The sequence below is a fragment of the Lactuca serriola genome, chromosome 8, assembly GCF_051521515.1.
Source record: "Lactuca serriola cultivar US96UC23 chromosome 8, Lser_US96UC23_V15, whole genome shotgun sequence".
Lineage (NCBI taxonomy): Eukaryota > Viridiplantae > Streptophyta > Magnoliopsida > Asterales > Asteraceae > Lactuca > Lactuca serriola.
The window spans coordinates 119270297-119342385 of NC_136415.1; the positions used below are offsets into that span (position 1 = coordinate 119270297).

General features: G+C 36.8%; 4 protein-coding genes and 1 non-coding gene across 6 annotated transcripts; 3 read left to right on the forward strand and 2 right to left on the reverse strand.

Moving 5' to 3' along the window:
* Window positions 1–28884: 28884 nt before the first annotated feature.
* LOC145065956 (UBP1-associated protein 2C-like) lies at window positions 28885–30859 on the forward strand. Of its 2 annotated transcripts, none has more exons than XM_079013079.1 (6): window positions 28885–29075; window positions 29487–29589; window positions 29672–29815; window positions 29889–30103; window positions 30208–30283; window positions 30382–30859. In XM_079013079.1, the coding sequence occupies exons 1-6, from the start codon at window positions 28942–28944 to the stop codon at window positions 30694–30696; spliced, it is 987 nt and encodes a 328-aa protein (XP_078869205.1). In that variant the 5' UTR covers window positions 28885–28941; the 3' UTR covers window positions 30697–30859. The 2 variants fall into 2 exon arrangements, with proteins under 2 accessions (XP_078869205.1, XP_078869204.1); XM_079013078.1 differs by having other exon boundaries at window positions 28887–29075; window positions 29434–29554.
* Window positions 30860–31338: 479 nt separating this feature from the next.
* TRNAG-UCC (transfer RNA glycine (anticodon UCC)) lies at window positions 31339–31410 on the forward strand. Its single transcript has one exon. It is a non-coding gene; the product is annotated as a tRNA-Gly (tRNA).
* An 889-nt stretch (window positions 31411–32299) lies between these two features.
* Window positions 32300–36263, forward strand: LOC145065955 (beta-galactosidase-like). Its single transcript, XM_079013077.1, has 16 exons — window positions 32300–32430; window positions 32526–32734; window positions 32843–32909; window positions 33011–33103; window positions 33204–33347; window positions 33442–33509; window positions 33625–33730; window positions 33810–33897; window positions 33995–34113; window positions 34187–34348; window positions 34428–34621; window positions 34709–34922; window positions 35003–35221; window positions 35308–35522; window positions 35599–35875; window positions 35950–36263. Exons 2-16 carry the CDS (start codon window positions 32526–32528, stop codon window positions 36061–36063), a joined length of 2289 nt encoding a protein of 762 aa, XP_078869203.1. The 5' UTR covers window positions 32300–32430; the 3' UTR covers window positions 36064–36263.
* A 1949-nt stretch (window positions 36264–38212) lies between these two features.
* On the reverse strand, window positions 38213–39693 carry LOC145070975 (D111/G-patch domain-containing protein). The gene is made up of 4 exons (XM_079017925.1): window positions 39492–39693; window positions 38865–39410; window positions 38638–38703; window positions 38213–38552 (listed from the first exon to the last, which is right to left on the reverse strand). Exons 1-4 carry the CDS (start codon window positions 39579–39581, stop codon window positions 38493–38495), a joined length of 762 nt encoding a protein of 253 aa, XP_078874051.1. The 5' UTR covers window positions 39582–39693; the 3' UTR covers window positions 38213–38492.
* Window positions 39694–42267: 2574 nt separating this feature from the next.
* Window positions 42268–46774, reverse strand: LOC145065585 (FT-interacting protein 3-like). Its single transcript, XM_079012617.1, has 2 exons — window positions 46338–46774; window positions 42268–44932 (listed from the first exon to the last, which is right to left on the reverse strand). The coding sequence occupies exons 1-2, from the start codon at window positions 46368–46370 to the stop codon at window positions 42611–42613; spliced, it is 2355 nt and encodes a 784-aa protein (XP_078868743.1). The 5' UTR covers window positions 46371–46774; the 3' UTR covers window positions 42268–42610.
* Between the last annotated feature and the right edge of the window lie 25315 nt (window positions 46775–72089).

Below are 72089 nucleotides of genomic sequence, written 5' to 3' on the forward strand. Positions count from 1 at the left end.
TCTCTTCTTAGCCATAACAATGCACTAAGACGTCCTTAGAGTATGAATTTGTTATATGGTTTCATAATCATTAAGATGATCATGAAATACGATACTAAAGTACTCTCCCATCCTTTCAGATTTGAGAAACTTTTATCTTTCTGCCTAATTTGATTCTTCTCATTTGTTTTGTCATACATTGTAACCTTTCCAATGTTAAAGAATTATACTTAACCTCATAAGTATAATCATATTTACTAATCTTTAGTAAATCATGACAAATCAATCTTTGTGGTGAACCTTGACCAACGCACACCCAGTGTACCTAATTCCTTAGTCCTTCAATTGACTCACATATACATGTGATCAAAGAATTAGTCTTAATTTTCAAAGATGAAAATTCTCATTCATCATACAATACAACTCGTATGATTCCAAGTTTCTGTCCAATTGAAACTTGGGTGATGAAAAAACTTTCTTCATTCGGTAAATTCAGACACTACCACAAAAGAAGGAATCAAATCCACTTTCCAATATTGCTATTACTGGAAACATATAAGCAACAATTTTCCACAAGTGCCATTGTAAGGATATACTTAAAATAAATAAAATTAAAACCCTTTTTTCTTTTATTTTAAAACTTTGCGGAAAAACTTATCCTTACAATCCACATGAAAACCTTGTTGTTATCTATTCGTAAGCAATATATTATAACTCTTAAGCAACAGCTCAAAATTCTGATTACCGAACCATGCGATCGAAACCCACATTCGCAATCAGAATCAACATATACTTACTTTAAGCTTCCTATCTTTTCTTTGATTCTTAAAAACATCAACATGTGACCCATTCACATTATGTAATAAGAATCTCTAAATAGAAACTTAATAGAGTTAGTCAGTGGACTTTAACTGAAGTAGAGTCAAACCTCTTGACTTGATCAACCTTATGACCTTTCAGGTGAATAGGGCAGCTTCACAACCAATGCCCCTTCCTTTGGCAACAAAACACATGGACCCTTTGGTAATGGCACATGAGACTATCTCAGACTTAGCCTTTCTCTTTACCATTTGGTCAACCGAGTTGACTATGGCCGATCCCTTTCCATTGGGAAGAGAAATGCTTTTCTAGATATCCAATGCTACCATTGTCAATGTCCATTTAAGACTTGGGAAGTTGTTCTTTTAATCAAATTTGCTTTACTGGTGTTCCAAATCATTGCTGATTCCACTACACCAAGCAAACAGATAACATCATTAAGGGTCATGTCATAGTCTGTCTCATAGTAGTCCCAAAGAGACTCACTATGTTACTAAGAAAGTGATTGAACATCCAACTTTCACGAGACTTTGACACCTATTAGGCGTGTCAAACCCAACAAATAAAGGGGTACGATATACTCCAAAATAATCCCACTATATTGCACTAAAAGGTAGTACAAGGCAAGCAGGGTCGATCCACAGAGACACAGGACAATTGGTCTATACCTATTTGCACAAGGTACTATAGTCACCAATAGTAAAAAGAGAGGGGGTTTAGAAGGTAATGATTAAACAAATAATTAAAAACATAAGCAATCAATTAAGTGCGTGAATTAAATTCAGAATTTGTGAGGACTCCAATCCCATGTATGACAATTTAGCAATGTGACTCCAAGATGACACAATATTCGTTCAATTCTATCTAAGTTGGTACTTGAAAGTGCTAATAAGCTCTAACACTTCCCATTCACCATATTAATTAACCAAAACAAGCTCTTTGATTAATCCTAACCTTATTAACCTAATCTAAACAAGCTCTTAGGATTAGATTATAAGATTGCATGAAGCTTTATGTGAATGTTCCCAACAACACCCAATACTCCTCACAAGCTCGGGAGTGTAAAAGTGTATGAATAAGATTTACACCAAATTCATTCAATAGAGATTAATTTAGTGCTTGTTACTTGTTCAATTTCACAAAACAATTACGGATTTTGTAAAAGAGATAACTTGAATGATCTAACCCTAATTCAAATGGCCAATAAGAATCATAATTAGAATCAAACATTCGATTGAAGCAAAATCAAATTCATTAAATAGAAATTAAGAACAAATATCATGTCATATGAATGAAGTCACTACCAAGAAGTCAAAACATGAAATTGGAGAAATTAGGGTTCTAGCCACACATGGCTAGAACAAGATCACAAGAATAAAAGATGGAATTAAAGTGCAATTACAACTTACAAATACTAGAAATAATGTTTCCAAATGATTGCTAATCAAACCCTTGCAAAAACCTTTGAAAATCCTCCTCCAATGGTGCTCTGGTATGTTATGTGTCTATAAAAATGACCCTTAACCCGTAATATGAAAGATAGGAAAAACTGCCAAAAGTTGGTTTCTGGGTCGAACACGGCCCGTGTTAAAATAGGCTAAACTGACACGGGTCGTGTTCAGCAACACGCCCCGTGTTGATTTGCACTAAACTGACACGGGTCGTGTTCAGCATGGTCAACAGCTCCCATTTTGGTCAAACACGCCCCGTGCCCACTTTTCAGTGTAAATTCAACACGCCCCGTGTACCTCTCTGACTCCAATTCCAAACTTGATTTTTCCAACTTTTTAGTTCTTCGCCGGATCGTCCCGAAATCTCCACCAATGCTTCCCGACACTTCCCAAAGCGCGTTCCAACCTCCGGTTTACCTGAAAAAGATATAAAAGTGTGCAAATAAGGTTGTTCTAGAGACTAAAATGAATATGATAAAATGCAAGGAAAAGGAAGAACAATTGTGCTAAATATATGCATAAAATGGGACTAAAAGGTGTGCAAAAAGGTGCACAAATAGCACCTAACAACACCCAACTCTCCCGGCTTGTCAATATGTGACTTTATCTCCAAGATGTGAGCACACATAGACTATGCTTGCCAATAGGGATTGAGTGACTTTAAACTTTTCAAGAACTTGTGGGTGAGGGAGAATAATTGGAGGAGGTGAAGGAAATGAAGCATGATGTTGAGGGACACCATCTTCAAGAGATTTGGGAAGATCACAGTTGTCTGAACCAGACATCTATAATGGGAGAAAATCAAGTTTGTTGATTCAAAGTCCTTAATATAACACCCAATTTGAAATATTAAGGCTAGGACCCAACACAATATTTTATAATTTGGAAGAGGGATGCCGTAATCCAAACTATAAAATATTTGAAGGTAGGCGAATGACGATTCACCAATTTTCACCATGAAAAAACGAAATAATTTATTAGGTTTTAATTGGATTTGAAATTCCTAGATCTTTTGAGATTCATTGAACTTTTCAATGGCATGTTTCAATCTCGAGTGTGCCCTCTCAAATTTTGTGACTGGGATGCCGAGGATCACAAAACAAGGTGTGAATAACCATACCAATTCACTTGGTACCCTTAATATTATCACCCAATCAATGTGCCGGTTAACCACACACGCTCCATTGATCTATGACAAACATTAAGTCACCCTTCGTGATCCTTACTAGTCCAAGTTAGTGTGCCGGTTAACCACACACGCTCCACTAACGACTTGGTAAGGTACAAAGTGTGAATTCCATGGGCTAGCACCAAATTCACATTTTTCCTAAAGTAACTAAGATTGGGAATTAAATAAAAAATTTAGTTACTTCATAATAATCATTATACTTTTAATGAGAATTTAAAGTCATTGTCCTACCCGTTCGGCTAACGACCCTCCACCGATCAAGGAAGCGGTGGGTGAGAGTGGACACCCATTAAGTCGCCATTTTATAGGCAACAACCTTATACCCACCTTATAGACCGACTTCGTGAATGAGGCCTACTAACGGTAAAACGACTTGTTCTTATACATATATATAATAATTAACCATTAATCTTATAATAGTATATGGGTAGAATTTTAACTTTTAAAACTTCTAGGGTGTGGAATTAAAGTTTGTGTGAGACTTTACAAATTTCAAAACTTGAGGGCAAGTTTTGAACAATTCATAAACTTTTGGATATTCATAACTTATGAGTTTTAATTAAGTGTTTTAAAGCTTTTAATGAAGAGTCTCTTGGAAATCCATAACTTGAGGACAAGTTATGGAGTCCATAAAACATTTATGGGAAAAACTCTTCAAGAAAATGTAACCTACAACTTCTTAAAAAAACATTTAAAAGAAAACCTCTTTGAATTCCATAACTTGAGGACAAATTAAGAATTCCATTAAAACACATTAAGATCAAAAATTAACTAACAAACAATTTGCAAATAATTCCTATGATCTAACAAAACTCATATGAACATGAACATGCACATCAACAATTTCAAGAATCATATGAACACATATAAAATTGAAATTTTGATTATAACTTTGAAATTGGTCCACCATCATCATTACCACATCAAAAACAGGTTTTATGAGTCCAAAAGAGTTTAAGGTAATTATTGTAGACCAATTCTAGCACCAAAACTCGAAGATATGCTGTCCGGGGGTCCAACTCGTCGAGTGCATGAACCAACTCGTCGAGTTGGATGAGTTTTGCCTTGGACTCGTCGAGTCCCTTCATGGACTCGGCGAGTCAGCTGTGCAGACAGCATAAAATCTTCGATTTTCAGCAATTTGCATCAAGTATTCAAACAAGCTAGCCTAGGCTCTGATACCACTGTTGGGTTTTGAGCAATCTAACACTTCCTAAGTGTGCATGCAACCCTAATAAACCTTGGATCTATGTTTGTCTAAATACATGCAAAATAATAATTTTCCAAGGTTCATAACCTATCTAACATGGCATGGGGTACTTTTAAACATAAAAGAATTAGATGAGATTACATACCTTTTGATGATGAGTTTGAATCCTAAGGAGTTTGAGGGCCAAGCACCAATAGTGTGAATGCCTCAAATGGAATCACAAATCACCACAAACTCTTGGAAAACTTGAGAGAGTGTACACACACTATAAAATCGGCCACACACCAAGTCTCACACAACTAGTGCCACTAGTGGCTATTTCATGCAACATAAGCATGCTTATATAGTGTACATGATTAGGGTGAAACCCTAATAACCCATGACCTTTCCTTTCCCACGGATCCATGGGTTAAAAGCTCCATGGATCATCCATGGACTTCCATACAAGCCTAACCCATTAACAAATGAGTGTTAGCCCACAGCATATAAAACCAATAGCCCACAATCTAATTAGTCTTCCTTTTAATCTCTAAATTAATTCATAATTAATTTAAGACTAAGACTAATTAAATAACATGACTTCATATTAATATATTATAACTTATAATATATTAATAATCATATGTGTATAACTCTCATAAAATTATCTATAAATAGTTTGGATGAAATGCAACCCAAATGGACCATGCCGGGTCGGGTCAAGTATATACCAAATAAGTTATGGACTTAGACACCTTATCCAACAGGATTATGAGAAGAATTTTGAGAATCAGAAGAAGAATTGGAATCGTGTGAATGATCAGAATGAGACTGATCGTTGTGCTCAACTAGAAATGGAACATCTTCATTTGTGGAAATAGGAAGCACAAATTGATTAAAAAAAAGAAGAAGATGTCTGAACTAGAGTATTTGTAAAAGGGAATATTGATTCATGAAATACATCTCTAGAAATGATAAACTCATTTTTGGAAAGATCATAGAGTTTGTAATCCTTCATGTTGGGGGGGGATAACCAACAAAAACACAAGATTTTGCCATGGGGCAGAATTTTGATATGTTTGCAGCCAAAGTAGAAACATAAGCCAAACATCCAAAACTTCTTAACTGAGAATAAGAAGAATGTTTACCAAGTAATCTCTAATAAGGAGTATTGTTGTTCAAAACTTGAGAAGGCAGACGATTAATGAGATAAGCAACAGTTAAAATACATTCACTCCATAGATTCAAAGGTTAATTTGAATGAAAACATAATGCTCTAGCTACATTGAGCAAATGTTGATGTTTTCTTTCCACCACATAATTTTGTTGAGGTTTAGAAACACATTACTTTTGATGAATAATCCTTTTTTGATGAAAAAAAATCTATAAAATTCAATTCTTTAGCATTGTCAGACCTAAAGACTTTAATTTTCTTATCAAATTGAGTAAGAAACATTTGATAGAAAGCTGGAATAATGGTAATAACATCTGACTTGTTTTTCAACATATAAATCCAACTATATCTGCAATGATCATCAACAATTGTAGCAAAATATCTAAATCCTTGAATAGATGAAGTAGAAAATGGACCCCAAATATCACAATGCACAAGGGCAAAACAATCATTTTCCATATTGTTTACAGAAACAAAGGTCAATTGTTTTTGTTTGGCTAAAGGGAAAATGGAACAATGAGAGAGATTTGCAGTAGCAACTTTTATAGATAACAACTCTTTTATTGATGATATACACTTATTAGATGGTTGTTGTAATCTGGTGTGCCAAACATCTAATTAACGAAACAGAACAAATCTTGATATCTTTCTTGTGGCTTTTCTCATCCAACACATAAACCTCTTGACACAAATCAGCTTTGCCAATCATCTTCATTTCCTTCATATCCTGGATCAATGTAACGCCGAAAAATTTCAAACAAATTTTCACATTTTTAAAAACAATTTAATTCACAATATTATAAAACTCATTGTTTCATATATTCAAACATAAGTCAAAAATCCCAAGATCATAACATATAAATAAAACTACGCGTGTGTGTGTACTGGTCATGCCGGCGCCTTCCTGCGATCCTCACTAGTACCTGAAACACATAACACAAAACAGTGTAAGCACGAAGCTTAGTGAGTTCCCCAAAATACCACACATAACACATACTAGCCACTCGAGGCCATAACCCTGTGGGCCCTTGGGCTCTAACTCTGTGGACCTTCTGGTCCTAACTCTATGAACCTTCCGGTTCTAACTTTGATATACTCTGATATACACACGACATAAATCACATAGAAATAATGCAGTGCAACACATCACATAAATAGCATACAATAACTTTGTCACATAACTCTAATTACCACTCAAGGTAAAGTATAGTGAGAAGACTCACCTTAGATGTCTCGGGTAATATCTCGCTCATGTATACACTGATCTAGCCTCTGCCTAAACACATAAACAATCATCTCAATCAATAACGGCTCTCCAGGCTAGACTAGACTCTCACATGTCCTCTAAGAAGGCTAAAAGACCATTTTACCCTTCAACGGTCAAACCTTGACCAGACTCGTCGAGTGCACAAATGTGACTCAGCGAGTCCATGCGTGTCCTCCTCACCCTTGGTCCTCACTTGACTCACTGGGTCAACCCTCCACTCTTTGAAATCATCTCTAGTTGTGAATTGCGGGACAACCTGACCTAACTCGTCGAGTCAGGCTCTTGACTCTGCGAGTTCAGTCATGAACTCAGGTCCTCTAAATCCCCTCTGACTCACCGAGTCATTTCCCCAACTCAGCGAGTCAACAACTGTGTGATTCATGGGGAAAACTAATCCTACTCGTCGAGTCTGTTCTTAGACTCGGCGAGTTCATGCCATGCTCAAACTCAAATGACCTTCTAAGGTCAGATCTGTTCCTCTAATCCACAGATCTGACCTTCCCAAGCATGATAATCACACAAAAGTCAGAACTTGGTGCTCATGCAAAGGCCCAAATACTCTATTTGAAGAAATAACCTCAAATATTGTGACATCCCCAAAATCTCGGCCAGAAAAGACCGATTTCATTTATGCTTTTTAAACATTTTCAGAGTAAATCCTTTTAGTTTTAAAAGAGATGCGAAATTTGTTCCCAAAAACAAAACATGATAAAATAGATATTTATCAAAACGTTTCATAAAGAAATATAATTTCATTTCATAATCAAAAGTCGGGATGTCATGTTCCGATACAGATCATAAAGCATAAACGATAACATTACAAGTCATTCAACAAATATATACATATACAGACTTGTAAACAAAACAACTTGATGATTCGCCCATCTTAAGCTCTTGCGCCACTTCCTGTAATACAAATAAACTGAGTGGGTCAGGCCTTGGAGCCTGGTGAGCATATAGGGTTTTCAAACCCACAATAATTATATTTAATTTCAACAATCCACAATAAACCCGATTACCCATTCCCGTTATCCTCACTTTACGTCCCTAAAATAGCTTCTATTATAAGGAACCTAATTCAGGATTTTCATTGGGATGGACATTACTGCAGAGGGGCTTCCTCAACAATAAGTATCCTAAAGGCAACCATATGGGGGATAGAGTACACCGGTGAACACGTCGTTCAAAACACCTACAGGTAATGAGCCTGCTAGTGTTCCACAGGACAGTCTAGAATAGTCTGTGGTCGTCATCCATACTCTGCTGAATGACTAGAATAACACCAATAACACCGAGGCCTCTCATATGTTTACTTCACATCAATTATCTACCCATGTTCTACCCAACATATTAGTAGATAAAAATATACATTTTTATACATTGTTTAAAAACCTGTATAGCATGCTTTAATCAATACATATTCCACATAACAGATGAGGCATACACACATAACACGTATTTCATAGAGAATATATCAGATCTACGAGATAGAAGAGAGTGAATATACATTCACACAAAATATTGTTGAGGAAAGAAAATTTATATTAAATACATTCACACAAAAGAGAGTGAATATACATTCACACAAAATATTTACACGTAGCACGTATTTTATATTAAATACTTCATAATATTGCGTTGGAAAGAAAATAACTACACACTCACTTGATCAGAAGATGATCAGGCAGCACTACGGCTTGCAGAAGTAGTGTCTCTCCGTAGATCTGGAAGATCTTCACAAAAACCGGGCTCCTCGCGGGCAGGGCTTCGGCTCGGGAATAACGCTCTTCGGGATCCTCGGGGCTTCGGATCTTTCTTCGAGGCTCGGGAATATTACCGGGGCTTCGGGGTACAAACGGCACACAAAACGAGGCAAAGGACTAGAGAGAAGGAAGAAATTGTGAATGAAACCCGACTGCCTTCGGATCCCCTTTTATAGCTGTTGAACCCTCGCACGTACGCGGGGCGTACGCCTCGGTGGTCGTCAGCGCTTACGTCGTCGGTCCATCTACGTCATTGCATACGACTCCGGAGTACTCGAGTGACGCTTCGCTGTACGCGGGGCGTACTTCGGATAGACCGGCTGACTCCTCTTCGGATAATATCGGAGGTTTAATAAAAAAATAAATATTAAATATTTAATAAACTTCAAAAATTCATATCTCCTTCATACGAACTCCGTTTTCGACGTTCTTTATATCTACGTGAAGGTGAGACTACGCTCTACAACTTTCATTTAGACTCTGTCGGCTAATTTTGACTTTTATTTTTATTAATTATTTTTAGGAGGTCGGAACAGAAAATTTCGTTATAAATTCATAACTTCTTTGTCTGACGTCCATTCTCGCCTAACTTTTCGTCGTTTCGCTACTAACAACAAGATCTTCGATTCTCGTTTAGCTTGCTTCGGCTAAAAACCGCTCGATCTCAAATCGAGTATTCGGGCTGCAAAGTGCTAAGTCGAAACTTAGAAAAATCATAACTTCCTCATACGAAGTCAGATTTGGGCGTTCCTTTTATGCACGCTCTCAGTTTAACGAAATCTACGACTTTCGTTTAGATCGCTAAGGCTAAATATCGCTCTATCTTAAATTCATATTTTACGTCACTCGGCGTCGTGCCGGTTCTGTTGCAAAACTTCGACAGGTCATAACTTCTTCGTTATAACTCGGATTTTGGCATTTCTTATATCTCCGGAATCCTTGTTTCAACACTACAACTTTATGCAAAGATGTAGGGCTTATCTCACACTTTAATTTTGACGCTTATTTTATTCTTAATTCATTAAATTATAAAAATTAAGAAAATACACACATAAATCACATAATTCAAATAATTCACAAATAATACATTTTATTATTTCAAATTTAGGGTTACAAAGGTTAACATAGACTATTACATTGCTAAAAATGGCAAGCCCAGAAACACGGGCGTTACAAATATGGCATCCTAAGCTCATGCCTCCCAATATCAATCATAAAGATCAAAGGGTTAAGGTCTCTGGACCTCTTTGGATCCAGATCCAAAGCCTCAATACGAGAAGGGAGCAAATGCTCATCAAATCAAGCCTCTAAAGGGTCTAGAAAACCCTAACTCCAAAGGTTAACACCAAAACTGAAGAAGGATCGAATCTATACCTCAAATATGAAGTCCCTGTTGGATTAGTGTCTAAGTCCATAACTATTTTGGTATGTACTTGACCCGATGGTGCATGGTCCTTTTGGGTTGCCTTTGTTGGATTAGTGTCTAAGTCCATAACTATTTTGGTATGTACTTGACCCGATTATGAGCATGGTCCTTTTGGGTTGCCTTCACCATAGCAATATGTAGGATGATTTAAGGAGAGAAAGGTTTAAATATGATTTATTAATATATTATGAGAATAATATATTAAAGGAGTAATCATATTGTTTAATTAATATTAGTCAAGAATTAATTGATAATTAATTTTGTGGCTAAAAGAGATTAATTAAAATTAGGGGACTGGACTACAATTATTGGATAATTGAGTTATTGGGCTAAGGAATGCTAAAAGAGTAAGGGGTGAACGAAATTATGATGGAAGCCCATCATATTTTCGTCCATGGCCTTATCCAGAAAGTTCCATGGGCTGCTTAGAGTTTAAGCTGTCCATTAGGGTTTTGACTGAAACCCTAGCAGCCCACACAAGTATATAAAGGACCCTTTAAGCTCCAAAAACGTGTACAACTGATTCTCTAGGGTTTCCAGTCGTTTTTGATGCCTCCCCTTTCACACCCCGAAAACCAAAGGCGGAAACATTTTCGGGGTTGACTCCATGTTGAGTATCAAATCCAATGCACATAGTAAAGCAGTAATCACAAAACATTACATTACATAATATTGTTTACATCAGTTTAAAAGGAAAGTTGTACAAGTGTTATACATATGTAATATAGACAAAAGTAAAGACGAGTCTTCAGGACGCTCCGTCTTCTCCAAAAGGTTGCGGTGTACCTGTCTATCGCTGACCTGAGAATACAAGCAGTTTGAAAATCAGCATAAAGCTGGTGAGTTCATAAGCGGTTTAGTTTTGAAAAGACGAGTTCCTTTACGTTTTGGAAAAGTTGTTGATCAAGAAAATCCCATATTTTCTTATGAAAACAGTTTGGTTATCCTTTGATACAATTTCGAAAACAGTTAGTTATGTTGATCCAGGAAAAACCCATATTTTCCTTATAGTTTTAGTTACTCGTTTGTTACTTTATCCGTTTATGTGCTGTTGTGTTACCCAGGAAAATCCCATATTTTCCTATGTGTTGAGTTGTCTATTAGTATCTAGGTTCGTTACTGATTTTAATGTTATCCCAGGAAAATCCCATATTTTCCTATGTGTGGTGTTTTGCTCTTAAGTCTGATTTCGAAATACCAGTAATTATCATGTGAGTAGTATTAGTTATGTGTTCCACTTCCTTAGTTATTCTACAATCGGTTGACTATAATCTACTAACTTAGTTGTAATTTCGAATATTTGGAATCACACAGAAGCGTACTTTATAGTATTTTCGAAGTTCTGCTGAGTTCCAAAGGAGTATATTAGATGTGTATTCGAAGCTCTGTCGGCATTCTGAGGCGGATATATTTGAAACTCAGAAGAGGTCCAAAGGCGTATTTTCGTATTAAATTCGAAACTCTGGTGACACTCAAGGGGTACACTAACTGTATATTCAAAGTCTTAGTGTCAACCAAAGGCGTCATTTCGCATTCGTAGTCGTATTCGCATTCGTAGTCGTATTCGTATTCATAGACGTATTCGTATTCGTAGACGTATTTGTATTCGTAGACGTATTCGTATTCCTAGACGTATTCGTTTTAGATTACATTCGTATTCGTATTCGTTCTAGATTAGATTCGTATTCGTATTCGTTCTAGATTACATTCGTATTCGTATTTGTATTCGTTCTAGATTACATTCGTATTCGTATTCGTTCTAGATTACATCCGTATTCGTATTCGTTCTAGATTACATTCGTATTCATATTCGTTCTAGATTACATTCATATTCGTATTAGTATATTCGTTATAATTAGTATGGTTTCTTTTACAAAAGACAATATAGATCAAAACACTTTTCAAAAGAATCTATAATTAACCTGCAATTCGAAACATCAGTTATCATAATCTTTGGAAATCATGACATTTAGAAACTAAAATCATTTAGTTGTAAATCAGTTTAAGTACAAGATACACTTGTACTTTTGCTTGTATTCCCCCCCCCCCCCTGAAAACAGTTAAAAACAGTGAAAAATGGTAGGGTATGAACTCACCGGACGAGAAACGTGACGATTTCAGATGCTAAATGTTGGTCCAGGGCTTGCAAATGCACGAGGTTCCTAAGTATAATTTAAAGATACACATTTGTATTAATTAGGACTTAAATTAATTATTTGTTAGGGACAATTACTTGTAGTCGCGGAGACACCCCATTACGAGTGTTTGGAGGGACCCGGGTGGCGTTTAAGGACGTGAAATGACACTAGGGACTTGGAACTTGAGTTTATTCCCCATGAATAACCTCATACAAGAGTTTTTAGCCAATAACACCCACTCCCCATGAGTTTACGGCCGTAAAATCATGGTGGGGTCAATTAGGGGCAAAAATGGCTTAAATCACTTAAGGGAATTTTTCTAGGCTTGGAATGGATTTTTAAACATCAAATGACTTATTTATGGGAGTTTACGGCCTAGCATAGGCTCCTGGCCGTAAACTCCTTAATACCCATGAAAATTGTGTTAAATGATGCTAAAACAAATCACATGTGATTGGTAAATTTATCCCAAGGCCTTACATGCAATTCCTTGAAATTTTGGAGGGGTTTTTGGAGTTTACAGCCTATGAGACCCCCCTCATGGCCGTAAACTCTCTTAGAGGGTGATTCCATGTGATTTAAGGTCAAGAACTTGATTATAAGGACTTCTAAAATTCATTCCAAGGCTTTAGGGGTGTTTAGGTGGCATTCTAACACCATGAATCAAGGAGTTTACGGCCTAAGCACATGCCTTGGCCGTAAACTCACATAAATCCTTCTAAAATTATGTTTAAGGTGTCCAAATGCTAAAACTATTATCCTAAAATTTATATCTAAGTCTTATAAGTGATTTGGAAGAGTTTAAGGTCTTAAAAGTCCCAACTTTATGAGTTTACGGCCTAAGCATGAGGCTTGGCCATAAACTCCTTCAAACCCTTCAAATGCATGATTAAAGTGCTATAAGTCCAATTCATGAAGTCATTTAATCATATCTAGGTCCCAAAATTGTCTAGGAGGGGTTTAAGGGCTCAAAACCCTTCAAACTTAGTGTTTACGGCCTAGGCATCTACCTGGGCCATAAACTCTCATACAAGGCCTAATTTCATGATTCAATCCCGAATTTGAAGGTATAATATGCTATACAATAAAGTTAGGAAGGTACCTTAGGGATTTGAGGCCTTAAAATTGAGTTTTGGACCCTTGAACTTGGATTTAGGAGAGAGGTTAGAGAGAGAGTAGAGAGAGGAAGCAAAAGCTTCAAATGAATGTTTAAACACGTTTATATATGTCCTAAAACTTGGACACGGTGGAATTCTACCCGATACCGGCCTTAAACGGGGCTTTAGGTCGCACCCAATTAAGTTTCCGTCACCCGGCGGGGACGTTTCTAACTTTTTGCAATAAACATTTTTGGGCTAGTTTCATGAGTTCCTAAAGGGTTTGGGCACTCATTGGATTATAATAAACGTATAAATTTATTTACTTTAATCCAAAACGGAAACGAAACGAATTGACTAACGGCGAATTTTACGGGTAGAACGGGTTTTTCGATGATGGAAAACTTCGGGTTGTTACATCCCCTCTCTTCCCTATTCATCCAAGTTGCTTAGTGGTGATTGTGACTCCATTAGAGGTGCAGCACTTGAGGCACTAAGCTTTCTAAGGCCAATCCAAGCAAGGAATTGATTGTTATTGCTATATAACAATCAAAGGTAATTCTCTAAACCCTAATTCAGTTTATAATATGTTAGATCTAAGTTGGTTAGTCTTGGATCCAAAGCATGTACAATAGAGAAACCTAGATCCAAGCATTAGGGTTTGTATGAGCACATAGGATTGTTCTCATGCCTAAAACTCATCAGTGGTATCAGAGCCTTGATTAGTTTCAGTTGTATGTGATGCTTAACTGTTTTATTTACTGAAAAATCGATTTTTGGCCTCTGCCCGACCTGACTCGGCGAGTCAGTGGATGAACTCGGCGAGTTTGTCCCTGACTCGGCGAGTCCAGTCCCGGACTCGGCGAGTCTAGGGGTCAGACAGAGGAAATATCGGGTTTTATTGTTGTTTTGCTGAAGGATCAATACCTAAAACGTTTTTTGATGATAAAATCCGATTTTTATTATATTTGGGTGATTATCCTTCATAAAACAAAAGATAATTTCAAATCTTTTAAATAATAGTTTCTTTATATGATAAATATGGATTATTTAAATTTTTTTTTGGTAATTATCTTATGAATAAAATGAGATTAGGTCAAATATAGATAATCACCAAATTAATTGTTTAATTTATGTTATTTGTTATTTGATCCCTTATGTTTTGAAATGTTTCAAAACTTGCCCTCAAGTTTTTGGAATTTAAAAGTTAATTAAAAGTTTAATTTTGAAATGTTAAATTCTAAAACCCTAGTATTTTGAAAAGTACAAATCACACCCTTATGGTTTTATTAATTAATTAAAGTGTATAATTAAAAGTGATTTAATAAACCCATAAAGTTTTGGTTTACATTTAATTAAATTAAAAGTATAATTTTACTAAATTAAATCACCTAGTATTTTAAAAGTGTAAAATACACCCTATACTATATATAACATTAAAAGTCTAATATTATATATGTATGAGTAAACAGTCAGTCTTATCGTTAGTAGGCCTCATTCACGAAGCTGGTCTATAAGGGGTGTTTAAGGAAATTGCCTATAAAATGGCGATTGAATGGGTATCCACTCTTACCCACCGCACTCTTGACTAGTGGAGGGTCGTTAGCTAAACGGGTAGGATAAGACAGAAACCTTCCATTATAAGTATAATGAAGTACAAAGTAACTAAATGCTTTTACAAATTTCCAAATCATAGTTACTTTAGGAAAAATGTGAAATTGTATGCTAACCCATGGAATTACACTTCGTACCCTTGTCAAACGTTAGTGGAGCGTGTGTGGTTAACCGGCACACTAATTTGGGGATGACATTGGTGGCGAAGGGTGGCTCGAAGCTTATCATAGATAAATGGAGCGTGTTTGGCTAACCGGCACATTGATTAGGTGATAGTAGCATTGGGTGCACCACGTGATTCGTATGGTTATTCACACCTTGTTTGTGATCCTCGGCATCCTAGTCACAAATAGTAGGGCATAATCGAGATTAAACATGCCATTGAAAAGTTCAATGAATCTCAAAAGATCTAGGAGTTTCAATTCATTTAAAACTTAAACTTCTTTTTCGTTTTTCATGGTGGAAATTGGTAAATCGTCATTTACCTACCTTCAAATATTCTGCAACTAGATTACGGCATCCCTCTTCTAGGTTGTAGAGTATTGTGTTGGATCCTAGCTTGATGTTTCATTTGGGTGTTGCATCAAGAATTCTAATCAATTTAACTTGAATTTTCTCCCGTTTTGTAGATGTCTACATCTTACAATGGTCTTCCCAAATCCTCTGGAACAAGCTTTCCAAATGAAGATAACGTTTCGAGATACGATCAAGGAAATGAGAGTTATGCTTCACTTCCTCCACCTCCTCCAATTGTTCTCCCTGACCCACAAGTTCAAAGGCTTGAAAAAGTTCAAGCTCACTCAAACCCTTTTGGCAAGTAAACACGAAGATGGGAAACCTGTGTGTGCGCACGCCTTAGAGATGAAGTCACACATTGATAGGTTAAACATGTTGGGTGTCGAGATTTCAAGTGAGTTGGCTGTTGACTGGGTTCTTCAGTCACTTCCTGAATCATATAGTGAGTTCGTTAGAGAGTACTATATGATGGACCACGACGTGACCCTAATTGATCTCACCTATTTGCTTATAGCTGCTGAATCAGCAATGATTTGGCGTGTTAGTCAAGCAAATTTGTCTAGTGAATCAAACTCCCAAACTTCAATGGACACTGGCAACATTGGAAGTCCAGAAAGAACTAAGTCTGTGATTGTCCGATGTGCTGTGCCAAAGGAGTCCATTTGCTTTTATTGCCAAGAGAAGGGGCATTGGAGACGAAGCTGCCCTAACTACCTGAAAGATCTAAGAGATGGGAGAGTCAAGACGTATGGCTCTACTTCAGGTAAAATCCATTATCTAACTCTTTTGAGTTCCTATTCTAGATTCTTAATACATGATCTGATAAGATTACATTTTGATGTTTTGTAGGATCGAAGAAAAGAGAGGAAGCTTGAGAAAAGAAGTGAGTTGAATCTAATCATGAAGAAATGGATTTCGATCGCATTACTTGAAGAATGGATTCTTGAGCTATAACTTGGAGTTAGAATAGATTGTTAAGAAATATGTATTAACATAGTTTTTCAATTGAATTGCATTGTAAGGACAAAAAAATTTCCGCAATAAAATGAATTTTGATTTTATCTTATTTATTTATCATTGCGATGGCATGTATGAAAAATTGATGTTTGAATGTTTCTATTATTAGCCATAATGGAGAGTACCTTTTATTGTGTTTTATGATAAGTCTTAATGATTGAGAACCATATCTCAATAGATCCTCTAAGTGAGTCTTAGTGCAATTGCATGTCTAAGAAGAGGTATCAAGTATTGTAGAAATGGTTAAATCAATAAGTCAACCATACTTCGTTCAAATATCAAGTCTTAGAGTCAAGATTGTGACATTGAGTGAAAAGTCTTAAGTAGGTTTATAACACTCATCAAATGTGGAATTTGGAAAAGTTTTCTTATTCTTGCATATTTGAAATTGGTAAATTGTGTTGTATTGGATAAGACAAAGACCAACTAGGACCAATTATGTGAAGTGTTTTGTCTTGATAAGAACTACACTAACTCTTGAACATTTGCTTTGTCAAGAAATGTTTCTTGACAAGAGAATCTTATATGTCAAGGAGTCAGTGGGAGTATTAATGGTCTTGAAAGGTTTCAAGAACAAATCAAGAATAAACCTTATCGATCATCACTAGCACACGACTTGAGGTTTACAACCTATCGTGCTGACATTATTTTGTTTTTGTGCCATTCCAATTGAGTTAGTTGTGAGTTCTATGAGTTCTCATTTGAATGCATACTAGAGCCTTAGTCGATGGAAAGTACATTGATATGTAAGGACAAGTTACTAAACTACTTGGAAGACATGGTGGGCACTCGTGTTACCATAGGGCAAGAAATCAAGATTAAGAAAGTTCAGTCCATATGAGTTTGGATTTGTCGCAAACCTTGGTTTTAGCAAATTCACATGGATAGGAACTCATACACCATAAAATCTAAGTGTCATAAGATTTCCTCCTTCATGAAAATGACTATGAGGAAATGCTTTCACTAAGAGGTTTTAAGAAGATAGCGATTGTGAAAATTGTATTCTCAAATTCAATTATGGTTACGGCATCCCTTTCCATAGTTCGAATTGTGAGATTTGGCAATTAGTTTGAATATTTGGAACTTAGTAACATAAGTTCTAAATTGTTTAAGCACACATATGAGCTATCTAAGGCAAAGGTGTATAAGTTTAAGAAGCTTAGATAAAGGCTTATCGAAGCATCTGGTATTAGAAATATGAATTTTAGAAATTCAATAGGCATTGTTTGCTGGAAGTTCATTTGTTTTCTGAATACATGTCAAAGCTAGTGGGAGCATAAATTTTATGTTTATATGATAATCATCAGGATAGTGGGAGCATAAATGTTATGCTTGTATGATTATTATGGCGAGTATTGCAAGTTAGCAATATTAATTATAAAAAAACAAAGGTTCCATTTGCAGAGTTGCATGGGTTGAAAAATTGTTTTGATATAATTAAGGGAGAGAATATTATACTCCGTTTCAAAATCTAAAGCTTAGATTAAGAAATTTTAATATTTTTCAGTCAAAGAATACATTGTGTGTTCTTAAAATTCGATTATGATTACGGCATCCCTCTTCATAGTTCGAATTGTGAGAACATGACACATAAAATATTATGGCAAAAGATTGGTAAAGTATCATATCTTTATGTAAGACATTATGCATCGTGTCCCATACGCTTCGGGTATAGGATCGATTGCAAATGCTATAATATTTACCATTCTAAATTTTTTTTCAAATGTCTAACGCATTAAGAGGGAAAAAGGACTAGAATTGGTTTTGACTAAAATAATTAAACAACTATCAAAGGACGATCCAAAGTTCGCTGAGGATTGGTTGCTTGTGAGTAGTTGGGAGTATGGTATTGTATGGACCATATCGACATTATTATGAATAGATAAGATTATATTAAGGATGAGTTGTCATATGGCAAATGTGGAAATGTTTCCATATTGGGAGTTGGAGATTGAGAGTCTATGCCTAGGTAGAAACTTTTATGCAAGAAGGATGTTCAAATGAATGTACTTTGAATGTGAGACTTCACGTCTATGGAATTGTCTTGTAACAATTTCCGATAGAGTACTTTGTAATTTCATTAGCCAAGTCTTGGTTACTTTTGTGCTATGACTTTACGAAAGGATCATTGCGTAAAATGTTAGAATCTAGCATATTCTAGTAGTGACAAGAATCTTGTGTTCTTACACTAATAATTAGGATTAAGGAATTATGAAATGAGCATCATTAAAAAGGTTTTTCAATTGATCTATTTCACAAAGTAAGGACCATAGGAAACATAGTGTGCATGCTTTATGCATGGGATAGCTATTGTTGTAATTCGAGTAATAAGTTGATTTTCTGAAACAGTAAACGATAATAATGAGTAATCAATATGGTGGTTAAATAGAACTGTTTTATTTACTCTCACAAGTTTGAGGCCATATAGGATTAAGTATTATTGTTATGTTTCAATTTGCATGTTTTGACATCCAGAATAACTAGGTTGTTCAAACATCCACTGTCGGTCATACGTTGGGAGTAGGTATGAAGGAAGACTGTCATGAATCTGTCTGTAGATAGTCTGAAGTGTTTAGACATGGCACAAGTTTGCTGCAGAATTCATGAGTGCTTTGATAAGATTAGAGTATTGGATTAAACCCACGCTCACTTGGATCACTTCATGGTTTTATCACGAGTGATTAGTGAGACGATAATATTGTATATTCTTAAAACCGAGGCATGTGAGTTGTTATTTGTTGGTCGGTTACACATTGATGATAAGTAAACGCACCAGTAACTTGGTGTTATAAAACTTACTGTTGTGTGTGATTCGATCAGTAAATGCAAGCGAGCATTTGAGTCAAATTTTATCCATTCCTTTTATCCAAAGTGGGATAAAAGCGAGATATGTGGGCCTCTCGATGATTTAGTGATGACACCTAAGCGCTTGGCCAAGCCGAGACTAAGTTGATGTGTTCGATTGTAGTCTGTTGTCAGTCGTCATAAATCGGAAGTCGGGAAACAGTATAGAGAGAATGATTGAAATTCATGTCTTTTGTCTATACGATATCTTGAGAATGGAGGAATATATAATCCCTTATCTAGAGGACACGCTATCTGATAAGATCAGAGTTGACAGCGGCTTTTGAAAGCTATGATTGCTGATCGGGTTATGAAGTCATACGGAAAATAGTTATTAGACTTATCCAAGTGGGAGACTGTTGGATTAGTGTCTAAGTCCATAACTATTTTGGTATGTACTTGACCCGATTATGAGCATGGTCCTTTTGGGTTGCCTTCACCATAGCAATATGTAGGATGATTTAAGGAGAGAAAGGTTTAAATATGATTTATTAATATATTATGAGAATAATATATTAAAGGAGAAATCATATTGTTTAATTAATATTAGTCAAGAATTAATTGTTAATTAATTTTGTGGCTAAAAGAGATTAATTAAACTTAGGGGACTGAAGTTATAATTATAAGATAATTATAATTGGGTTTCCACATGTTTTGGGTAGCCTCCACTCTCCTTATTCTTCATCCTCTTGCTCTTGGTGTTTGTGAGCCATTAGAGGAGTGACATTTGTGACTCTAAGCTTTCTAAAGTCATTACAAGGAGGATTTGAGATTGTTATTACTACATAACAATCAAGGTATGATCTAAACCCTAATTCATATGTTATATTGATTATCATATGCTAGATCTAGGGTTTAAAGTCTTGGATGAATAACATGTACAATAGAGAAACCTAGATCCAAGCATTAGGGTTTGTATGAGCACATAGGATGTTCTTATGGCTAAAACCCATCAGTGGTATCATAGACTTGATTGGTTTCTATTGTATTGATGCCTTGGTTATTTGTTCAAGCTTCAAAAATAGTTTTTTTTGCTCCCTGCCTGATGAAATCGGCGAGTTCCAATGTGGACTCAGCGAGTTGCTCCTACTCGGCGAGTCCATAGAGGAACTCGGCGAGTTCGAACGTCAGAAGGAGGCTGTTTCGGGATTTTTGCCTATTTTGACTTAGGATAATTGCCATAATTGTTTAAAATTAATAAAATTTGAATTTTATTGATTCCTTATGATTATCCTTGTCAAAATAAAAGATTATGGTCATCTAATTAGATAATTGTTACCTTATTTGATAAATGTTAAGTTATGGAAATTATTTGATCATTATCTTGCAAGAATTTAAACTAGATCTAATTAGATAAGCACCAATTATAGTTAATTGCCTTATTTGAATTATGTGATCTAGAATATTCTTGACAAAGTTTGGAAAAGTTTCAAATTAATCCCTTTAGGTTTTATAGTTTAAATTAGAACTTGAAAGTTTTGGTTTTGAAATTTAAATAAGTTAAACCCTAATGATTTGAATAGTTTCTAAACTTTCCCTCAAGTTTTGAAATTTAAAAGTTGATTAAAAGTTTAATTTAGAAATGTTAAATTCTAAAACCCTAGAATAGTTTTGAAAAGTTCAAACACACCCTTATGGTTTTATTAATTAATTAAAGTGTATAATTAAAAGAGATTTAATAAATCCATAAAGTTTTGGTTTACAATTTAATTAAATTAAAAGTATAATTATTAAATTTGACCACCTAGTATTTTAAAAGTGTAAAATACACCCTATACTATATATAACATTAAAAGTCTAACATTATATATATGTATGAGTAAAAGTCAGTCTTACCGTTAGTAGGCCTCATTCACGAAGCTGGTCTATAAGGGGTGTTTAAGGAAATTGCCTATAAAATGGCGATTGATGGGTATCTACTCTTACCCACCGCACTCTTGACTAGTGGAGGGTCGTTAGCCGAACGGGTAGGATAGGACAAAAACCTTCCATTATAAGTATAATGAAGTACAAAAGTAACTAAATGTTTTTTACAAAATTCCCAATCTTAGTTACTTTAGGCAAAAGTGAATTGATGCAATTCCATGAAATTACACTTTGTGCCCTTGCGAAGACGTTAGTGGAGCGTGTGTGGTTAACCGGCACACTAAATGGTTCTCAACAAAGGTAGCAAAGGGTGACTCAATGTTTGTCATAGTTCGGTGGAGCGTGTATGGTTAACCGGCACATCGAATAGGTGACTGTAACATGTGGGGGCACCATGTAGATTTGCATGGTTATTCACACCCCCTTTGTGATCCTCGTCATCCCAGTCACAAACTAGAGGGGCATATCGAGATTTAAACATGCCATTGAAAAGTTCAATGAATCTCAAAGGATCTAGGAGTTTTCATAGATTTAAAACTTAAATTCTTTTTCGTTTTTCGTGGTGGAAATTAGTGAATCGTCATTCACTTACCTTCAAATGTTTTGCAATTTGGGTTACGGCATCCCTCTCCCGGTTGTGGAATATTGTGTTGGGTCCTAGCCTTAATATCTCATTTGGGTGATTTATTAAGGACTCAATCGATCAACTAACTTGAATTTGTTTTCTCCCGTTTTGTAGATGTCAAAGTATGACAACTATGGTCTTCCCAAATCTCGTGGAACAAGCATTCCACATGAAGATGATATTTCACGATTCGATCGAGGAACAAGAAATCGTGCTTCACTTCCTTCACCTCCTCCCGTTATTCTCCCTAACCCACAAGATCGAAGAATTGAAAGGTTCAATGTCACTAAAGCCCTATTGGAAATGAAACATGAAGATGGTAAACCAGTGTGTGCCCACGTTCTAGAAATGAAATCACACATCAATAGGTTGATAATGTTGGGTGCGTCATTCCCGGATAAGTTGGCTGTGAAGTGGGTTCTGCATTCACTTCTCGAATCATATAATGAGTTCAAAAGAAAGTCTTATATGATGGATCATGATGAAAACCTCATTAACCTAACTTACATGCTTATTGCTGCTGAATCAGAAATGATTTGGCAAAGCAATGGAGCATATTTGTTGGGAAAGTCAACCAACCATGCTTCCGAGGACGTTCTAGGAGAACCGACCTGCGTTTGCTGCCAAGAGAAAGGGCGTTGGATACAAGTCTGCCTTAAGAGCCTGAAGAGTCCAGAAGATGGGAGAGTCAAAGAGTAGGGTCGTGCTTCAGGTAAAATCCACTATTTAACTCCATTAAGTTCCTATTCATTGATTCTTAATACATAATGTGATAAGATTGCATTTGAATGTTTTGCAGGATCAGTGAAAAGAGAGGAAGCTTGATGAAAGAGCAAGATGAGTCTAATCACGAAGAAATGGATCTCGATCGCATGAATTCGAAGATTAGATTTTGAGCTTAGAAAGTTATGATAGAATTGCCGGGAATATTTGATTACATAGTTTTTCAGTTGATTTTGCATTGTAAGGACAAATGTTTTCCGCTGCTTTTATGAATAAAATAAATTTTGATTTGACTCATTTATTTATTTATTTATTTCCTTGCAATAAAATCGTTATGAAAATTGATGTTTGCATATTTCTACAACAAATGGATGTGATTCTTAATTATGATAATTGTGGAAATGTCGAAAATTTACCAAATAGGGAAAGTTTCTCATCGCCCAAGTTTCAATTGGATAGAGACTTGGAATCATACAACATGGTTGCATGATGAATGAGAAATTTCATATTTGGAAATTAGACTAATTCGTTGACAAAGTGTCAAGTGAAGGACTAGGAGATCGAGTACACAAAGTTGTGTGTTGATCAAGTCCACTGCAAGAGTAACATAGATATTCGTCATGATTCACTAAGGGTTTAGTAAATATGATTATACTTATAAGATTAAGTGTAATTCCGAATTGATTGAAAAGGTTTAAATCAATAGCAGAACGAATAAGAAGAATCAAGTAGGCAGAAAGATAAAAGTTTCTCTATTCTAAGAAGAAGGGAGAGTACCTATTATGCTCAATGATAGGTCTTAATGATTAAGAACCATATCTCAATTGATCCTCTAAGTGAATCTTTGTGCAATTGTATGTCTAAGAAGTGGAATCGAGAATTGAAGAAATGGTTAAATCAATAAGTCAATCATACTTCGTTCCAAAAAAAAAAACAAATCTTAGAGTTAAGATTGTGACATTGAGTGACAAGTCTTAAGAAGGTTTATAGCATTCATCTAATGTAGAATTTGGAAAAAGGTTTTCTTATTCTTGAACATTTGAAATTGGAAAGTTGTGATGTCTTGGATAAGACAAAGACCAACTAGGACCAATTTATGAAGTGTTTTGTCTTGATAAAAGCTACACTAACTCTTGAATATTTGTTTGTCAAGAAATGCTTATTGATAAAAGAATCTTATATGTCAAGGAGTCAGTGGGAGTCTTAATGGTCTTGAAAAGTTTCAAGAACTAATCAAGAATAAACCTTATCGATCATCACTAGCACACGAGTTGAGGTTTACAACCTATTGTGTTGACACTATCTTGTTTCTGTGTCGTTCCAATTGAGTTAATTATGCATGTAAGTTCTATGAGTTGTCATTTGAATGCATAAAAGGCAAGCACCTTGATCAATGAAAAGTACATTGATAAGAAAGGGTGAGTTGCTTAACTACTTGGAAGACATGGTGGGCAGCCGTGTTACCATAAGGCAAGAGTTCAAGATTAAGAAAGTTCAGTCCATAAGAGTTTGGATTTGTCGTAAACTTTGGTTTTGACAAATTCACATGAATAGGAACACATACACCATTAAAATCTAAGTGTCATAAGATTCCCTCCTTCATGAAAATGACTGTGAGGAAATGCTTTCACTAAGAAAGATTTTAAGAAGATAGTGATTGTGAAATTGTATTCTCGAATTCGATTATGGTTACGGTATCCCTTTCCATGATTCGAATTGTGAGATTTGGCAATTAGTCTTAATTATTTAGACACACATATGAGCTATCTAAAAGAAAAGTGTATAAGTTCAAGAAGCCTTGATAAAGGATTATCAAAGCATTAGGTATTAGAAACATGAACTTAAGAAATTCAATAAGTATTGTTTTCTGGAAGTTAAGTTGGTTTCTGAATACATGTCAAAGCTAGTGGGAGCATAAGTGTTATGTTTATAATAATCATCATGATAGTGGGAGCATAAATGTTATGATTGTATGATTATTAAGGCAAGTATTGCAAGTTAGCAATATTAATTATAGAAAACAAGAGTCATACTTTGCAAAGTAGTAAGGATGTAAAGTTGTTTTGCTATAATTAAGGGAGAGAATATTATGCTTCATTTCAAATCTAAAGGCTTAGGTTGTGGAATGTTAATAAATTTAGTCAAAGGATACACAGTGTGTTCTTAAATTTCGATTATGATTACGGTATCCCTCTTCATAGTTCGAATAGTAAGAACGTGACACGTTAAAATATTATGGGAAAAGATTGATAAAGCATCATATCTTTATATAAGACATTATGCATCGTGTCCCATACGCTTCGGGTATAGGATCGATTGCAAATGCTATAATATTTGACCATTCTAAAATTTTCCAAATGTCTAGCGCATTTAGAGGGAAAAAGGACTAGAATTGGTTTTGACTAAGAAAATTAAACAACTATCAAAGAACAATCCAAAGTTCGCCAAGGATTGGTCGCTTGTGAGTAGTTGGAAGTATAGTATTGGATGGACCATGTCGACATTATTATGAATAGAAAAGATTCTATTAAGAATGAGTTGTCATATGGAAAATATGGAAACATTTCCATATTGGGAGTTAGATGTTGAGAATCTATGTCTAGATTAGAAACATTTATGCAAAAGGATGTTCAAAGGAATGTACCTTGAGTGAGAGACATCACATCTATGGAATTGTCTTGTAACAATCTCCGATAGAGGACTTTGTAATTTCATTGGCAATAGTCCTTGTGACTTTAGTGCAATGATATTACGAAAGGATCATTTCATAAAATGTTAGAATCTAGCATATTCTAGTGGCAAGAATTTGATATTCTTTCACTTGTAGAAAGGATTAGGAGTTGTGAAATGAGTATGATTGGTAATGTGTTCATTTGATCTATTTCACAAAGTAAGAACCATAGGTAAACATTGTGTGCATGCTAAGAGCATGGGACAAGTGTGATAATAATTCAAGTAAGAAGTTTATTACCCGAAACAACAAATAATGAGTAATCGATATGGTGATAAATAAAAGGTGTTTTATTTATACTCAAAGGTTTGAGGCCATATGAGATTAGTATTATCCTTGTGTTTCACCTTGCATGTTTTGACTTCCTGAATAATTTAATTGGCTCAGAACAGTCAAATTATTCGAACGGACCACAGTCGTTCATATGTTGGAAGTAGATATGAATAAACATTGTCATGAATTGGTGTGTTGATTGTCTAAAGAGTGTTGGACATAAGCAAATGTTTGTTGCAACGTTCATGAGTGCTTATGAATATGATTTGAGCATTGGATTAAACCCACGCTCACTTGGATCACTTCATGGATTTCATCACGAGTGATTGGTGAGACGATAACATCTTATATTCTAGAAACCGAGATGTGTGAGTTGTATCTTGCGAATCAGTTGCACATTGATAATATGTAAATGCACCAGTAACTTGGTGTTATAAAACATATTGTTGTGTGTGATTTGGTGAGAGAGTGCAAGCGAGCATTGAGTCAAAGTTTATCTGTTCCTTTTATCCAAAGTACGATAAAAGTGATATATGTGGGCCCCTCGATGATTTAGTGATGGCACCTAAGTGCTTGGCCAAGCCGGGACTAAATTGATGTGTTCAATTGTAGTCTGTTGTCAGTCGTTGTAAATCTGAATTCGGGAAACAGCATAGACAGAGAGAATGATTTGGATCCATGTCTCAGTCTATACGATATCTAGAATGGAGGAATATATGATCCCTTATCTAAGGACACGCATATTTGATAAGATCAGAGTTGACAGCGGCTTTGGAAAGCTATGATTGCAGATCAGGATCTGAAGTCATACGCAGAATAGTTATTAGACTTATCCAAGTGGGAGACTGTTGGATTAGTGTCTAAGTCCATAACTATTTTCGTATGTACTTGACCCGATGGTGCATGGTTCTTTTGGGTTGCCTTCACCAAAGCAACTTGATAGGATGAATTATGGAGAGAAAGGATTAACTATGATTTATTAATATATTATGAGAATAATATATTAAAGGAGAAATCATATTGTTTAATTAATATTAGTCAAGAATTAAGTTTGTGGCTAAAAGACATTAATTAAACTTAAAGGACTAGAACTGTCAATTGTGTGATAGTTGAATATTGAGCTAATGGACTCCATATTAAAGGGGTGGATGAATTCTATGGGGAAACCCATTAGAAATCGTCCAAAGGCCTTTAAGAAAGGGGTTCATGGGTTGCTTAGGGCCTAAGCATCCAAATTAGGGTTTCTTTGTTAGATAACCCTAATAGCCTCACTATTTAAGGAACCCTTAAGCCCCAAAAACGTGATGAACTTGTTCTCTAGGGTTTCCACATGTTTTGGGTAGCCTCCACTCTCCTTATTCTTCATCCTCTTGCTCTTGGTGTTTGTGAGCCATTAGAGGAGTGACATTTGTGACTCTAAGCTTTCTAAAGACATTACAAGGAGGATTTGAGATTGTTATTACTACATAACAATCAAGGTATGATCTAAACCCTAATTCATATGTTATATTGATTATCATATATGCTAGATCTAGCGTTTAAAGTCTTGGATGAATAGCATGTACAATAGAGAAACCTAGATCCAAGCATTAGGGTTTGTATGAGCACATAGGATGTTCTTATGGCTAAAATCCGGATGTTACAATCAAAGCATAATGACAAATAAACCGTATCACCAATGAGATTAACAAGAAGAGTAATATAATTAGGCAAAGTAACAGTGTAATGAGAAACTCTTCTTTTGCTGGAAAACATAGAGAATTCATGACAAACATGTTGAGTTGGACCTTAATCAATTATCCATTTCTATGATTTTTGCCCTGAACTAATAGAAATGGAATAACATTACCGATAGTTGTTTCCTCATTTGGATTAACAGATATCATATGATTGGAGAGAGCTGACATGATTTGTTGGCATTGTTCTTGAGAAGCCCCTTTGAACATTTTGGACAAATCATTGTTGATGGATGACATTTGAACATTTGGATCATCATGAGAAGCAGCTGCAACAACCCTGCTTTTAGATTTATAACCAAGAGGATATATGTGGAGCTTGTGACATTTATCAATCATGTGACCTTGCAACTTGCAATGAGTGCAGAAAGGCCTGTCATGATTGTTATTCTTGAAGTTGTTTTGAGGTTTGCCACGATTTTGAGTTGAAGCTTTAGCAACAAAAACTATTGAATGATGTACATCACTGTGAATAGATTTTTGTTTCTCTCCTTGAACAATTAGAGAAAAAGTCCGATTAATGGAAGGCAAAGGATCCATAAGCAAGATCCGACCTCTGGTTTGGGAGAATGAATTATTCAATCCCATTAAGAAATTCATTATCTGGTCATTGTGAAAATACTACTTGATTTTCTCAACATCACCACAATCACATTTGTTACAGGTACCATTAGGTCTGAATTGAGCAGTTCATCTGTAATCGTTTTGAGTATTGTGAAGTAGCGATATAATCTTGATTCTGACTAAGATTCGATAATTCTCTTCGAATTTGAAAAATTCTTGGTCCATTACTTTGCTAGAAACGATCTTTCAAATCGTTCCAGATTACAAAAGCACTTTTAGTAAACATGATACTGGCTGAAAATTCATTGGAAATTGAGTTTAAAATCTAAGAAATTACCAATTTGTTGTTATGCATCCATGCATTGAAATTAGAAACTTCAGACGAGCTTGGCTTTGAAAGAGTTCCGTCGATAAATCCAATCTTTTTCTTCAAAGATAATGCGATCTACATTGCTTGGCTCCATGAATTGTAATACTCGCCAGTAAGCAATTATGAAACGAGAACAAACCTGGGACTATCGGAATGGTGAAAGATAGTATGGATGTGTTCTATCATCCATGGGAGATAGAATAGATCTAGAACTAGAACGAGAATTGGTTGACATGATGAAATAACACAATCAACGAAGAACAGAAAGAAAGTATGATTGAAAACAAGATTGAGAAAGAAAAATGAACAAAGATGCAATCAAAATATGAAATTAGAATCGGAAGCTCTGATACCATATTAGGAGAGAAAGAGATAGAATCTTTTCATTAGGTTGAAATGAATTACAGCTCTACCATTTATATACAGACTTCTAACAAACCGAATGGTAAATTACAAAATTAACCCTCAACTATTTCATAAGTACATAAAGAGACCAAATATCCATTTCTATATCTAATGTACAGGAACCCTAATTTTGACCCTCGAGATTGACACAGAGAGGGGAGGGAGATGGAGGAAATTAAAAAGAGAAAGCTTGAGCAGAACGCGAATGGCGAAATTACTTCCAATACGTCGGAGGATCAGTTGCGTTCTCTGTTAGACCCACTCTCCAAAACTCAGTTGGTTGATCTCTTATCAAAGCTGTACGTTTCTAATTCATAACTTCCCACATAAATACTTCCCATGGATTTCTGTATCTTATCTGTTTTAAGTTTCAGCATCCTGGTTTATTTGAATTCTGAGAATTTAATACCTAACCTCTTTCATTTCATCTAATAGATATTCTGCAAGTTAGGACGTTTGGTTTTCAAAACATGAAAAAGGAATATCATGATCTTCATACAGAAGTGAACCTTTTATTGTTGTCTACAATTCATTTCATTTTCAATTTTTCATGTATGCTTGATCATTCCATAAACGCTTTGTTTCTTGGCTACATCAAGAGCCCTTTTCAATTGAACTGTGAAATGACTATGCGATGTGTGCTTGTTTGTCATGAAGAGGATGCCAATACCCTTCTATTTCTGAAGAAATTAAAAGTGTTGCAAGTGCAGATCCAGCAAATCGAAAGCTATTTGTTCGTGGCTTAGCCTGGAATACCACCACAGAAACCTTGTATGCTGTGAGTGCATTGTCAATGCTTGTTTTTGTCCTTCTGTGAGTTGTTTGACCTAACTGCATTTTGACGTATGTATACATTCTAGCAGTATAAGATAACAAGGTTAATGATTACATTCAGGCGTTTAAAGAACATGGTGAAATCGAAGAGGGTGCTGTTATAGTTGATAAAGCAAGTGGAAAATCACGTGGGTATGGTTTTATTACATATAAATATATAGATTCAACCCGAAAAGCTCTAGAAGCACCTAGTAAACTCATCGATGTAAGTGTTGTTTGTGTGTCTTTTGATGAGTTTCATGATTATGATAACTGATGCTTGAATATTTCTATTTTAGGGGCGTATGGCTGTTTGCACTTTAGCATGTGAAGGCATAAGTACAATAGGTAGTAGTAATACTACTACTATTACTACTGATCAAGCACAAAGGAAGCTTTATATTGGTGGTTTGTCCCCTGAAATAACAAGTGAGATGCTGCTTTTGTTTTTTAAAAAACATGGTGAGATAGAAGAAGGTTCAGTTGCATATGATAAAGACACAAACAAATCACGGTAAGTTATGTGAAAAAAAAAGGATTCATTAATTCATTTATTAATGATATGGCATCTGAAAAAAAATCGTGGTATTTTTGCATGTTTTTTTTTTAATCTCAAAGTGGTTTCGGGTTCATTACTTACAAGACTGTAGAGGCTGCCAAGAAGGCTATTGATAACCCTCAAAAGATGTTAGGGGTAAAGTGGTCATTTATTACTCTCATTCAGACAGTTCATTCAGTCCAAAAAATGGGAAATGTCTTTGTTGACATATATGTATGACTTGCTTGATGCAGGGTCGATATATAACTGTGAAGCTTGCTGATAACCAGAAGGGCAAAATTGTCCAGACACAAATACTACCTGGAGGAACAATGGTTCCGATTCAGATGGTTGGATATGGACAACCGGGAAAGACACATTTGAGTGGCGGTTACGGTTTCCCTTCTCAGGCGATTGCAGCCTATCCTGGTTCGGGCCCACAGGCTGCAACCGCTGAGTATCCAATCCAAACTCAGATTGGATATTCACAGTATTTTTTAAGGAAGGAAAATGTGGGGAATTCTTTGATAACACCAACAGGGGGGTATGCGTACTATGGCACTAAGTAATGAATGATAGATGTTGGTGATAGTAAGTAATAATAGCTCATCACTTATAAAAGCCAAATAGCTCTTTTTATTTTTGAAGTGTTGGGTTATGAGAATATATGTAGTTAAATTTCTATGATATTTAAATTGTATATATTGTCTTGATGTGTACTTCCTTTGGAAATTTAAGCTCAAATTTATATTTAGTAAATTTAGTATAATAGGCTGTATGGATGATGATAGTGAATTCGGTTGTATATCTTTAATGGGAAATTGATTTGTAGGTTTGGTAAAAGAGTTGAGTTGATGGATGGAGTTTGGGCGAATGTTTGGATGTGATGTTATTTTGATATTTCAAAATTAACTTCTTCGAATTTGACAAGTTCTTACAAGAAAATTGTTTGTTGAATTATTTCAATTTGAGTCTTGAGGTCTTACTCTTACAGTTGAAATATATAATTTCAGTTATGATTTGATTTTTTTTTTTCATCTGTAATCATTGATTAAGATAATTTTATTTATGGAAAACTAACAAAAATTTGAAATAGTTATCATAAAACAAATTCAGTAATGGATTTTTCATGAAAAAGAGAAAAATATGAAGCCTTTTGTAGCTTATGCAGTTTTTTGATATATAAGTACTAGAAAAGTATCAAACAAGTAGCGTTTGTAGTCCAACGGTTAGGATAATTGCCTTCCAAGCAATAGACCCGGGTTCGACTCCCGGCAAACGCACTTTTTCATCTTTTATATGTTTGACCAAACTGGTTGTTTTGCTAACTTTTCAAAAAAAAAAAAAAAAAAGAAAACAATTAAGGAATTGTTGACTTTTTAAGTTTTTAAAATTCAGTCAAGACAATATGAGGTTGTGTTAACTTAATTAAACTATAAGATGGCTTTTACGAATATATAACTAAGTATAAAGGGTTTATAAGGAAAAAAAAAATCAATAAAGAGATTTTCCAGGAAAATAAAAAAAATGCTTAGCCTTTCATAGTTTCATAGATAATTTCTCTATCCATTGATGTTTTCAAATCTTATTATAGAACGGATTTGTAGTCCAACCGTTCAGATAATTTACTTCCAAGCTGTTATCTTGAGTAATCAAATGTCTTATCGTTTTAACGCTTTTGTTAAACGTTAATTTTGCTCTAAAACAAAATAATTTTATAGGATCCACTAGTTTCTATTAAGAGTTGAATGAATTCAAGTAGAAAATTGTCAAAAAACTCGAAACAAAATAATCAAAATGTTAGATATAGAATTACAAACATTAAATCATAAAACTTTGTAACCAAAATATATGTATTTATCTGTATTTCCAGTTTAATTATGAAGACAAAATGTTGTTATCCAATAAAGATCGTATCAAGATAAGTCCACAATAGAGGGGGTTATGATGCCAACTCAACCCACAAAAACGTTGTATTAGATAAGAACTAAAAGATAATTATCCAAATTTTATCCAACTTAGTCAAAAGAAAATCCCTAGATATTCTCATAATCCGCAACGATATTTGACTCTACTTTCATCTGTATAAATACAAAGGAGAACACCATCATTTTGATTATGAACGATCGATGACTTCTTTCAAGTTTCATTGTTTCCTTAAGCTTTGCTTGGTTCTTCTCTTGTGTTTCTTCAATACCATTAATGCCACTGAAGTCTCTCATGATGGTCGAGCCATTACCATTGATGGCCAACGTCGTATCATCATTTCTGGTTCTATTCACTACCCTCGTAGCACTGCTGAGGTAATACTGGAGACACAAAAAATTTATATCTACTAAAATGTTGCTGAAAAAACTATGTATTTATTGACTACTGTTTCTTGTGTTTGTTTCGTTAGATGTGGCCTGATTTGATTAGAAAAGCGAAGGAGGGAGGTGTTGATGCTATTGAAACTTATGTTTTTTGGAATGCTCATGAGCCTCTTCCTCGGAAATATGATTTTTCTGGTAATTTGGATCTTATAAGGTTTATTAAAACCATTCAAAATGAAGGACTTTATGCTGTTCTTCGTATTGGCCCATATGTTTGTGCTGAATGGAATTATGGGTATATACTTTCATTTCCTTTCAATTTATATCACCTTTTATTAATTATTTCATACAATAATATATAACTTTTATCAACTATATTATTTTGTTTCATAAAAAATTATAGAGGCCTTCCTGTGTGGTTGCATAACATGCCTGGAATTGAGCTTCGTACTGCGAATACCGTCTTCATGGTATATATCATTGTTTTTTTCTGTATATTTATTTCATTAAAAATATTATAATGAGTCAATAATACATTTATTATATAATTAATATGTTATATTTTTATTAGAATGAGATGCAAAATTTTACTACAAAGATTGTGAATATGGTTAAAGAAGAGAACCTTTTTGCTGCCCAGGGAGGACCCATTATTCTTGCTCAGGTTTATTTTTCTGTTTTTTCTTAGTATTATTATTATTATTTTTTAAGTATTTACTATTTAAAGAAGAAAATGAAACATTATTTTTATAAACAAAAAACAGATTGAGAATGAATATGGAAATGTAATTTCATCATATGGAGCTGCGGGGAAAGCTTATATTGACTGGTGTGCGAATATGGCTAATTCACTTGATATTGGAGTTCCTTGGATTATGTGTCAACAGCCAGATGCTCCACAACCAATGGTAATATTTTTTAAGAAATTAATATTATTATTAGAGTTTTGTAAAATAATTATTTTGATTAAAAACTGGTGTTTTAATTTTTGTTTTATGGTAGATAAATACTTGTAATGGATGGTATTGTGATAACAGCCCAAAGATGTGGACTGAGAATTGGACTGGATGGTTGGTAGTTCTTTTCATATAGTTCTTTAATTCTTTTCATATACTTTGTTTTATTAAAATTATTTATTATTTACATAAATTTAATGGTAATTAAATTACTTTTCTTTGAATTTAGGTTTAAAAACTGGGGAGGTTTAGACCCGAAGAGAACAGCTGAAGATGTGGCTTTTGCTGTTGCAAGGTTTTTCCAAAGTGGTGGCACTTTCCAAAACTATTATATGGTATTTAATTATTAAAAAAAATTATTTCCCAAAATATTTATTTTTACTATATGAACGATAATAATGTGTTTTAAATCAGTACCATGGAGGCACCAATTTTGGTAGAACTGCCGGAGGTCCATATATTACCACTTCATATGATTATGATGCACCACTTGACGAATATGGTAATTAAAATTTTTAAATCATTTTCAATATTATTTATATAATAAAGAATATTAATGTTTTTAACTTTAACTTTTTTATATTTATATTGTTATATAGGTAACTTGAATCAACCAAAATACGGGCATTTGAAGGAGCTTCATGATGTTCTTCATTCAATGGAAAACATTCTTACACATGGAAATATTACAAACATTAATTTTGGCAATTCAGTTTCGGTAATTCTTTTTTTTTTTCGTTTCATTTATACTTAAATAATCACTAATTATATTAATCTTTTGATATTATAAGGGCACAATATATGCGACAACAAATGGACAAAGTTGCTTCTTTGTCAATGCCAACACTACAACAGATGCTGATATTGTTTACGAAGGAAACCACTACAATATCCCTGCTTGGTCCGTTAGCATACTTCGTAACTGTAAACAAGAAATTTACAACACTGCTAAGGTAAGAATAAAAATTCAAATAAAACCCGAATACATTCATATATTTATTTATTATTGAAAAATGGTTAATTTCTTGATAGGTAAATACTGAAAGTTGGGTCATGAAAAAGCAATGTAACGAAGCAGAAAGTGAACCCGAAGCATTAAAATGGGTATGGAGGCCGGAGTTAATTGACGATTTAGCCCTTAGAGGCACTGGTAGAGTTAGTGCCAAGAAACTTATTGATCAGAAAGTTGCAAATGATGTCAGTGATTACTTGTGGTACATGACAAAGTAATAATTTTAACTCTTCTTATTTAAATTTAACAAAGTTTTTAAAATTTATCATATTCTAACCAAGTTTTGTAATTCTATGCATAGTTTCTACCTTACTAAAAACGACCCCGTATGGAGCGATGATATGAGTCTGAGAGTCAACGCTACTGGTCAAGTTCTTCATGTATATGTAAATGGCGAGTATCTTAGTGACCAAAGTGCTACATATGGTGTTTTTAATTATGTGTTTGAGAAGAAAATCAAGTTGAACCCTGGTCCTAATAAGATCATTCTACTCAGTGCCACAATCGGGTTGCAGGTAATTTTCAATAATTTTGTAATAGACCGAATCAAAGATAATTTCAGTTTTATAGTAATATTCGTTGACATTTTGTGCAGAATTATGGGCCAAAATTCGATTTGATTCAAACAGGAGTCCCTGGTCCAGTCCAAATTATAGGAAAGAAAGGAGACGAGACGATAATCAAAGACTTATCAACCAAAAAATGGTATTACAAAGTTGGATTGGATGGATTTGACAACAAATTCTTTTCTGGAAATACATCCGAATGGCGAGTTGATCATCTTCCTATTTCTCAAAGGATGATTTGGTACAAGGTATTTATGGAATCAATAATCAAACCAAAATCTGTTTTTGTTAATGGTTTTGATTAATGAAATCTCTGTTAATTGTTTGTAATCAGACAACATTCAAGGCTCCATTAGGAAACGAACCTGTGTCATTGGATCTGGAAGGATTAGGTAAAGGCGTCGCTTGGGTTAACGGGAACAACATCGGAAGATACTGGCCGAGCTACATCGCTCAACAAACCGGTTGCTCGAATGAAGCTTGTGATTATCGTGGGCCATATAATAATACCAAATGCGTAACAAATTGCGGTAAACCTACGCAAAAATGGTAAGATTTCTAGGGTATAATTGGGGTTTAGGTTGGGTTTGTTTTGAGGCTAAATTGTTTGAAATTCTCGATTTAGGTACCATGTTCCTCGATCGTTTTTGGTGAATGGTGAGAATGAATTGGTCCTTTTTGAAGAATACGGAGGCAATCCAATGTCGGTGAATTTCCAGACAGTTAGGGTTGGGAGGACATGTGGTAATGCGTATGAGAACAAGACGATGGAGATTTCGTGCCAAAATCGATCGATTTCTTCTATTCGATTTGCTTCGTTTGGTGATGTGAAAGGAAGCTGTGGGTCGTTTAGGAAAGGAAGTTGTCAAGCGAAAAATGACGTGATCTCTGTAATTCAGAAGGTATGTGGAAGTAATTTATATGATCTACTTGTTTTGTTGTTTTGAATTGATACTAATGTCACTGAATCTTGCAGGAATGTGTTGGAAAAGAAGTATGTTCGATTGAAGCAAATGAAGGAGTATTTGGATCAACGAATTGCGATCATGGTGTTAGAAAGAGATTAGTTGTGGAGGCAGTTTGTGCTTGATTTTTTTTTAGTTTGTTAGGTTTTCTTAGGGTTTTATGACTATGTTTATTTTTAGTTTGTTAGTTTTTTTTAGGGTTTTATGACTGTTTATTTTGTATTGTGCAGAAGGATTTGATATGTTCATATTTTATGGATTTAGGGATGGGAATTGTGAATCGTTTGAATTCATTATTAGTACATTGATTCTAGCATTCTACCAACGGGAGATAACTGTTTTTATAGTGTATTCAAATGTTGGCTTGGTTATAGCTTTTTTCTAATCCCACTTATTTCCGGTTTTCTTTACAAGTGATGTATATTTTTGCGAAGTAATATTTCCACTTAAAAGGATTTTATTCATCTATATCAAATATATATTTTACTAATTTGTACAATATATAGATGATTAATTTCTAAGTGGAAATGTTATTTCGTTTTCTAATAGTCTACTAAGTAACGTAATGATAAAAAGCCACTATACCATCTAATTCAATTTAGAGGTGTTTGAGAATGTTTTTTGAACTTTAAAATTGTTTTTTAAAAAGTTTGGATTAGCTTTTTGTGAAAAAACCAATAAATTAATAAGTTAAAAAGTATTTTGTTTAAAAAATGTTTTTTTGAAGCTATTTTTATTAAAATGTCATAATCATTTTCAAAAAGTCAAGTCATACATGCTTATAGAAAAATGTTTTTTTGAAGATAATAGAAAAACTATATTTTTTTTGAATGGCAAACTATCTAAACCTACTTTTAAATACCATGTATGTCTCCTAAGGCTACTGTTGCCCACTCCCGTTATTGTGCGTAGTAACACGTGATAACGCCAATGAACACCGCCCCTCCCCCCCGTTATTGCGTGTTAAAGGCATTCTCGTTGCTTCCCGTTACCACCATAACATTTAGTAACGGCGTTTCCTTGTTTTTTCTCCTAATAACGCGTGTGGGCGTCGCCCACACCCACCACTCTAAGAGACTTGAACCGATGACCTCTTATATGAGATGATCATTATATACCGTTAGGCCAAAAGCCTTTTGGTAATAGAAAATTATTATGAAAAGTACTTTCGAGTTTGCCAAACATTTTTTTTAATTTATTAGTTTTTCAAAAAACCAATAAGCAAATAAGTTGTTTTGGAAAACAATCTCAAACATCTCTTTAAATTTGAAGCTAATAACCAACAACTAATGTAGTGTATATTAGTGCAAAACTTAAAAACCTTTCTCCATATTTATGCAAAAATGAAGCTTTGATTTTTCACAAGTTATTGCGAAAAATTGGCATGCAATGAAAGCGGAAAAATTATAAAATCGAAAAGTAAACCAAGTGGCTTTTTCAATGTTTTAAAACCCGGGTCGACCCGACCGGTTCAACCAGTTGGACCGTGACCCGGGGTAGAAGGCGAGTCAATTGAGAATGATTTTTTGTAAAAATACGGACTGGATCGAACCGGACGGGTTTCCCCTAAACCACGGTTCGACAGCTTATTGTTGAACCGGTTAAAACCGGATTGACCCGTTTTAATAGGGCTTGGATAGTTGGATACAAATAGTGAACGTCAAAACAACGAGCCGTTTGCGGTTTCTTCAATGTTTAAACTTTGTAGACATCAAATTATTGGTTTATATGTTTATGCATTATAAAGGAAAGTAAAAATATAGAAAAATAGAAAAAGACCAAAAACCGGGTTGACCCGTGAACCGGTCATCACACCGAGTCAACTAAAAACTCAGATTTTAAAACATTGGGCTTTTTTATAGACAAACCTTTGTAACCCGATTTCATAAAGGTTACCATTTTTTTAACTGCTTCGCAAAATCGGATTTTTATCCTGAATATATTTATATATTTTAAAACCACATATAATAATACATCTTTTTTGTTGGAGTAAATTCGAACACTTTTTACAGGCTTATCTGAAACAGATTTTTATTTATTTATTTTTATTTATTTATTTAAATGTGATCCTTTATCTAATTCGTTTGATTTTTCATTCTAACAAACATCAACTACTAATCTGAAGTTAGATAAGAATACCTTTTTACACTCATATCACCAAACAGAGATTAAAAAAAAAAAAAAAAAAAAAAAAAAGGAGTCAAATCTATTGTTTCAAAGGAGGAAAACCTATTCTTGATATCCATTTGCAACATTATAGAAATGTCATCAAAATTATATCACAAAATAACAAATACCATGTCATTCCTTTAACAAGCTATACAACCATAAGGATTTCTACAGTTAGATTAAGCATCTAGGGCTTTTCAGGCAAATTGGCCTCTTCCTTAAACACCATTCATCCCACATAATACATAAAATGCAACTATCCTTGTCTATGATCATATATAAAAAAAGTACCTTCTTCAATGAACTTATCAGAATGTTAATTACAATCATGAATCTCTTGTTCATTATACCTAAATGCAAAAATCTTCCACTATCTCTACAAGTGCTAGTGATCATCTTCATTTATGCCAGGACAGTTAGCCAAGAGTGCTTCCATTGATTCATACTGGAAAAGAGTCAACTAAAGTCAAACAAACAATTGGGAACAAGAAACAAATGCTTAAACTACAAAGCATAAAACAACAACACACCTGACATCCGCAAAACAGACAGTAACTAAAATCATCCCTCAGCTTCATTAATACTTCGTGCAGATCCTGCATAATTACAGAGTTTAAAATGACAACTTAATAACAAAAGTCTAAAAACCAAGAACTGATTTCTATGAATCAACTGACAAATGGAATTGAATTCAAATAAAATCATTGATGTAATAATGTGTATGTCAGAATCAAAGAAATGCAACCATTTTATTTACCTCTTCTGTGATCACTTCCTCCTCTTCATCATCTTCATCGTCTTTTTCATCATCATCATCTTTCTTCTCTACCTCCACAACCTCTTTGTTCTCCAATTGATCCAACACCCCTTTAGCCTTGTGAAAATTCACGACCACCCTCTTATTCCGCCACCTCTCCTTAACCCTACACCCAAAATCCGCCATTAATTCCTCCTCTTTCTTCCGCTTCTCCCAAAGCATCTCTTCATCTTTCCTCAGTTTCTCCTTTATCGGATCCTCACGCCCAATTCCAGCTCTCGACCTCCGAATCTCCAGCCCCACAGGCTCCGCCCGACCCGAACCACCCAAACCAGACCCAGGAGTGTAACCCATCTGCTTCAACATCTTGAAACCGATGTTGGATTGGGGGATGGCTGATTCTAGGCTAGCTAGGGTTCGTTCATCCTCTTCCACTTGCTTGATTTCTCGCTTGAGCTTTCTTTGTTCTTGCCAATTTCGAGTTTTCGGTCTCTTCTTCGAAGATTGTAAAGAAGTTGCTTTATTACCACCATTGATGTTAGGAACCTGATACAAATTGAAAAGCTAGGGTTTTGACAAATATTCATTTGATATGTAAAATCAAATACTATATATTGTATGGCTCACCTTTTGGGCGGGAGGATTTGGAGAGGGTTGGGATTCGGAAGGTAGAAACTGAGAGAGGTCGCCCATGTAATCATCATCTTCCTCCGCCATCGCTACACTAGTTTCCAAGGTCTTTTTTCTTCCTTCTGGTTGATTTCTGTTGTTTCAGAAATTGCACTTACGGTAACCACGGTTAGACCAAACCAAACGATCGAACCCGATACAAATTATTTTACTTATATAGTTATATACAGGGGTGAGAGCAACCAAGAAACCAAAAAACCAAGAAGCCTAAACCCACTAAAACCGAAACCAAAAAAACTGAAACCGAAGCAAAATCGAAGGTTAGGGTTTGAATTTTTTAAAAACCGAAAAATCGGGTTCAGTTTCGGTTTTTACCCATAAACCGACCCATCCAACCCGAGAAACTGAGTCATACTTAAAACCGACAAACCACCCCAAGAAACCAACCCATCCAACCCATACTTGATTGTGTTTTGGTTGTAATAGACTATTTCGGGCTTTGGTTGTAACTTGTAATCAGGGTTCTAAAAGGCGCGCCATGGCGGGCGCCAAGGCGCGGCGTCGCCGTTACGAAAAGCTTCATAACGTTGCTGTTAGGCGTGGCGCGTGCCAAGGCGTGATATGGCGTGCCATGGCGGGTTATGGCGCGTGTTTTTCATTTGAAACACGTTTTTTTTGCTTTTTTTTATATCTTTTCTAATCGGACATACAAGTATTTTGTTTTTTATTAACTTTCTGTTATTAGTTGTTGATATATAATACTTCTCAAAAGTATGTATATTTGATATAAATTTATATTTCTGCGGTAATATAATTATAAATGAATACAAAATCGCCGCCTTACATCACGCCTTAAAAAACGTCACGGCTCGCCATAACTCGTTAAGCTTAAGGTTTGGCCTTGCCGTCACACCACGCCTCACGCCTTTTAGAACCTTGCTTGTAATAGACTAATTGCTGTAAGATTCATGTTTTTTGAAATATTTAACTTAAATTTGGTGTTTTTTAAAGTATTTAACTTGTATGTTCATTTATGAAAAATTGGTTTAAACCCAGAACCCGTGAGTGTATGGGTTGAACCCAAGAAACCGAAAAACCGCGCAAACCGACCTTAGAACCCGAGAAACCGAACCAACCAGAAACCGATCCTATTGAGTTCTGAAAACCAGAAACTGACCATTTATTGGTTGGGTTGGGTTTGGTTCCAAAACCGACCCATGCACAACCCTAGTTATATACTTTTTTGACGATTACTCGATTATATAATTTTTTGAGAGAAAAACAAATAAATCTAACTAAATTTATCAAGTATTTTTAAAAGTTACACAAAAATTAAGAATTTTTTTAGACACCCGTTAATTTCCTAGGCTTTATTTGCAAAACATGTGTTTCACATTCAAAATGACCAAAACCAAATTGTTTTGGGCCGTTTGGCCATCTAACACCCCATATTTTGTAACACCTAATTTTTTATAGTCTATTAATTTTATGAATTTGAGAATGTTGATTTTGAGTTGGAACGTAGAGCGTCTACTATGGCACGTGTTGGGTGCGACATGTCTTAATTGAAAGGTGTGACACACCACCGCAAAACTCAAAAACCTTAGGTCTCGGGTCTTCGACACTATTTAAAGACCCTAACTCTTAGGGTTTCTTTCATTTATTGCTTTGATCCTTCAGAGAACCGTAGAAGTAAACCTTAGCTAGCCTCCTCTCACCCTTTTATGGTGTTCTAGTGCCTTGAGTTGAAGAAGGAGAATGTGTCTTTTGGCTAGAGAAACAAAATACAATGAAGTTTTAAAGTTGTCAATCATCTTTTGCAAATTTATAAGTTATAAAGATTCAACATTTATGATTCTTATGCTTTGGAGTGTTTATATGCATTTTGGTCTCATTCACTAGATGTTCTTTGGAGTTTGGGAAAATCTAGGGTTATAGACTTGCGTGTTTATCCATTGCGTAAAAGAAAAGGGCTTGTCGATTACAAATATGAGTATCGATTTGGTTGAATAGGATTATGTTGATATTTGATTAATGAAGTTAACAACTTCAAACAATTTGAACCAACATTGACATCAAAAGAATTTTGTTTTTCCTAGACTTATTTTACATTAATATTTATATTAAACAATGTAGTTTTATGACTTTTGTCTATTCATTTACATGTTATTACATTTAGAATACATGTTGGTGGAAAGCTTTAAAAAATGACATTGAAGGCTTGAAAGTTTTAAATATTAAATTGGTTTCAATTCTAATTAAATAAGTTTAATCCTATTGTTATAATCTGAGAATGGTAGTTTAGTAATATCATATGGTATATTGGATTTTAAAAAAGTTTTTCAATACTAAATTAGTTTAATCCTAATTAAAATATTTGGCATAAGAACTAGAAACAAATTACATAATTAATGTATGGATTATTCAAATATATCTTATTTTTGCTTTCCGTGAATGTAATTCAAATTATATAAAAACAACTTACATTCCCCATGCTACTTTTCAAAGCCTTATGAGTTATGATCTTTTTTTTCTCACATGGTCTGGATTATTTTTAAAATCTTCACGGGTGATTCTTCTGTATTTGGGTCATCATTAAATAATTTTCTCTAACAATTGTAAAAAAGTTTTAAAACATTACACGGCGACAAGTTTAGTACCAAGTTTGGAGAAGAAAAAGTTTCTGATTACGGAATCGGTTGTAGTTGGGAGTTGGGACATGCATGGACACTTTGTTAAGGACTTTAGTGCTATTTCAAAGCTGTCGTGAAACTTATTACTATAAGACACACCATTTACTTTTTAGAAGCATGTTTTGTAGAGTACATGTCAAACTTGTTACACAATTCACACACATTTAAAAGTCAGTCCAACATAATTATTGTACGTCTAAGATAATTGCTACTACATACTAATAACAACTTATTGATTCAAACAAAAACACAAACTTAAACTACAAGCCAAAAGGCAGACCAACAATTAATACTCTTCTGCTACATACATGCATGAGAGAGAAGAATAATTGAAGGAACTCCCTTGTGATTCTGCACCATATATATTTGTAGGGCAAAGACCAAGAGGTTTGTAATGAAGCAGAAAGTTGCATATCTTTTTTCTCATATCATGCAGTCATATTTAGATGGCAATCTTCTAAAGAAGTTGAGTGGGACGAGAGGTAGGTTGTGCTGGAACCTTGGGTGGCTTAACACAGTAAAGCCTGTCTGAATGACAAAAACATAAAAAGGTTTTGCATAGAGAACAATAGCAGCAATCAAACAGAATATTATGAAGAGTGTTGTAGCTCTGGTGTCTCTCCAGCTGAGTAAAGACAGAAGCCTCTCTCCATGTATTGCTAGATCACCAGCAACCGTCTGAAGCCTTCCACAAACACTCCTCAAACGGTCATATCTCATCCTTACAACATCAGCAGGACGAGATGTTGGAAAGGTATCGAACTCTTCATCTAGGTCATCAAGGTGTGCATTATCTGCATAAGAGAGGCGAGTGTCCACATGGGGAGGACTCCTTGGTCTCCATTTGTGGTTCCAAACTCCAACTGAAAGGAGAGAGAGGCAAACAGAGGGTAGAATAAACACCGGATACAAGACCAATATAACGAAAACGATGTGAACCAGAGCAGTGGCGATTGGATTCTTCCAATTACGTATGTCATCGAACCATTTTATAGCTGCAATCAAACCGCTTAAAACTTCTACAATTCTGAAGAAATTCGCTCTACTTTTTCTTATGCTAAACAAGTGGGACCCCACGTCAAGCATATACTCCACCACCTCTTTCCTCAATGGCGGCTCAGCCCGGGACAACCGCATGGCCACAATCTGAGTCGCATTGTGCCTCAACATATCGAGTTGACTCACTGTCAATGGATGGATGTTGTGCATTTTGGGCAACAAAGGTTGTGAGTACATATGCATCATGTTTAGCAATGAAGAACATGTAAACCTCACAGCTAAATGAATCTCACCCATTTTTTTAACTCCAGATGGATGCAAAACCAGAAGAGGGTATGCATGAGTGTATATACAGTCCGTTTCAATGGTTGAAAGGCGAATTCTGACTTTCCCGATATTTGAATCCTTAGTCCCTCCTCCGGATTTATACTCCCCACCTGCCAAATGGCAGTTATCAAACACACCAATGGTTACAACAGTACACGGATCAAAAACTTCCCAAGTGCATTGCTCATTCCATTTTGGAGAAAGACTGTCTGTTACTGTTTTTGTTCTGACCCACTTTTTCCCATACTTGGCCACACAATATGCATCTGTTGTTCCCCTTCCATCTTTCTTCTTCATTGGTAATAACCCACTAGCACCCAAGATTCCCACTTCAAGAACCCCAATGCTTTTCTTCCATAACTTCTTTGCTGTTGGCCTGAAATCACTACAGAAGTGAGTAGATTCATCAAGAACATGATAACCACCTTCCAAGCAGATTCTCGTATGAAGCCTGCTAGCAAGCTTCACTTCCTTCTCGTTTTCAACATCAATGGTAACATTATCCTTCTCCAGATTAAACCACCTTGTGTTGTTTATAGCTTTGTCATCTAATCTTCGTTCCACATTCTGCAAAGGAATTGCACACATTCCAAATACTTTACTATTGTAAGGGGCAGACTTATCTTCCACGCTCAATATCAGAGGCTCTTCAAATGGCTCTGCAGCTACGAACATCAAATCCTCATTCCACTTAGGATCGATAGACCTGCTTGTGGATACGCGAGTCCTTGAAGTCTGAAATCCAAGGGTGGCTTTCACAACAAGTTCAGGGGTTTTAGTTATATCACCGGGTACCAAGTCCTTGGCTTCAATCACATTAACTCTGAGATACCATAGAGTAGGAGAAAGATACACCTTTGAACGGATATTATTTGCAAGAGCATCACCATCATCATCTGCATGCCATGCTTCACGTAAAGCTTCATCAACTTGAGTACCCCACCACACAGCTAACATAATAAATCCTTGCAACTTGTTCCCTTTCCTGTCTTCCAGTCTATACCATACAGGAGCTAGAGGACTATCCAGTGGTGCGCTCTTTGGAACCTCGGTAAGATCAAATAATACCCACCCCATGAAATCATCCTGCACCATATCTTTATCTTTTATAGTGACCTCAACCACAGACGCCTTATTAATCCTGTCTTTAGTGAAAGCAAACACTTGGTTCCACTGAGGATCAAAATTCTTCTCAAAATGACGAGTTGTTTCTTTATACTTTCCCAGCCGAACCTCAGCATAAGGGTCACAACTACCTGCAGTATCATCCTTGGCACCTAAATTCCTTGCTTTCACTACACGGACATACAGGTATTGCGTTTGTACCGCAATGTCATTCGTCCTGGTCACCTTCCCTCCACTCGGGTCGGGTTTGATGGCCTCCTTGAGCAACATATCATCATTAGGGCTTTGCATCAGCTGGAACAAATAAAAAAAAAAACAATTTATAACAATGAAAAGTTTTCAAAACCTTAAAGCTAATCCATTAAATAAGAAGAAGTGCTTACATTATTTATTTATTTATTTTTTTTAGAACGTACGAAGTTTTTTTATTTTTTATTTTTTTATAGTTCCTATAGAGGTGACATTTGGACCCGGTTCTTGGATTGGACCAATTTGAGGGAAAGGTGCATGATGACCCAGGACTAGACCTGTGGAGGTGTATTGATTCTGGTTTTTCCGCTTCTTTTACCCGTTGGACCGATACAATGTTAGTTGTATATGGAACAAGTTGTTGAAGCAGTAGCTGAAAAGCTGAGAATCTTTCAGCTTTGATATTTTGACTTGGGGGACCGTAACTCATGAATAGGAAACAAAAATGACGAAATTACATCATTTTACTCAATCACAAACTCTAAACTACATTCTCATGTCAATCCGACTTTGAATGAGATATACATCTTATAAAAATTCAATAGATTACAAAATACTAATAAAAGCTAAAAAACTAAAAATCTGAAAATCTTTAAGCTTTGATATCCTTATTTCGGGGACCGAAACTTATTGAATATGTAACCAAAACCGATGAAATTACAACTTAAACTCAAGTACAAACTCTAAACTCTATGTTGAAAAATATCTAATGTTAATCTGACTTTCGAAAAAATAAGATATATGTATTTTAATATTTTCATAGATTTCAATATATTGAGGCTTTTAAAATTCAAATCCAAGACCAAGAACCGGCTGGACCAAACTTGTAAAAAAACCGGACCAAATTTGCACTATCAAAGCTCAAAGGAACCGATAACCAGACCTAAAACCGGTAATCCGGTCAGCTGACGGAGGTCCAAACGTTCAACTCAAAAGCGGATGCTTACAGTTACACGTACTGCAAAAAATAAAATAAATAAATAATCATCTATCTGAACAAAAACCAAAAACAGGGGAACCAATAATGAAAACCAAACAAAACCCATGATTTCCTTAATGTATTAAGACCTTCACGAAGGATTTAATTAGTGGTTGATGTGCCAACGACCACTAACCACAAACATCATCCAGGTGTTTAATGGTGGATAGTGGTTCGTGGTGAATCGTTGTGTATACCATGAATCACCACTCCAATTAAATTATTTCTTCCTCTGTCTCTCTATCTCTCTCTAAGTTTTTCTATCTCTTTCTACAGTAATTTTTTATTTAAAAATTATAAAATAAGAGGTATTAATGGTGGGTATAGTTTAGTGGTGATGAAAAAAAAAATCAGTCATTGAATGTTGACTAACCCACTAAAACAAATCAAACCTAATAACTAAAAAGTTTTGAAGATTGACTAAAGCCATAAAAACAGATGGAACCTAATCTAAAACCTACACAAAGTTACCAATAAAGCTTCGATGTCGTTCATCATCTTCATCTCTTGTGATCAAGCACCAATCCAATTAAACTACGATGCAGCTCCTGTGATCAAACACCAATTAAACTAAACGATACACATAGAGAGACTAAAAGGGGTAGGTTGCGAATGGCTTCTGGGCACTTGATTTCAAATATAAATTATAGCCATTGTCACAACGAAGATGAGGAGTCCAGTTGATCGAACTTGACATAGGCTAGACGATGAGGCCGGTTTAACCCACAACTCCATCTACAAAGCATCTACTTGTGGGTAGTAATCTTCAAGGATGTGTTTATCTCCGGGGTGAGTAGAGAGAGAAATACAGATCTGTAGATGGTTTTTTTCTAATGGTTTTGGGGTTGAGGAGAGAAAGAGATGCGAGCAGAAAGAAAGAAAGAAAGAGGGTGTGTGAGTGTTTCATAAACCATAATCATAAATATTTATTTGGGAAAGGGACATAAATATCAAAGACTATAAAAGATTAAAAGCCATTTTTCTAATGTTTATTTTTTATAGAATAACTAAAAATAAGAAAAACATTTAAAATAGACAAATAATTTTTGCAGTCTATTGTCTGCGAAAATCTAACCAGCATGCAGGTTGCGAAAATCAATTTTTTTCCCGAAGTTTGAACATTCATAACTATTCTTACAAATTCTTTTTGGCTAAAAAAAATTTCATTGTGCTCTTTATAAGGATAGACAGAGTAGGAGTGGGTTGAGGCCCTTGGATCGATGGTACCACCAACGCCAAGGAGGTTGCTACAACATTGCACATGGACCGCATGCAAGCTCTTTGACGAGTTGAGGAACCCGATTTCATCACTCTCTCTAGTTTTCTTTTGTACCAACGGTTTAAGGATTTGTACCATATGTTGTTTTTTATGTTTTTATTTGAATGTGTTGAGTGAGTTGGAAAAGATATTGTTTTCATATGTTGTGGGTTTGGAAATATAAAAGAAAGAAGAAAAAGAAAAGGTAATGTGGAGCTAATGTGCTAGTGAGTTTAGTGGGTTGAGTGAGTTTTACTCATACCACTCTAACAAAGGCTATCCATGGACATACCACACTCCTAATTTGGAGGTCGGGAACTTATACTTATTTATCTCTAAGGTAGGGTACTCCGTGAAAAATATGAAAAAATGGCAACATTCCCTTTCCAAATTTTGTATACAAATTCCATTTGAAATGATTTTTTATTGTGTTCTTTGTAACAAAGGCTACCCATGAAAATATCACACTTGGTATTTGCATATTATAAATTCATATATTCTAAGCTCCAAATTAGGATCATTTGTTATTTTTGGTCTTTCTTAAATGATTGTTTGTTGTAGCATGTAGGTCACATTAAGTAGGTACTATATTAATGAATAATTGTTGGGCACATCAAACCTAAACATATAATAAAGCTCACTGCTTGGTCGTACTAAAAGGCAGCACGAGGAAGTAGGTTGAATCCATAAGGACACAACCTACTCATCAGTCGATTATTTAAAGTGTGTTATGTCCAAACTGGTATTGAAAATCATTAACACACTCTAATAATTTTATTTTACCAAATTATTTAACATAACAAATTCTTTGAGTTAAACCTAAATTTTTATTAACTTAATCAAATAAGCTCTTAAATGAATAAAAAAGGCAACATTAAATTTTGTGTAAACTTCCCAGTAAAGTTCAACTGTAATATCCTGTTTCGAAAAAGTTTCTTATTTCAAAATTTGGACAATAAATGAATCAAATAAAGGCCTTGGGCTTCAAAGGAATAAGGTTTAGACCCTATTGGATGTTGAAAATATTAGTTATGTGACCTAAGCCCTTGGTTTGTGTTATGGAGTCAAAGGGTAAAATGGAAAAAGTTATTTGTTAGGCCTTTTGCATGGATTGTGATTTTTTGTTCAACATGCGTTAAACCAAAATTAATTAGATAGAAGTGTGGGGCTCGTCAATACATTTCTGTGGATATAAAGATCACCGAAAACGGAGTTAAAACGAAGAAGTTATCAATGTTTGAAGTTGTAGTGAAATTGGGTGAAAATGCATTCTAACGGGGTGAAAAGTAATTCTCACGACATGAGAGTCCTCACGAGGTGAGAATATATTCTCACAATGTGAGAACTGTGCAACCCAAATCCCACAAAATTTTTAGGGTTTTCAATGTATTTAAAGGTAAGGATTCATGTGTTAGCCTCTATCATATCTAGAACCTCTTAGGAGAAACCCTAGCCTCCATTTTCAAGATTTGAGCCTCCCCTCTCCCCTTTCATCCATTTTTTTGGAGTTTTTGGTGGTTTTGGAGCAATGTTTTCATGCAAGATTGATCCATGAAATTTGGTAATTGAAGATCTCAACTTTCATCTACCTTATAAACCTTTGTAAGTTATAAAGTCCCAAAATTTATTGCATTTCATCTTTGGATCTAAGTGTATTTGGTGTTTTGGTCCATTTTTAATGAGTTTTGAGTGAGAGTTGTGAGTAAAGTTTGCAACTTTATTACTCTCTTATGTCCCAAAAACATTGTATGTTTTAGATCTGGACACCAACACCTTTTGATCAGTTTAAAATGTTTTCTTGGACCTCTTAGACTAGGAAAGTTTTTATCTTTTGCCTTCCGTTTCAGCCATGCAAGTTATTTTGGTCATTTAGGTCATTTTGGTGTATTGAAGTTTAGATCTTGAAAGTTTGAGACATTATTATGGATGAAGTTGGAAAAGTTATCCATCTAAACATCATGTTGATTCAGATCTGAAGGTTGGAGACTTGGACTTAATGGATTTAGCTGAGAAAGATGATTTCTTGGTCCCTTGAGACTTAAAGACTAAATCTTGGTTTTTTGAACCATCCTAATGGATAAAGTTGGAAAATTTATCCATTATGAAGCTATTTAGGAGCTAGATTTGAGGTTGCGGGTCTTGGTCTGGAGAGATTAAGCACTTAACGAAGATTTTGGCCTCCTGACCAGAAGTCACGACATGACATAGGAAGTGTCACGACGTGACAGTGTCTAGAACTGCGATTCCAAGGAATGGTCACGAAGTGATGTTGACTTTGACTAAGATGATCGTTGACCTTCTGGACTTTGATTGTTGACTTTTTGACCATTTTGACTATTGGTCAAACTTAGGTAGAATTGAGTATTTGACTAAGGATTGTTCTAGGTCTGGCTTTAGGAAGCTTGGGTTGACTGTTCTATTGTTGAGGTAGCTAATGAGCTTCTGGCGAGTGGTTCATGTGAGTTTTCCTCACTGTACTTGTGGGTCGAAGTCAACAATGTCGCCCCACTAGGTTATGTATCCTAGTATATCGGATGTTTCTATGTCGTAGTGATCTATTAAATCTGCATGATTATCTGTTGATGGTTATATGTTTATCTGTTGAATATATCGACATAGTGCGGTTGATTTGACGCAATGCTGCTCTTTTGCGGAGGCCAACAAACCTGGGAGCAATCCCAGACATAAGTTGTGGGCTAAGTGAACAATCCAAACTTATGTTGTGGACTCAAGAGCAATCCAGACATGGGATGTGGGCCAAGTAGGCAATCGACACTTTTGTTGTAAGCTCGGGAGCGATCCAGGCATGAGTTGTGGGCTAGGTGGGCAATCCAGACTCGAGCTGTGAGCTCATGGGTAATCTAGTTCGATGACTGTGGACCTAATATGCATGTTGTTATATGTTTGTGTGGTGGTATTTTGGGGGAACTCACTAAGCTTTGGCTTACAGTTTGATTCCATGGTTTCAGGTACATCAGATAATTGGGGCAAGGCGAAGACATGATTTTGCACATCATCCTTGGATATTTTATTGACAAATGATTTTGGGATACTATAATTTATGATTATGGATTTTTGGAAACAATGTTTTATATGACTTATGGATTATAATATGTTTTGAAAAAGTAAATTTTTACTATGATTTTTTCGACGTTACAAGTTGGTGTCATTGTCCTGGTTTGAGAGAATTGGATGAGCACTTGTGTGATCCCATTCTCAAACTAAGGATCTGCAAAAGTATTTTTTTTAAATTAACTTTAAAAATACCGACATAAAGGATGCGATGTATATAATTGTAACGCCCCGATTCTCGAATACCAATTTATGGTCATAAATTCTTGTGAATTCAAGATCTACTCGACGAGTTGGTTGCCTGACTCGTCGAGTAGCAGCGTGTTTGAGCCATGTGTTTAAGTGATCAACTCACCGAGTCAGAAGAGTGACTCGACGAGTTGGAGCTTGTGACATCCCTAATTTCACGGCCAGAAAAGACCAATTTGTTTATGCATTGTTTTTAAAATCAGAGTAATCTTTCAAAGAAAACGGTTGCGGAATTTGTTCCCAAAACAAAATATGATAAGAATTTATCAAAGCATTTCTTAAAGAAACGTATTTTCATTATATAACAGAATCTCAGAATTTCATGTTCCGATATAGACACATAAGCATTAACAGAACTTACATTTATTTACACTAATGATTTACATCTCCTTCAATCTTTCAATGAAATATGTTTTCGTATTAATACTTGTGATACAAAGAAAACTGAGTAGGTCATGCTTGGGAGCCTGGTGAGCATATAGGGTTTTCAACCCACAATAATATAATTAATATATTTAATCATCAAACAATCAACCCAATTAACCATCCCCATTATCTTCTTTATTTATTAAGGTTTTACCCTAAGAATCAACTATCATTTATTCCTTCGTTCCTAAGGATTGACCTAAGGAATTAGCATGAAGTCCATTGCTGCCAAAGTTTATCTATCAGGAACTAAGTTCATAGCTATCAGGCGCTAACTCCATAGTCACCAAAGTTTATACAATAGGCGCTAACTCCATAGTCACCAAGGTTTATACAATAGGCGCTAACTCCATAGTCACCAAGGTTTATACAATAGGGGCTAACTCCATAGTCACCAAGGCTTATACAATAGGCGCTAACTCCATAGTCACCAAGGCTTATACAATAGGCGCTAACTCTATAGTCACCAAGGTTTATACAATATGCGCTAACTCCATAGTCACCAACTATCCCATCTACCCATGTTCTTCCCAATATTTCCGTCGATACAAATACTTACATAGTTTAAATCATTTAACACCTGTATAAAACATCAATTCTATGCCTATCTCAAATAGACAAACAATGTATAAACACATAGCACGTATTTCATAGCAAATACTTTGTATTTATGTGTTTAAAGAAAGTTACTATACACTCACACATATAAACAACAATATATTTAATACATCCAAACAATACTTGTATTATTATCGTGTTTATGAAAGGGACTATACACTCACACATATAAACAACAATATATATATATATATATATATATATATATATATATATATATATATATATATAAACACATAACACGTATTTCATAGCAAATACTTAATATTTATGCGTTAAAAGAAAGTAACTATACTCTCACTTGATTAGACGATGCTCAGACAGTACTACGGCTCTTTGAGTAGTAATTCTCCGGTGAAATCGGGATATCTTCACACACCGAGCTTCTCGCAAGCAGAGCTTCAGCTCGAAAACTCTTTTCTTCTCGGGATCTTCGGGCTTCGGGACACGCTTCGGGTCTCGAGATGATACCGGGGCTTCGGGGGTTAAAATAGGGCTTAGAGAGAGTATCGGGAGTGGGAGAGTAAGAGATGAGCAACCAAACTCGGCTGACCCTCGATTTCTATTTATAGGGTGAATTTTCTGAGTTCACCTCGTGAGTTTCTAATATTCACCTCGTGAACTGGCTCACCTCGTGAGTTTCTAATATTCACCTCGTGAGCTCGATACGTCATTGCGTTCATCATGGCCACTTGCCCTGGAAGACGTCCATCATTTGTTCGGCTCGTGAGTCACTAATGCTCACCTCGTGAACTACATATGTTCACCTCGTGAGTTCTGATAGTTTTGGGGTTTCGCGCCCCGAACTTCAGAAATTCATAACTTTCGCATAAGAACTCCGTTTCGACATTCTTTATATCCACACGTAGGTAAAAAACAAGATATACAACTTTCATTTAGAGTCCGTTGGCTAATTTTGACTTGAATTTTAATATATTATTTTTAGTAGGCGGGACAGGAAAACTCCGTTCAAAATTCATAACTCCTTCATCTGAACTCCGTTTTCGTCTGTCTTTTTGTCGTTACGCTACTATTAATGAGATCCTCGATTCTCGTTTAGGTTGTGTCGGCTAAAAACCGCTCGATCTAATATTTGGATTTCGGGCTGCATACTGCTAATGCTGAACTTCGAAAAATCATAACTTCCTCATACAAAGTCAGATTTAGACGTTCTTTTTATGCACGCTCTCGGTTTAACGTATTCTATGACTTTCATTTGGATCACTAAGGCCAAATATTGCTCTAATGTAAATTCACTATTTACGTCGCGCTGTGTCGTGTCGGTTCTGTCGCGAAACTTTGACATGTCATAACTTCTTCGTTATAACTCGGATTTCGGCGTTCTTTATATGCACGGAATCGTTGTAATATATACTAAAACTTAGTTAAGACTATTCATTCTAAATAATCTTATATCAAAAAGTCATTTTTTTAACGCTTAACGTCTCTAAATTGACTAGCTCGGATCTACGGGTGTTACAATTTTCTCCCCCTTAGGATGATTACGTACCGGAATCGTCAACAAAATAGGACTTGTATAATGATTCCCTACGTTATCTCTTCATCCTAGGTCAACATAGACTGTTGACCTTGATAGTTGACTTTGGCTTTGACCAAGGGTTGACCGTTTTGACTTTTGAGGATAATTGGTAAGCGGGTATTTATGAATTGGATCTTTGATGGTTATATGTGTTGGAGTTTGGGGCAGTGTTTCGGGAGTGTGATTTCGTGGTTCATTCCGGCATTGCAAGGTGAGTTCTCCCCACTATACCCTGATAGTTAGGGTGTTGTTATGCTGTTATGATCTGTTAGATCGGTACCCTAGTAGTTAGGGTGGTGATATGTTGTTATGATTTGTTAGATCAGTACCCTGATAGTTAGGGTGTTGTTATGTTGTTATGATCTGTTAGATTGGTATCCTGGTAGATAGGATGATGCTATGCTTAGCAGTCTGTATGATTTGTGCTTATTGTTTGATTATGTGATGTATGTATGTCGACATTGTGGTTGGGTTGGGTTGAGGTGGTCCAACTTTGTGTTGTAGGCCAACATACACGGCGAGCGGACCAGATAGGTTGTAGGCCCTGTGAGGCGGTCCAGTCATGCCGAAGGCTCGGGAGCGGTCCAGATTGGCTGTAGGCCCTGAGAGGCGGTCCAGTAAGGCTGAAGGCTCATTATGCACACTGTTTTGTATTTATTGATATGGTATGATTATGATTATGGTTATATGAGGTTGGTATTTTGGGGGTAACTCACTAAGATTTCGGGCTTACAGTTTCAGTTTATTGTTTCAGGTTTAGCAGATGGCCGCGTGTAGGCGAAGGTGTGAACTTACACTTCCTCGATTGACAATTATGATTTCTGGGAACTTTGATGTATAAACTATTTTGAAAATAAATTGTAATAATTGAATGGTTTCAAATGATTTAAATAGTTTTAAATTAGCTGGAATTTTATGGGTGTTACAAGAATCTACGAGAGCCAAGGAAAGTGTTCCCCAAGATGCCCAAACTTTGTAACGTCCCAAAATTTAAAGAAAAAAACTTTGTTTTCATAATAATAAAACCATCAACCAAAACGTGCTCATAAAACCATCCAAGAAAAATCGGAGTATATCAATCAATCAATCATCCTAATACATCCGAGTCAAATAAAGCGGAAATCATGGTGTGTGCGATGCGATCATCACGAGATCTTCCCATTCGATCTGGAAGTACTTGAAACATAAACTGAAAACTACAAGCACGAATGTTAGTGAGTTCCCCAAAACACCTCATACCATACATTTCAACATACGATGGGGCATGCCCGATAACCATCGGGCCCCGCTCGGCATCGAGCCCCACTTGGAACAGATATGTCAGTGATATGAGATAGGCCCTTCCCTATCATAGTTATCAGGCCCTGTCTGGAATCGGGCCCCACCCGACATTCATATAGACACATAAAATACATGCAAGGGTCACTAAGATAAATAGCATACAATACACTCATCAGGCCTTGCCTGGAATCGGACCCGACCTGGTATACATATCACATACTACACATGCAAGAATCACACCGACAACTAGGATCCTGATCATAATAAATCATGGGTCGACATTGGTGCCTTCGACCCGTCAAGCATAGTAAGGAGACTCACCTCAAACTGCTCAAAATCAGATAAATGTTCGGACTGCTAATCCGGAAAATCCCGCGCTAATCAATCAAAATAAAACCCCAATTAATAATTAGTTCATAAACCATATTTAGGAATCTAATTCATTTGTCCAACTCCTAGGGTTAAAGACCATTTTACCCCTCTCTCACTTGGCCCAATAACTGAGGCCCAACCTAATGGTTCCAAAAGCCCAATATGGCCTAAATTCCTAAATGACACCCAAAGCCCATTATGGGCCTAAATCCAATAAGGCCCTAAGCCTAACAATGGCCCATAGTCAGAAAGCCTAGTACCTAACAAGGCCTAAAACCCTAATAGTCCAAATATGGCCCAGAACGTAAAAGTCAACAAAATTCAAGGCTGCTGAGTATGCCCATCGTACTCAGACTTACGCCCTATGTACGCCATCTTTGGCTAGTAAAGCTGCATACGAGCTGGGTACGCCCAACGTACTCCACAACATGTACAAATTCACCATTAAGAGCTTAATTGGTTAAGCCACTATGTCTAATCCTTAGATCTGATCCTAAATGATGTCTTAACACGTAAAGTTGGCAACTTTTGTGACAACCCGAAATTTCTAGCTTACATTCTTCTTTTATATCAAAGTTAGCTTCGTTTTGCTATTTTATAATGAAGTTTTGGGTCTAAAAGAGTGCTTAAAGCTTAGTATAATTGAGATATGTGTCGGAGGATGGGTTAGTTTGGTTGCAGCATTGGAAACATCAAGCCAAACACACCAAAGTTGGTGTGTGCGGCCAGCCAACCACACACAGGCCAACCACACACACCTCCAACCGCAAACACCCTCCTATACGTACTATCCTTGGTCATTTTGATCATTTCTTACACTCTTGCAAAGCTAGGACTCGAAAATCCTCTCAAGTATCATCCGGAAAGGTAGCATCTTTCACCAAGAACACCAAGAATACCATGTTTCTGGCAGCACACACTTCTGGAAGCACACCAGGTCGCACACATGTGCTGGCAGCACACTTGGCCGTACACATGGCCGCACACACACATATAGTGTGTATTTTGGCCATACACTCTCTTGTATAGCCTTTTAAACCCTTCGTACAATCATTTATGGTTGTAACACTTCAAAAGAAGTGTTTACTAGTCCCTAAGGTGGTCCCAATTCGTTAATTAGTTGTTCATAACACTAATTATATTCATATATGTGACAATATATGCTAAATAGGATTCGCGTGTGTACTCAAGTCACCACTTGATACTTAGCAACAGATCCAACATTGTCATCAGAACCACTCACTACAGGTGAGTTCATACCCCTAAATTAACCTTTGAAATGATTTTAAATGCTTTTATGGGGGGGGGATACAAGTTGAACAATTATAGTTATTATATCGATCACATGTGATTAATGAGTACCAAGCAAATGTTTTCTTACTTTCCAAACTATGTATCAAACTGTTTTACCTCAAATTGTCTTACAAACTCCTTCAATGGTCAAATACTTTTACTTAAACTCTTTTTAACTTATATTCTATGTATCTGTATAAATATAGTTATATAAGTAGGACTGAAAGGACTTAGGACTGCTAGTCTACCCTGCTTCCTGTTCTTGTTTGATGTGGTCTTAGGGTATCAAGGTTAGTTGTCCGAAGGTCGTTTGAATCCTAGTTATATATTATGTATATGTATATAGATATAAAAGGTTATTTCCTTCATCCAATTCCATGCCCTTGGGTAGCAAGGGAATACAAACATGCACATACTTTACTAGTAAGCTACCATAGGGGTAGTTTAGGAAGATGCTATTACTAGAACAATGAAACATATAAAGAGTCAGTTCATTCATGAGTCAGTACATACTATGATGAGAATCAAACATGAGACAGAGTGAGGAGAAACAAACAATAGACACTATGATGAGAAACAAACATACAGGCTAGACAGAGAAAGAACGCACAATACAGCTAGCACACATATACATTGCATATATATTCACACAGTTATGTGAGCCATTAAACAGGGCATGGCACTACCTGCCATGACTGTTTTTGTATCAGAATCTCCTTCATTGGGGAGCATATGAGTTTGTGTATAGATCTATACTGGATTGACTATTCTACACCTTGCTGCTCGCTACAGTGGGACTTACAAGTCTACGGGTGCCAAACGTCATTTTTACGACATCTTACATTGTCGTTTTACTATTGAGTCGGTAGCAAGATACAGGCCGATCACATGTTACCATAAAAATTACAATTGCTTAAGGTATTTAGCACAATAGTAGTTACTTGGTACATCACTACAGTACTATAATATTTCCCCATTGTATTCACTTCGTGATCATACACACGATGCACGGCGATGCAAAAACTATATTTTTGGTTAATGATAGTCGGAATTGGGAAAATACACTCTCTTACATGAGACACACACACACAGATACTAGATGCGTTGGTAGAAGGCTACTTTTAGTAGAAAACATAGGGTTTTCTAGGAGAGTTCAAACAAATACAAATAATACAAAACTTAACAGAACTTATACATTACAAAACATCTTACTAATGATTTCATACAAATTCAGACACTAATATGCTTATGACCTCACCAGCTTTAAAGCTGATACTTGCTTTCAAAATAACTTGTATTCTCAGGTCACCAGTAGATAGATACAGGTGCCAGATTTTGAGAAGAAGGAGCATTTTCAAGACTCCTCTATTATTTTGATGTATATTTTTTGGTGTCTATATAACTTGATAGAACACACTTGTATGAAATTATACTATTAATGCAATGGATGATGTTGTTGCTTGTTTACTACTTTGCATTGTTGTGATACTGTACATGACATCCTCCACCCCAGAACGTTTCCGCCGTTCACCGGTTTTGGGGGTGTGACAGATTGGTATCAGTGCATTGTTTATAGTGAATCGAGTGTATCAACCCATAAAAGATATACGAACTATAAACACAAGAGGGATTAAAATACTCTGATAAAGAGTTTATACTTTTAAATAATAAAATATTTAGTTAAGTATACGTGCTTGCATTCATACTAAAATCAGTGTCACTAGGACAGCACAAAAGTATTACGATTGTTGGACTGCACAAGTAGACTTAGAGACATATGGTCAACCCTGGGAAGATGTAGCCTGATCAACTACATTATCCGAGGAGTGATTAGCATGTGCCTAAGTATGGTTGTGAAGTTGCAACAAGTCTAAAAACTTACCAACACTAATACAACGAGAACAGTAGGACAGAACACTAAACTTAAAATACTATAGGAGTATTTTCTGTTACAATAATCACTTATCTGAGAATTAAAGATCTTTATTGGTATGTCAATAGTTGCTTAGTGGATACATTACGGGTATATTTGCCTAGGATGTCATAGCCTAAGAATCTGTAAATCTTTGCTTTACTTCCTGTTCTTGTTTGATTGTGGGCTTAAAGTTAGGATTCACTTATTCGAAGGTCTATCCTATCATGGGTATATATAGCTGGTATGCACTAAACAAGTATTGGGGTAACTGATAAAGATCATCTAATATCTATCTAGTTAATTTGTCTATTACTTATTTCCTTATCCTTATTCTCGCATAGATTAAATGGCTGGATTCCATATCCCCGGAGACCCGTACTTCCCCAACCACGGCAATGCAGGATGGCCAGAAGAGGAACCGGAAGATGATCACCCGATTCCTTTGGATGATCATGAAGCTGAAGGCTTTTCTGATGGTTCTGACTCAGAGCCTGAAGTCAACAACCTACCTCAAGTAGGTCAGGCTCCAAATAACAATCCCCGACTTGCATTTCAAGGACCCACACCTCTGTAGACCTACATTAAATCGTATTGTTGGGCTAGGTAGAGTTAATCCACGAGTCATATTCATAAATTCTTCCATTAAATTCTTATCAATGTTTGCATCTTCATAAACTTATAGATCAAAGATGCCGCCTCGCAGAAATCCAAGGAGAAACCCTAATAACGAAACACCACCTCCTCAACCACCTACTCCTCAGTTCGACACGATAGCCTTGAATGCTGCTGTAGCTGCAGTTGTGGCTACAACCATGGCTCAATACTATTCGTCAGGTTCCACTGGAGGAGGAACCCCTATTCAGTCTGTTCAAGTTGAAGCCCCTGTGCGCTCGAGAGAGTGCTCCTATAAGGACTTCACGAACTGCAAACCATTGTCCTTCAATGGGACGGGCGGAGTCATTTCCTTCTCGCAATGGTTCGAGAAAACCGAATCGGTTTTCGAAATCTGCTCTTGTTCCGAGGATAGCAAGGTGAAGTACGCTGCTTGCACCTTCGAAACTAAAGCCCTAACATGGTGGAATAGCCATGTTAAGTCACTATCTCTAATAGTGGCAAATGATATGGGCTGGGGATCTTTAAAAGACCTCATGATAGAGGAGTACTGCCCGAGGGGCGAGATCCAAAAGCTGGAGGAAGAGCTATGGGGCCTAACCATGAAAGGGCTCCAACATGGTCGCCTACACCGCCAGGTTCTGTGAACTGGTGGCCCTCTGTCCCAACATGAGTCCTTCAGAGGGAAAGAAGATCGAGAGATACATATGGGGACTGGTGCCCCCATACCAAGGAAATGTATTGGCTTGACATCCAGCAACATTTGATAGTGCAAAGCGATTGGCACAGCGGCTAATTGACCATGGGGCTCGTACCCCGGCTGCAACAACAACTACCTTGTCCATCTCAGAGCCTTTAAGAACCGTTGAGTCCAAGCGGAAATTCTGGGATGACAAGAAAAAGAATAAGGCTGCCAAGAAAAGGCAGGTCGTGGCAGTACATGCAGCAACAACACCTGCCACTGCTGCTACTCCGTTAAAGCAGTATTCTGGAAGCCTACCGCTCTGCAACAAATGTAACTACCACCATGTGGGAGCCTGTCGGGAAATGCAGTGTGTAAACTGCAACAGGAAGGGGCACACTGCCCGTTTCTGCAAAGCTCCGGCGAGGCCAATCACCCAAGTCCCCGACGCTGGAGTGGGCCAAACTTGCTACGGATGTGGCGAGGTGGGACATTTCAAAAGAAACTGCCCGAAGGCAGGGTTTGCCGGTGGATCGGCAAGAGTTCTGGCCCTAGGTCATGAGGAAGCGGTTGCCGACCCCATAGTGGTCACTGGTACGTTCCTCCTCGCTAACTCTTATGCATTCATTCTATTTGATAGTGGAGCGGAGAGGAGTTTCGTGAACCAAAAATTTGCTCGATTACTTAGGCAAAAATCACGAGCACTTATTGAACCATTCACTATAGAAATGGCTAATGGAAAGACAGAAAGCACTAGCAGCATATTCATAGGGTGTACCCTAACTTTAGATAGCTATTTATTTTCGATCGATCTCATGCCGGTCTCAATTAAAAGTTTCGACGTCATTATCGGCATGGATTGGTTGAGTCGTCATCGTGCTGATATCATGTGTTACGAAAAGGCTGTTTGCCTCAATCTTCTGTCTGGCGAAACCTTAGTAATTTATGGAGACAAACCCGGCATGAACCTTCGTATCATCTCGAGCATCCAAGCTCAGAAATTCTTGCGAAAGGAATGTCATGCATTCCTCGCTCATGTGGTCGATGTGAGCCAAGAAACGAAGGACATTCAGAACATCCCAGTAGTACGCGACTTTCCCGACATTTTTCTGGAAGAACTTCCAGGATTACCTCCGCAACGTCAAGTCGAGTTCTGAATCGAATTAGTTCCAGGGGCTACCCCAGTAGCCAAATCGCCCTATCGTCTAGCACCTGCAGAGATGCAAGAACTGTCCGGTCAACTTAACAAACTGCTCAGCAAGGGCTTTATAAGACCAAGCTTCTCACCATGGGGAGCTCCAGTCTTGTTCGTCGAGAAGAAAGATGGATCATTTCGTATGTGCATCGACTACAGGGAGCTCAACAAGCTGACGGTCAAAAATCGTTATCCGTTGCCTCAGATCGATGACTTATTTGATCAACTTCAAGGGGCGAACTTCTTTTCAAAAATTGACTTAAGATCCGGAGATCACCAACTACGAGTGCTAGGGGAGGATGTTCCGAAGACAGCCTTCCGAACTCGTTATGGGCACTATGAATTCGTAGTGATGTCATTCGGATTAACAAACGCGCCCGCAGTTTTCATGGACTTAATGAATAGGGTGCGTCGTCCTTACTTGGATCAGTTCGTCATCGTCTTCATCAATGACATACTTATCTACTCTCGAAGTAAGGATGAACATAGCCAACATCTACGATTAGTCTTAGAAACCATGCACACGGAGAAGCTTTATGCAAAGTTCTCGAAATGCGAATTTTGGATCCGCCGAGTCGAATTCTTAGGGCACGTGGTTAGCGAAGAGGGAATACACGTGGACCCTTCCAAAATTAAAGCCATTGAGAGCTGGTCAGCACCGAAGACGCCTACAGAAATTCGTCAATTTCTAGGCCTAGCTAGCTACTATCGCGGGTTTATTCAGAACTTCTCCCGCATAGCTAAACCTCTTACAACACTGAACCAGAAGGGTGTGGCCTTTGACTGGGAAGAGAAGCAGGAAAGAGCATTTCAAACGCTCAAACGAGCCTTGTGCACCGCACCAATACTATCCTTTCCCGAAGGAATAGAAGACTTCGTGGTCTATTGTGATGCATTGAATCAAGGACTCGGATGTGTTCTGATGCAGCGAGGTAAGGTCATCGCCTATGCCTTGAGACAGCTGAAGACACATGAGGTTAACTATACGACCCATGATCTTGAACTAGGAGCAGTATTGTTTGCTCTGAAGATCTGGAGACACTACCTGTACGGTACGAAGAGCACTATCTTTACAGACCACAAGAGCTTACAACACATCTTCGACCAGAAGGAGCTCAACATGAGACAATGACGGTGGGTCGAGCTACTCAGTGACTACGAATGCGAAATTCGTTATCATCCCGGCAAGGCCAATGTAGTAGCTGACGCCCTAAGTCGAAAGGAGTATTCTGGTCGTAGGGTCAAATCATTGACTATGACTATCCATTCACACTTATCCACACAAATACAGGCATCCCAACTCGACGCTTTGAAGCCTGAAAACGTGGCGAGTGAATCCCTGAGAGGAATGGATAAGAACTTGGAGGTTAAGGGTGGTGGAGCTTATTATTTCATGGACCGGATCTGGACCCCGAAACTAGGTGGTTTCAGAGACTTGGTCATGAACGAGGCGCACAACACTCGTTATTCCGTCCACCCAGGTTCAGATAAGATGTATCTGGATCTTAAAAAGTTATACTGGTGGCCTAACATGAAAGCAGAGATTGCTACCTTCGTAAGTAAATGCCTTACTTGCGCCAAGGTCAAGGTTGAATACCAGAAACCCTCAGGCCTCCTACAACAGCCGGAGATCCCAGAATGGAAGTGGGAGCGGATCACTATGGATTTCATTACCAAGTTGCCCAAGACAACAGGTGGACTTGATACCATATGGGTCATCGTCGACATATTGACCAAGTCTGCACACTTCCTGCCGATCAAAGAAACAGACAAGATGGAGAAGCTTACAAGAACTTACATTAGGGAGATAGTACGACTGCACGATGTTCCCATATCCATTATCTCGGACAGAGATAGTAGGTTCACTTCTAGGTTCTGGCAGTCGCTACAGAATTCCCTAGGAACTAGGCTGGACATGAGTACAGCCTACCATCCACAGACATATGGACAAAGTGAGAGGACTATTCAAACCTTGGAAGATATGTTGCGAGCCTGTGTGATTGACTTTGGGAAATCATGGGATACTCATTTACCCCTTGTCGAATTTTCCTACAACAACAGTGATCACACAAGCATAAAGGCTGCTCCCTTCGAGGCCCTCTATGGCCGCAAGTGCAGATCCCCTCTGTGCTGGGATGAGGTGGGTGATACCCAGTTAGCTAAAGGAAGAGTTCCTGAAAGCATTCTCACTGGTCCGGAGATCATACGAGAAACGACGGAGAAGATCGTTCAGATCCGTGAACGATTGAAAGCCTCCAGAGACCAACAGAAAAGCTACGCTGATAAACGTAGAAAACCGTTGGAATTCCAGGTGGGCGACCGTGTTCTATTGAAGGTCTCACCCTGGAAGGGCTTGATACGCTTTAGAAAACGTGGAAAGCTAAATCCAAGGTACATTGGGCCTTTCGAGATTCTTGCCAGAATCGGCCCAGTAGCTTACAAACTCAATCTACCGAACAAACTTAGTAACGTACATTCTACCTTCCACGTATCGAACTTGAAAAAGTGTCTGTCCGACGAGAATCTTGTGATCCCACTCGACGAGATCGAGATCAACGAGAGCCTCAACTTCGTGGAAGAACCAGTAGAGATCATGGACCGAGAGGTCAAGCAAACGAAACAAAGCCGTATCCTAATAGTGAAGGTTCGTTGGAATGCCAAGCGAGGACCTGAATTCACTTAGGAACGAGAGGATTAGATGAAACTGAAATACCCTCATCTTTTTACTTAATTGCTTGTAATTACTTATTTGCTTAAATTCTAATTTCGGGACGAAATTCCTTCTAAGGAGGGGATGATGTGACAACCCGAAATTTATAGCTTACATTCTACTTTTATATCAAAGTTAGCTTCATTTTGCTATTTTATAATGAAGTTTTGGGTCTAAAAGAGTGCTTAAAGCTTAGTATAATTGAGATACGTGTCGGAGGATGGGTTAGTTTGGTTGCAGCATTGGAAAAATCAAGCCAAACACACCAAAGTTGGTGTGTGCGGCCAGCCAGCCGCACACAGGCCAACCACACACACCTCCAACCGCAAACACCCTCCTATACGTACTATCCTTGGTCATTTTGATCATTTCTTACACTCTTGCAAAGCTAGGACTCGAAAATCCTCTCAAGTATCATCCGGAAAGGTAGCATCTTTCACCAAGAACACCAAGAACACCATGTTTCTGGTAGCACACACTTCTGGCAGCACACCAGGCCGCACACATGTGCTGGCAGCACACTTGGCCGCACACATGGCTGCACACACACATATAGTGTGTATTTTGGCCATACACTCTCTTGTATAGCCTTTTAAACCCTTCGTACAATCATTTATGGGTGTAACACTTCAAAAGAAGTGTTTAGTAGTCCCTAAGGTGGTCCCAATTCGTTAATTAGTTGTTCATAACACTAATTATATTCATATATGTGACAATATATGCTAAATAGGATTTGCGTGTGTACTCAAGTCACCACTTGATACTTAGCAACAGATCCAACATTGTCATCAGAACCACTCACTACAGGTGAGTTCATACCCCTAAATTAACCTTTGAAATGATTTTAAATGCTTTTATGGGGGGGGGGATACAAGTTGAACAATTATAGTTATTATATCAATCACATGTGATTAATGAGTACCAAGCAAATGTTTTCTTACTTTCCAAACTATGTATAAAACTGTTTTACCTCAAATTGTCTTATAAACTCCTTCAATGGTCAAATACTTTTACTTAAACTCTTTTTAACTTATATTCTGTGTATCTGTATAAATATAGTTATATAAGTAGGACTGAAAGGACTTAGGACTGCTAGTCTACCCTGCTTCTTGTTCTTATTTGATGTGGTCTAGGGTATCAAGGTTAGTTGTCCGAAGGTCGTTTGAATCCTAGTTATATATTATGTATATGTATATAGATATAAAAGGTTATTTCCTTCATCCAATTCCAATCCATGCCCTTGGGTAGAAAGGGAATACAAACATGCACATATTTTACTAGTAAGCTACCATAGGGGTAGTTTAGGAAGATGCTATTACTAGAACAATGAAACATATAAAGAGTCAGTTCATTCATGAGTCAGTACATACTATGATGATGATATGTGCATAATTAGTTCATATTAAGTATACATTTTTATTCATTTATTAGTCTAATTATCGCATATTAAGGACAAAAGGTATTTAAAAGTGTTAATTTATGTTTTTCAGTCCAAAGATGAAGCTCGGAAGCGAAAGGAAGCAGGAGAAACAGTTAGAAGATCGAGAATGGAATAAAGAAGGAAAACACTTAAAAAGGCACCTACTCGGCGAGTCATATCGTCTACTCGGCGAGTCCAATCGAAGGATCGAGAAGATAATGACTCGGGATCCCAAAGAGTTATCGCAATACGGGGAATGTGAGAGGGACTCGACGAGTCGATTCGTATATTTAAAGATAATTCCACTGATCGATAAAGGAGAGTTCTGGGACGATTCAGAAGTGCTTTGCTACGATTGAGAAGCCTGAAAAACCCTAGAAGACGACGAAGGAAGCTAGAATTCAATTCCGGAGAGTAATTAAGGCAAAATTTCATCATTCCATTTATTCTTTTGTTTATTCATCATGATTAAGCAACTTGACTTTGATTGTTTGCTGTTATTTACTTTAATTATGAGCTAAAACCTTAAGACTTCTGTTTGGGGATACAAAGTTGACAATATGGTTTGATTGATTGGTAGGATTAATTCCAAGTTGGTGAATTTTGTTATTTTAGCTTGCTAAAGAACCTTGTGTGTGAATAATAATTAATTTTCTGTTAATAGGAAGATAATTGATTAGAATGAACATCTATTGATTATTGTCCTCATATGATATATTGTGACCACATAGTCATATGTCTAGGATTAATGAATATGAAACTAGAATTAATAAGAAAATTGAGTAAATTCATGTGCAAGCTTGTAAGATGACCATCAAACAAGAGGTTAATTAAAAAGAATAAATTAGTTAACTATTGCAAGTCTAACTTAACCCGAATAATTAATCTAGTAAATATAATTAAATTATACAATTGGCCACTGTTTGAGTTAGTTTATTTGCTAAGGATTAGGGTAGTGAACACAAATCTAATCACTTGAATCGGTAACCAACAAAAGAATTAACCCATTGCACTATTACCTTGAAAATCAACCATAGAGTTAACCAAGTTGAACTAAACAGAAGTTCCTTTCCAATTATTGAATCTAGTTAAATCGTTATTTTCTAGTTTTAAATTAGTAATAATTAGTAAGTTTCTAGTCTTATAAAACTAGAGAAAAACCCCTGCTTCTTAATTAACTTAGATTAAATTAGTTTTTAGTTTAATTTGTCGTTCCCTGTGTTCGATACCCTGATTATTTAGCTATACCACAATTGATAGGTTCACTGCCTTTTGTGTGTTATTTGATAATTAAAGTAGGTTTAAAACTAGTGGGTTTTACACACATCAAGTTTTTGGCGCCGTTGCCGAGGAACGGTTTTAAAATTAATAATAAAGTCTAGTTTAATCGATCCTTTGTGTGGGATTTATCTTACACAAAGTTATTTACAAAGCAAATCAGTAAGTAGATTTAGTTTTATTACAATTCCGTTTTTTTTAACTAGAAATTTTCTTTTCTGTTTTTGCCTTGCACTCGCCGAGTGCACTCGTGTCGACTCGGCGAGTACATTGCTGTTTTAGTCTTTATTTTTTTTATTCCGTTTTTGTTCCTTTTACGCGTTTCGTTTCTTTTGTTTCGTTTGTTTTCAGCTGTTTCATGACCCGAGGATCGGACACACCTCTAGTACCACCTTTGGAAGACCCGGAATCCGCACTAAAGAGAAGCAAAGGAAAAGCCGTAGGAGAAACCGCAACTTCAAAGAACTCACCACTCAAGAACTTAAAATCCGTTTTCAGCAAGAAGAAAAGCAGCAAATCAGGAGCATCCAGTGCCTCGTTAACAATTGAAGAACCAATTCACGAAGATATCGAGTACGAGACCGAGCAAGAAGAAGAGCATATTTCCGAGCACGAAACCGATTCCGAAGAAGAGTTAGCTATCACTATGGCTAACATCGATGAAGTCCCCATGGGGGAGTGGAAGAAAAGGATGCGTGATGACACCGGGCCGGGACTTGTGCAACCCGCAATTCCCGCAACCGCCACTTTTGAACTAAAAGGCCATATTCTCGCCCAACTCAAAGAGATCCCTTTCTACTGGAAGGATCATGAAGACGCTTACAAGCACTTGGACGAAGTGAATGATGTGGCCGATTACTTCAACGTGCCTAATGTTCCACGCGAGACCCAACTTCTTCGAATGCTTCCTGTCACCTTTAAAGGAGCTGCAAAAGATTGGTTAAAGTCACTTCCTCCCGGATCGGTCACCACATGGGCCAAGATGAAAGAAGAATTCATAGACCATTTCTGCCCGCCCTCCAAGATAGCCAAGCTAAAGAAAGCCATTGCCAACTTCAAGCAACAACCCGGCGAATCTCTTTATGAAGCTTGGGAAAGATACAAGAGCCTACTTACAAATTGCCCACACCACGACCTTAATAGCCAACAAGAGGTCTCCATTTTTTATGATGGAGTCAATGTCACCACAAGGCAATTGCTTGATTCTCAAGGCCCGCTTACAAAGAAGGCGCCCCCGGTAATTGAAGAATTCTCTAAGCACTCTAGAGAATACCACAATCCGAGAAACGAAGTAAGTCGAGGGGTAGTAAACGCGGCAAGTGATAGCATGGCGGCGGTGATAGCAAAGCTTGATAGTCTAGATCGAAGAATGACAAAAATGGATCAAGCAATCCATGCTAATAGGGTAGGATGCGAAAATTGTGGAGGGTGCCATCTCGCAAGGAATTGTGATTTGGATGAGAATGGAAATAAGAAAGCTCAAGTCTACTATTCAAGTGGTGATCGGTATGATGAAAATTGGCGGAAACCTAAGAAGGATTGGCTACCATACGAGGAGTATAAGAAGGCAAGGGAGGAGAAATACAAACAGAAAGAGAGGGGACTATATCAAAAGGAAGAACCGGTAGAAAAGAAAGCCGATTTAGAAGAGTTATTCACTAGATTCATAGCCGCGTCCGAAAAAAGACACAATGATCACGATGCTGCCATACACGAGACCAGAAACATGCTTATGAATCAGCAAGCATCAATTCTCAACATTGAGAAACAGCTGGGGCAGCTTGCACATCAAGTGAATGATAGAAGACCGGGTCAACTTCCGAGTAACACCGAACCCAATCCAAAAATGGAGAATGTAAGTGTAATAGCCTCCAGCAGTGAAGAAAACGTTACAGATGCACTGAGAACCTCCAAGAAGAAGGCAGAAAAGGAAGAAGAATCGGATCCAGCAAAACCCGATCCGACTCGCCGAGTCACTCAAATGGACTCGACGAGTCCATTCGGGAATGAAAAAACTGCCAGTTTTCTAAAGCCGTACAATCCTCCTCTACCATACCCAATCAAAGCCATACCTGCAGAAAAATTAGAAGCATACAGAACATTCATGGAGCATGTTAAAGCTTTACAAGTCAATATGCCATTTGTGGAAACAATGCTCCAAACACCTAAATACTTCAACCTGCTTAAAAGCCTTTTCGCTGCTAGGAAGGATTTGGCTGAAGTCGCGGAAATATTGATGAATGAGCTGCCTGAAAAGAAGAGTGATCCGGGAAATATGGTGATTCCGTGCCAATTTGGTAATGAAGTTTTTACCCAAGCATTAGCTGATTCAGGTGCAAGCATTAACTTGATGCCCTATTCATTCTTTAAGAAGCTGAATTTACCAGCACCAAGGCCGGTAAATATGAGGATCCATTTGGTGGACAAAACGATAATTCATCCACAAGGCGTTTGTGAGGATCTCCTTATCAAAGTGGACAAGTTTATTTTCCCAGTAGACTTCGTGGTGGTGGATATGGAAGAGGACCCCGCAATACCAATTATTTTGGGGAGATCATTCTTAAACACCGCGTGTGCTCTAATTGATATAAGTGAGTCTACATTTACATTGCGAGTAGGTGATGAGTCGGTGATGTTTAAAGCTATTCCAGAAGCCAAGCAAAAAGAAGAAAAGAAAGAAGAAATCTCATTTATCCAATTGGATGATGAGATATTACAAAAAGAGCTTGAAATTTTGCTAAAAGAAGATCCAAGCAAGCTCTTGCTACACTCTGAAGAAAGTGGAGATGCTGTCAAAGACTTGAAGGAGTTAGAAAAGCTACTGGAAGGAGGAGCCAACTCAGAAAACACTCCAGAATTGATGGAACCCGATCAGACTCGCCGAGTCACCTTGATGGACTCGACGAGTCCAGTCGAATTTAATAAAAACCTGGCCAATGTTAATCTGTTTGTTGAAAGTTCTGCACATACCATGGATTTAGTTACTATTTATGATTATTTGGAAGAACAAACAACAGAAGAAGGGAAAGAAATGGAAGTCCAATACGCCGAGGTGGCATACCTTGATACAATTCCATTTGGAGAAGGGTTTAACACAGAAAAGGATGAAGACATAGAGGGAAGAAGGGTGGAAGCTGATCGACCATTCACTACTAAACCTAAAGCATGAGCCATTACAAAATATGAAGTGATTAAATTTAAAGAGAAGGAGGTACAAGAGAAAGTAAAGAAGAAGGAGTTAAAAATTGAAAAGAGGAAAAGAGAAGCCCAAGCAGCTGAGGAGGATGCTGTGAAAAAAAAAGAGACGAATTGAAAAGGGCTTTCAAGAAAAAGATTCACGCCTACAAGACTAAGTACAAACCACAAAGGACTAGGCGTGTATTCCCGATGCTCGAAGATGACGAAACGTAGATGGGAAGGAGTCTAGCTAATGACTCCTTAAAAAGAAGCGCTTGGCGGGAGGCATCCCGTTATTTAGAGTTTGCTTTCTTTTACTTTCTAGTTTTTTTTTTAATTTTTCTTTCGTTTTTAAAAATGTTAATTCTCCAATTCATCAGACATGTCTGCTTGAGAGTGTGCATGGGCCAAGTGTGGGGTGAAATGATTTTAAATAAATAACAAAATTTCGAAAATCATTAATGTTTTACAAGAGACTCGCCGAGTCTGACCATGACTCGACGAGTCGGTTTTATTTACAAAAAAAAAATAATAATTTCAAAACTACTTTTACATCTGGTAACTAGGGTTTTAACCCTAAGAATCAGTTTTCACATACACACTCGCCGGGTGCACCTCTTTCTCAAACTTCCTCTCAAGCATTCAAGTTTTCTTCAAATTTTCTTCAAATTTCTCAAGTTCAAACTCAAAAGGTAACAACTTTCTTCTTGATTTCTGTTAAGAACGTCATTATAAGGCCATCTATACCAGCAATTGCATGAAAAACCCGTTTTTGAAAAGTAATGAATTTCTAGGGTTTCGATTTTTCATGAATGATGTGGTTTTGAACGTTTATTTTGGCCTTATTACCTTAGTAGAAAGTCCCTGTACAAAACCCTTGACGAAATTTCAAAATTTCATGGCCTAATTTGCATCGACCCGTCGACTGACTCGTGCAGTTTGCGCGACTCGCCGAGTCATGCCTGGACTCGACGAGTCGAGTCGGAATGTATATGCGAAATTGTTTTAATTATATTCTGTGTTTTCTGGGTTTTGGATCTTTGTTTTGCAGAAATCATGTTCAGAAGGGGGCAAACTTCCAGTGGCCACCAAGGGGATTTTCCGTGGCTAAACTTCCCACAAATTGAGTCCGCTTCGACGTTGCGGAAATGGAAGAAGAAGCTGGCTGATATTAAGAAGAAGGAGGTCTATGTGCCCAACCGGATCGATTGGGAATGGTTGCAGAGTGTTCGCTATGAGGAGGAGTTAGCTCCTTATCTTTTGAAGGAGTTTCATCATGATGGCGAAACCATGGTGTGTGACGGGTGGAGCCGGGTATTTAGTATTCAAGAACCGGTTTATTTGGAGCTGTGTTTAGAGTTCTTTTCCACGGTGTCTTTCACTGGGGGAGTGGATGTCTTTCACCCAACAAGCTTCAGTTTCTGCCTTGGGGGAGAATTTCGTCAATGCTCAGTGGTAGATCTTGCATGCCGATTGGGAGTTTATGACCAGCCCTTGGTCTCAACACCCATCTTTCGGGCCTTTTTGGCACAAGCACATATGGCATTTCCCAAAGGAGTTACAAGTGCGGGCTGGTGGAATACCATTGGTAATAAAGTTTATATTCCAAAGTCGGCGCAAGAAGGGAGTATTCGATCCCCAACACATCGCCTCATTCACCGCCTCATTTCATCCACCATCAACCAAAGAAAGGATGATGACAAGGTTTCCAACCTTGATGTCTTTTTCCTATGGAGCATCATTACACCCGACATTTTTTGCAACATTCCTTGGTGTCTTGCTTCATATCTTTCGGAGGGTGTGGTCAAGGATCGCAAGACTTCAAGAATAAATGGTGGGATGTTTGTCACCCGGTTGGCTAACTCATTCGGGTTGATGAACCGCGGTGCATGGAATTTTATGACTATGATCCCTACACCTCCGTTTAATCCTATTCTTTTCCGGAGAGCGAGAATCATTGAAGACTAAGGTGGTGGCCACTATGACATCCCAAATGATGATCCGGTGGTTGGTCCCGAGGCGCCGGGAAGACGGGTTCGTTCGAGGAGAGAGCGGGATATGGAGGAGGAGTCGCCGGTGATTCCGGTTGAGAGTGAAAATGTACCAATGGATTGGTACAATGTGGAGATGAGGCGACTCCAACATCAAATGGCGAGGGGTTTGAATTTTAGCAACCAGTCTCATATTCGACTTTTTGACCACTTCAACATTCCACATATAGATGGTGGTAACTTTCCATACATTCCAACGTGGGAAGAGGTGATAAATGCAAGAAGAAGTGGGGCTGGAGGAAGTGGAGTAGGGCATGATGATGATGAGGAGGAGGATTGATTTTTATGCATTTTTTGTTGAACAATTTTTAATTTTGTGTTTGTTTGTTTTGTATGGTTTGATGTTTTAAAACTTGTTTTTGATGTCTAATTAATGTTTGATGGTTTGACAATTTTTCAGAATTGAATTAGGAGTGCTAGCTTCAAATGGGTTTAGAGTTATAGAATTCAAGTGATACTGAGAGTCAACGAAAAGGAGCATTAGAGTTAAAGTATTGAGTCCGGTCCTTAGAGATGTTGGCAAGGGAGTCTAGAAGTGAATAGAAAGTATAGAGAGTTTATTGGAAGCTGGATCATATGCAGAATTATACTGTTTTCATTCAGTGACCAACTCGTCGAGTGCACTAAACTGACTCAACGAGTCGCCCTTAATTCTCACAAATGCGAAGATTTCCCGAAGTCACTCGACGAGTCTGTTATATACTCGACGAGTCGTTTGGTTTCATGTCGAAGGGGCTGCTAATTTGATGCTAATTAGAGTACCACTTGACTATATATTCTTTCCATATTTATTTCTGAAGATCTTACACTGTTATCCACGTATTTGGAGTGACCCACACGAGACGAGACACCCGAGGCATGGTTACTATGTCTAAAGTCAATTGAAGTTGGAGCTAGAATGAAAGTGATCAACCTATCCACTGCTATCCCAGGGGAGTTTGTTCCAATTCCCTCTTTAGTTTCTTTTTATGTTTTTATAATATGCAATGAGGGCATTGCATCAAATAAGTGTGGGGTAGGGGGTTGGTTACATATTAGAAAATTTAGAGTCTTAATTTAGGTTAATTTTAAAGT

Coding starts and splice junctions, on each gene's coding strand:
- LOC145065956 (XM_079013078.1), top strand. CDS start 28,942: ATGGAGGAAATTAAAAAGAGAAAGCTTGAGCAGAACGCGAATGGCGAA. Junction 30,104..30,207: donor AAAGACACAAACAAATCACG/GTAAGTTATGTG, acceptor TTAATCTCAAAG/TGGTTTCGGGTTCATTACTT. Junction 30,284..30,381: donor ACCCTCAAAAGATGTTAGGG/GTAAAGTGGTCA, acceptor TGCTTGATGCAG/GGTCGATATATAACTGTGAA.
- LOC145065955 (XM_079013077.1), top strand. CDS start 32,526: ATGTGGCCTGATTTGATTAGAAAAGCGAAGGAGGGAGGTGTTGATGCT. Junction 33,731..33,809: donor CTTTCCAAAACTATTATATG/GTATTTAATTAT, acceptor GTTTTAAATCAG/TACCATGGAGGCACCAATTT. Junction 35,523..35,598: donor GGTAAACCTACGCAAAAATG/GTAAGATTTCTA, acceptor TTCTCGATTTAG/GTACCATGTTCCTCGATCGT.
- LOC145070975 (XM_079017925.1), bottom strand. CDS start 39,581: ATGGCGGAGGAAGATGATGATTACATGGGCGACCTCTCTCAGTTTCTA. Junction 39,411..39,491: donor CAAATCCTCCCGCCCAAAAG/GTGAGCCATACA, acceptor AATTTGTATCAG/GTTCCTAACATCAATGGTGG. Junction 38,704..38,864: donor AGGAAGTGATCACAGAAGAG/GTAAATAAAATG, acceptor GTAATTATGCAG/GATCTGCACGAAGTATTAAT.
- LOC145065585 (XM_079012617.1), bottom strand. CDS start 46,370: ATGAAGATGATGAACGACATCGAAGCTTTATTG. Junction 44,933..46,337: donor ACGACATCGAAGCTTTATTG/GTAACTTTGTGT, acceptor TATTTGTTCCAG/CTGATGCAAAGCCCTAATGA.